The sequence below is a fragment of the Pithys albifrons genome, chromosome 2 (assembly GCF_047495875.1).
Source record: "Pithys albifrons albifrons isolate INPA30051 chromosome 2, PitAlb_v1, whole genome shotgun sequence".
NCBI lineage: Eukaryota > Metazoa > Chordata > Aves > Passeriformes > Thamnophilidae > Pithys > Pithys albifrons.
In genome coordinates, this window is record NC_092459.1 from 68,024,786 (window position 1) to 68,085,733 (window position 60,948).

At 41.3% G+C, this 60,948-nt stretch overlaps 2 protein-coding genes and 1 non-coding gene across 5 annotated transcripts; 1 reads left to right on the forward strand and 2 right to left on the reverse strand.

The window, feature by feature from the left end:
- Window positions 1–17,295: 17,295 nt before the first annotated feature.
- On the reverse strand, window positions 17,296–17,378 carry TRNAL-UAA (transfer RNA leucine (anticodon UAA)). Its single transcript has one exon. It is a non-coding gene; the product is annotated as a tRNA-Leu (tRNA).
- Window positions 17,379–21,465: 4,087 nt separating this feature from the next.
- On the reverse strand, window positions 21,466–37,055 carry STX11 (syntaxin 11). 3 transcript variants are annotated; one of them, XM_071547953.1, is made up of 4 exons: window positions 36,971–37,055; window positions 27,275–27,479; window positions 26,026–26,095; window positions 21,466–24,491 (listed from the first exon to the last, which is right to left on the reverse strand). In XM_071547953.1, exon 4 carries the CDS (start codon window positions 24,484–24,486, stop codon window positions 23,620–23,622), a length of 867 nt encoding a protein of 288 aa, XP_071404054.1. In that variant the 5' UTR covers window positions 24,487–24,491; window positions 26,026–26,095; window positions 27,275–27,479; window positions 36,971–37,055; the 3' UTR covers window positions 21,466–23,619. The 3 variants fall into 3 exon arrangements, with proteins under 3 accessions (XP_071404054.1, XP_071404055.1, XP_071404056.1); XM_071547954.1 differs by lacking the exon at window positions 26,026–26,095; XM_071547955.1 differs by lacking the exons at window positions 26,026–26,095; window positions 27,275–27,479.
- Window positions 37,056–58,006: 20,951 nt separating this feature from the next.
- Window positions 58,007–58,544, forward strand: SF3B5 (splicing factor 3b subunit 5). The gene has a single exon (XM_071547956.1). The coding sequence runs from the start codon at window positions 58,049–58,051 to the stop codon at window positions 58,307–58,309; it is 261 nt and encodes an 86-aa protein (XP_071404057.1). The 5' UTR covers window positions 58,007–58,048; the 3' UTR covers window positions 58,310–58,544.
- Window positions 58,545–60,948: the final 2,404 nt, after the last annotated feature.

The window sequence follows — 60,948 nt, forward strand, 5'->3', positions numbered from 1 at the left end:
TTGAGATGACCAGCTGGTACAGCTAGGAAACCAGGCAAGCTCTGGGTACACAAATACCTCTTCACATCCTGACATTTTTCTGCTGCTCTATGCTCTACTACATACCTCCATTTGTTATTTCTTGTCAGGTAAAATCTCTGGGCCATTTCAGTCCTGCATTTCAGCAATGCTGAGACCTCAGCTGCCAAAGAATGCAACTCCTCCATCCTATGGTTACACCATAAGTCATGAATAATAATAATGCCAATGATACGTGTGCCTCTGTTACAGCTGCAGCTCAGCAAGACTTCTTGTCCTATTTCTTCTTTATACCTCCTTGGGCATAAATTGTAACTACAGCAGGTCAAAAATTAACCCCAAACATTTAAAGATCACTGTTTTAAACTTAGATGGCATTAAAATATTCTGCCCACCTCAAACAATACATGATTTTGTGAAAACTGATGATTTATTTCTAAAGATGCAAATTGCCAAGCTGCACCAAGGTCTCACAGCAAGAGAGTGAACTCAAGTAGTGTTTTATAAAACCCTCCACTGACATCCACAGAAGAGAAAGAACATGGCAAAGGAAGAAACACAACTGGGAGAATGTTCTGAGCCTTAGAACAAAAGCTGGTAAGGGTTTATTCAGCCTTCTCCATTTCTGCCAAAAATAAACCACTTGAATAGCAATTTTTTAAATAGTGGTTGGCCTCATTTGTAACATTATCGAATTCCATAAATATTCCAAAGGACCTTCCTCTGTTTCCCTACTCCACGTCCTTTTCTGATGAAAGCCAAAGCCTAGATTTGTTTTTAGGAATACTAAACAATAAACAGAGGTACAGTAGCACTAGCAACAGAAAAGAAACATTACCAAATTCGAATATGAAAAAGGAAGGAAAACAAAACCTTTGCAGCAATGTGTGAGGAAGTCTACAGGTCCTAGGACTGATCAGAAATTCTGTTAATCTGAGGACTGCTTTTGGATACACTTTCAAATTCAGCCAAATCTGCCACTAATCATAAATGTATTACTAATTTCTGAGTGCTCTCCCCTATATACATTCAACATTAACTATTCCAGCATAAAATTTATAACTAAATAACACAACTTTATTTGTAGAGTTTTTCTAGGGGTGGTGAAGTGATTCAGTTACTCTCTGTATTCTCCTTACGGGGTATCCTCTACAAACACTAACCATAACTAGCTTGGTTTCAGTGCTGAGTTCTGATTTTTATCTGAGCTTTGCTTGGTGCAGTGAGAAGGGATCAACCAGTGAAAGCTCTGTGTATCCCTGATTCACCATGCCCCAGCCTGACAGCAGCAGAAGCATCTCTGCGTCCCTCTGAGACAACAGACACAGCGGGATGGCAACAGCCTATGCCCTGACCTTCCTAGGTTTGGCCCCAGCCCATCACGACAGTCTTTAACAGAGTTAAGCCTCTACTTTTTCTTCCTTAGCAGGAATTTTCCATCAACTGTTTCAGCTGGAAACCACCCACATTCCCACACCAGGAGAGGCAGAAAGCAGTTAGGGAGAGCAAGGTTTTACATTTGCCAGATGCCCCAATAACTTTGCCAGTCTCCCTCAGCTGTGGGGATGGGGTCTCAGATCCCCCAGCAGAGCCAGCCATTCACTCTCCCATCAGAGAGCCAAACTAGCTGGAGAAGTTGTCCAGTCAGCATCCATAGTTCTGCTGCCTAAGAGGTTTCCAGACCTCACAGACTGGAACAAAGAGGCTTTTCACAGAGATCCAGATTGCCTCCAAGCCTGTCCCTTCTTTATTTACAGGAAGGCTCATAGGTTTAGTCTGGGGAAGTCTGCAGGTTGCCAGGGTGCTCTAGGGGAAGAATTTTGTCAAAGAACATGTGTTGCAATGCATCCTCAAAAAGGTCTGCCTTCTGATTCACTTAATCTTCCCTGGAAATTAACTTCACAACCCCAGCCCCTTTGAGTCTGCATGGTTTATCATCAGATTATATTTGCCTTTCATGCCTTTGTCATCCACTTTGTTCCTGAACAGCTCAATTACTTTGGATTTGTAAAGCCAAAGTGAAGACAACTTGCAGGGCCAGGTGGGCACCTAACTAGGCAGTTCTGAGATAGAACTTGCTGGGCCAGAGGGCACTTTGCCTTCTTACTTTCATGTTCCTATTGGGTCTGCTTCTCCACCACTGCTGTTCAACTGACTCCAAAGCAGACTGCTTCAGCACTGAGGGGAGCAGTGTGAGAGTCATGCCAAGGCAAAGTAAACACATTGCCCCTTTTGGCCACGAGTATATCTACTCCATCATAAACTGAGGCATCTTATTTCTGCATTCTGGTAGCAAAGTCCCACCTGAAGCTTCAGATACCAACATGGAGCTATCAAACACCTGGATTTCCAGGACTGAGTGAAATTCCCTTGCAAACAGGGACATTGCCTCCTTCCATATGGTTGCTGCTGTATACAAGGGTAGAGAAACAGCTGATAACAAGCTGATATTTATCTTATCTCTCATGCACTCTTAATTCTACAGAGAAGGCAGATATTGAACTAGAACAGGCATTCTCTGTGCTTATGTACATGTAGGTCATGTGGCCAGCTACCCATCGTAGTATTATCTGACCCCATATTTACAAAATTTCCACTGAAAAATAAATGCAGTCAGACTCCCCAAAACATGGAGATATCAAGTAAGTAAGATAGTGCTACATCCATGTCAGCCACCACCATTAACCACATCTGGCATACATGAGAACAGCACTGTATTCAAGGAAAACCAACAACAGAGTATTTAGGATATGGAGCATATAAAGGCATCTGTAATTTTAATGTCAGTAGGATAGGCTAACAATAGAAAAGGAGCAAGATTTGAAATAGATTTTATTGGGTCAATATTATTGATACACATAGTAGACCAGTTTTGAGGCACAAAAGAATCAGGCAGCAGTTGCTTTCACAACAGAAGAGCATCTGGTAAAAAATGCTAGCAGCAGCACTATGGAAATGAGGTGGAAAAGCATTATGGAAGAAATTATCCAAAGATTCTCATCAAATAAAAAAATCCTGCATTATTCTGATGGGATAGTTTGAGATACTTCTGGAATTTTGTGATCCACATGCATGTATGACGAAATCAATCTTTTTTAAAAACAGTCCTGCTATCATGCTAGGATGAATAACTATGATGTTTTCTAGTTTAAAAATACAGTGCAGCTAGAACGAACTGCAGCACTAAGATACCATTTTAGTGAAATTGCCATTAATGCTTCACCTAATATAAGCCAATCTTCTCCACCACTTAGGAAAATGTATCTTTTAACACTGTGTATTTTATTTGATTTCACTACTAGAATTCGATACCATCTGCTCAGAGCAAAAAAAGAGATATCTTTCCTTGGTACAACACCTGTCTTTTTTATAATTATACGATTGTATTTCTGTGAAGAATAAAATAAAGGCAGTTAAATACTAACTTGGTTGAAAGAAATACCTTCAAATCAGAGGGACAGTAACAAAGAGTTCCCTTGTTTATCTCATTCATGGATTAGAAGTCACACTCATGCTGAGATTAGTTTGGGTGGGACAGCATTACAAGTGTATGAGCCATGAGAACAGCATTCTTCATACAGTTGTTTTAGCTAATACAGTGGGTGGGATTCTCCAAGGAGACTATTGAGTACAAGTACCATATGTTAAAATAACTTCAGTTTTAAAGGCTCCAAAGCTATATTCATGGATAGGACTATCTGAAGAATTGAAGTACTCAGGAAACAATCATTTCAGTCACAAAATCTTCAGAGCAGCAGGCATCAAACATTCATATAATGAGTACAAAAATAAGTGCAACAAGTTTTAAAACAAGCAGAAAACAAAAGCTAAGGTGTGTTGATGAATACAACCAACCACCATGCAAGTTAAGATACATTCCAACTCCACTGAGATATCAGGGGTTTTCAGTATTCCTCCCTACTTATCCTTAGAGATTGTTTTTATCTAGAAACAGCAAATTCCTTAAAATACCAGACCTTTATTCTCTCTGACTTGAAGTGACAATAAACAGAATTAACAACTTAACAGCTAAACTAGCCATTAGACATGAGCCACAGCACTCTTGCATTAACCAATGTATAAATCAGAAGTTCTGAATGATTCAAAAAATTAAGAAAGGATGAGACTTGGTTTGAGAGCAGAATCATACAGAATCAAGGTTTTTTTCTAAATACGGCAAATTAAATTCCTATTTAAAAAAAAGGCAAGGAAGTTGTGTTTTAGAGTACCTCTATCAGTTAGTAATTATGAGGTTAAACACAGTGCTGTGCTTCTGTATTTAAAATGTCACTTACATATTATTTAGTCTAATCTTTTAGATTTCCTTGAGAAAATTTCCTTGCAAGTACACTTTCTGGCTAAGTTGGAGAGTATATGCAAACACATCACTTGATCTTGTCAGCTTTGGCACAAGTGCTTAGATATTGTCCATGACAATAAGATGTATGAGAATTGAATACACATAGGCGTCACATGTCACACCACCACCTCTCTTGCAAGCACTTGTTTCTGTGAGTCCCCTTGCTACCTGCCTCAGACTGCAAGGAAGGCAAACCTCCTCTACTGCTCTCTACTTGACAAGGTATTTCAGGATCATAGCCAGGGCTCTGCTGAAGAAACTGAAGGCATGGGGCACTGTAAAGGGTAGGATCACAGGAACCACAATGCCTTGATCTGAAGGCAGAGAGGAGGGGTCTGGTAGTCAGCAATCTTTAAGCTGCTGGTCATCTACCAGAAGCTACCAATACTCAGTGAGTGAGATGATTTTCAGTATTATAAAAGGAGGGCTACATTCCAGGAACAGATATTCCTCTGGGAAAACAGCAGATTTGAAAACCTGGGAAGGCTATATTTAAATGCAAACTGATAGGGCTCAGAGCCTGGGTGAACAAGAAACAACATCCATGAGTCAGAAGAGAAAACAGACAACTGTCCATAAATAGTTCCACTTTTAGTTGAGTCTGACTGGTTTGTTGTAGCCCTCGGGCTACTCTCTGGCTCTGCATAAGGTAGGATATACCTGAAGCTCTGCATGATTCCCAGACTTTGTGTCAATTACATACAAGCAGCCTTCAGACCCCCTGACATGTGGCCATGCCACTTAAATCACAGGTGATGTCAGTATACCCTTCCCTCCCACATTCTTACTTTCTCTCATGAAGTAACTCAACAACATAAACAGTTCAGTAAGGCAGGAAGCTTGACAGTGCTTTCTGCTCATGACAAGACTCTGCCTGCCTGTCCATCACCCCCCTCACACTTCTGCTTTTTGGGACTGTCCAGACTGACCATGAAACTGCTGGACTGTCAGAAGCCCCTTTAAATTCCTGTCCATCTGCTTTCTGCACCTAAAGACTTCCACCAGCCAAGGCAAAAAAGAACAAATCAACATGACAAAAATGAATGTAAGCCATGCCAATGCCTGGAAAGCTTTCCCCAGACATGATAGTTAAACCATCACATTTGTTTCCAAATGCAAATCCCTAACAGAAATACACTTCTGTGATCTAACAGAGAAAGAGGGGAATGACTCAGTAATTGAACTATATAGAGATGTAACTCCTACAGCACAGTCACTTCATCCAGCCTGCCTGCCTCTGTTCAGTTCTGCTCTTTGCTCAGCTCTGCCCCACTTCTTATATAGTGACGGTTGCAACTGTGGAAAAGGTTGCATTGTTCATGATAACTCACTTCATTCCTTTCAAAAGCTGTCTCCAAACTATAGACTAAAACTGGTCTTTAGTGCAAGGTATCAGAAAGGATACATCAAACCTTTGAAATTCAAACAAAGCAATGGGGAAGAGAAGGATCCCCTCTCAGAAGTGGTGCAGGACACAAACTTATTTGCCCACTCAGAGCCTGACCACTCACCCTTGACTCGCCTGCACCAATCCCCATTTACCCCTGGGAGGGCATTTACCCCACACTGTGCCCAAAGAACTAAACTCCCTGCTGCAGTTCCTAGGTGTACACAGCGTGGTACAAGAACAGGAGGTAGAAAGTGCTGTGATGCCACTTAGAAGGACCCAGTCCAGGGTGAGTGGCTTGCAGAGGTACACTCCAGTCCATGGGGTAGTCCAGTGGGGCCATTGCAGGCCCTATAGTCACAGGAGAAGGTCCTGCCTACTCCTCCACAGGCTCTGGCAGCAGTGTTGTTTCACTGCCTTTACACAGCCATGACCCAAAAATATCCTTCCTCCACAGCAGAGCAGTGCTGTCACTACCAGCCCTGACTGTGAGGCTGGGTACAGACCAGGCTCCTTCAGGCTTATTTCAATTTGCAGTAGCCACTTAAAAAATGGGCACCATCACTTTACAAAACACAGAAGAAAGAGCCAACAAGGAATACTATTTCACTCCTAAAGTAGATGATCATAAATAAAGTTGTCAAAGACAATTCATCTGTATAACTGAGGAATGCAAATTTCCACTACGGTTAGGTTTAAGGTCAATCATGTCACTAAACAGCAACTTTTTAGGCAATAAGATTATGCTTGATGAGAGGCACCCATTTCAGAAAGTTTTTTTGTTACTGATAAAATTTATCTTTGGGTAGGTCTCTTTCAAATCCACTTAATAATATTTCTCCTGGAAATATACAAGGTATTCCCCAAATATTTGTATGAGAATTCGCTATCCTTTTTTAAAGTAAAGGCTCAAATACAGAATGCAGCAGTCAACTGAAATATTACACATTTTTTTGTAAAATGTATTTTTAAAAGGATGCAAGTGTTTTTCCAAAGGAAATCATCCAGTTCAATATTGTGATGATAACCTTAATGCAACCTGTGCCTCTATTTTCCAAACAGTCAAGAGTTAATATTCATATTTAATTTATCACTTACATTAAGTTATGGCCAGGCTAGTTTTTTGCAGCTTTAACATTCCCCCAAAGAATACTCTGTGATTTAAATTATTTGGTGGCATGGGAGAAGGGCTTTTCAAAGAGTTTACAACCTATGTCTCTTCTTCGGCAGAAGCTAATTGCTTATGCATAATTTCATTTTACCCATATAGATTTATGTCCTTTTCCATCACATAATATTAAGATGACTCTTTTATCTTTTCTGTGAGATTGGAAAAATATTATAGTCCTGCCCTCACACTAGAAGCCTCACAGTCCCCTGTACTCTTTACTGCCCTTAATGGAATTTTTGCCTGAATGGCTTGTATTTTTGATTTAATTTTGCACCAGTCTGAAGATCAATAAAGGGAGGTGATTCCAAGGCACAGTAATTTTAAGTATATAACTATTGTGCAGATGCTACATCTTTAATTATTCAAGCAGGCTTCTCTGCCTGTCCAAACAAAAGGTGATAAACAATCTGCTTACACAGTGGCAGCAACAGGATCAAGATGCATGAATTTATGTACATAAACATTGGTCACAGCAGCAGAACTAATTGGGTATATCCTCAGAAGTGTATCCCATATGGACACCTTGCTGAGGGAAGTCAGCTACCTTCTTTAGAATGAACTATGTTGCACTCTCTTGCATGGATTTTCACATAGATGAAACCCAAGTCTTCAAATTGCTTTCTCTGTCTGCTTTTTCTCTTTTTTTTTTTTTTAATTGATCATATATAATGCACTAAAAATAAGATTTAAAAGTACAATGATTTTTTATAGCTTAATTTTTACAATCACCTGAGTAATGAACTACAGACCAGAGAAAGTCTCTGTAAATACAGATGTGTTCTGCCATGGTGATTCAGAGAGATGAAAGCTGAGGTACTGGTTAAGAGATAAACAGTAGTTGGCAACTTCTCCATTAGTTCCAACATCTCCCTCCAGAGACACCATCTCTGAGGTTTTGCCTGCAAAGGAAGTGGAATTGCTTTAATTATGCCAAAATGTATTTACTACCTGGGAAGCAGTCATGCCAAGACTGTTAATAACAAACAGTACATAAAAGGAAACAATGTACAATGTAAAGTAAAAACATCCCAGTTTGACAGTTAAGACTATAATGGTAAAAAAACATTCTGAGACACTTAAAATTACAACCTAGGCCCATTCCCGGCTACGAAGACAAGTCTGCTAAGGACTTCCAGATGAATACGAGACATTGTAATTCTGGCTATAAAGGGCCCACAGAGGCTCCATCTGGGGGCTGTGGGTACCACTATGCCCCTGAAGGTCTCCTGATACATTCTCTGCAGAGCTCAACCTAACACAGGAGCACTCTGAAAATCTAATTAAACCCCTCTTGGACACAACTTACCATGAAAAGCAACAGAAACAGGTACAGGAAAAGAATCCCTAACCACAACAGCTTCTGGGTTTAGAGCATTTTAATGACAGTTCCCAATCCCACCCCATTCTTATAACATACACTCATATAATTCATAACATGCTCGAGTCTGTCAATATTTCAGGTGGACACAGTCACCCCACCTTCTTTGTCACAGAGATTCTTTTTCTTGTGTTGATGGCTGACCTCTCTCCCTAACAACTTCAAACAGAGCAGAAACTTTATTACATCCATGATATCTCTCTGTACTATTTATTGGGAGGCATTAAGTGCTTCTTCCTCTTAAAGAAATCTAACTTATGCATTCATACCATATAATTATTATCCTGCTCAAAAATTCTTTTTTGTAGAAAAATATTTTGTTCAGAGACACTGGGTAGGTGGAAATATCACAAAGATTGTGATGTCTCTGCTGTATTTCTTCTTTACTGATGTGTCAAATAGCTTTTGGGGCAGGTCACTCAAATGAATGCAGCACAACAGGTTGGGCATGTCTTGGTCTGTTTTCAGTCACAGAACACTATAGGATTTGTTAACTGGCATAGATACAGCCTGCCCTGTCATAGTACTATCAAAATACAGATTGTGGAAACCATGGCTATTAAGCTAGCTACATAAACATTAAAACTACATTTAGCCAAAAGATCAGCTATTTTCACAGCAAAGAATATTCAGAAAACAAATAAAAATATTCACAATATTATGACAAAATATAGAAGTCATAGTAATTAAATACATCAATTATTTCTGTTCTGGATATAGTAACAAAAGGATTTGGAAAGCTTTACAGAAATGGGATTTCTGAACTAAGTTGACACATTCCAATTTCTCATTCAGAGGCAGTCTGTGGATCTAGGATGAGTAATTAGCCACGGTAATGGATAAAGATGAGTGATACCAGTTGCATTACCTCCCCTTAGCTCAATAGATCATCTTTAGCTCCCAGACCATTTTAAAGGAAAACTCGCCTCCACTTAGAGTAGTCTAACCTGCAGAAAACACTTATTCTTAAGACATTAAAACTCTCCATTTTTTACTGTGAGGGTGTTCAAACACTGGCAAGAGTTGCCCAGAGAAGTTGTGGAGTCTTCATCCTTGGAAATACTCAAAACCCCTGACTGCACAAGCTGACCCTGGTCTGAGCTGAGAGGTTGAGTAGACGACCTCCAGAGGGGCCTTTCAGCCTCTTCCACCGTGTGATAAATTAAACCAGTTAGTGGATCTATATTGTCTATGTCAGGGAGCCCAAAACATGTAAAAAATTCTCTCAAATTCCTCATTTCTTATAAGGAAATAATCTAAGAGATTAATTTTAGATCCAAGTAACATGAAAATAACTGGTTTGTTACATATTACTTGACAATCAAAGACTGAAGGACACAAGAGGGAAGCAGTAGGAACGCGCAGTACAGCCAGGGCTGGGGAAAGCCATTATCTCTGCCTCTTTCAGCAGCAGCTAACTGCTAGACCAGCTGGATCTGTTTCTGGGTATGCACATAAAAATCAAAAGGTGGGAGTATGACAGAAAATAACTACAGACATATAAGACAAGTGGAACTAAAATACATATGCTCATCAATGATTAAACATGGATTAGCTGCAAAATGGCACTCATTAATGCAGTCTATACTTCCTAACAGGGATTCCATTCTCATATGAAAAATTTTGCAACACATGATGAAATAGCAAGAGATGGGTGTCACAAATCCATCAAGTCACATGGTCAGTGAGTGATCTCTTGCCAAGAATTGCATGAACCACTTCAGCAAAAACTTAAAAAATGAGGCAGATGAGGTCTGAAAGAAAGATCTTGTAGCACTTCCAAGCCAGAAAGAAGGTCACAGTTGAGCAGATGTGAAAGAGAAGGAACAATCAAGGGAAATGAGGGAATCTGGAAAAGACACTCCTCTCAAAATCATTAGGAGGAAGAAGGCATTTTTGATACAGCACATTTAAGAAGACCATCTTCAGAAGACTGTGCACATTTTCTATAGTCTTCTGACACAAACTCTTCCCTGTCAGGAAGAAAAAGTTCATTTAAGTAAGTTGAACTCAACCAAAAGTGTCCCAGAAAATGCATGCTAGCATACTTTAAGCCCAATGCTCTAAGATCCCAGAAGTCTTAGCTTCAACATTCTGCATTGTGCTGCCTTCATTTTAGGGCATCCAGGGCCCTACATTTAGTAGATGCCTTGGTAAACCCTGATGCCCTAGTGTAAATTCTGCTTATATGCTCTGTCCTTCTTGAAGAGGCTGCTGCCACCATAGTAAAGCCAGCACAAGGGCAATGCTCCCAGATTGGAAGTGATCTAGTGCACAGACCAGGCTTTTGACAGTTTCAGTAATATCCTTTAGTAATAATGCTGTGCTGATGTGAAGTTTTGTCACCTGCAAATATTCCTCCTGATGACAGAAACTGGCAAATGGGAATGTGTGCCCACAGTCCTTCACTCCAGTGCAAAGCTATTGCCCTTTGCTCTGCCAGTGAAGGTGGCTTTGAGCTAAAATGACAAACACTATCTGCAGCAGCTGAGTGGGCCTCTCCTCTCTTCTGATGGCTGTGTCAGGCCTTCCTGACTCTGAGTAATGCTGGGCATGATGGTGCTTTAAATGACCATGGCCAGTAGGGATCATCTGTCAGTCATAAGAGTAAACCTACCTCCATCTGCACTATAAATAAATTGAAGGGCTTTGTTCTGCAGTAAGCAATATCACACAGAATCATAGAATCAACCAGACCTCTGATATCATCAAGTCCAACCTTTGACCTAACACCACCCTGCCTACTAGACCATGACTGTAAGTGCCACATCCAGTGTCTTCTTAAAACACCTCCAGGGACAGTGAATCCACCACCTCCCTGGACAGCCCATTCCAATGCCCAATCCCCCTTTCTGTAAAGAATTTCTTCAAGTCCAACCTAAACCTCCCCTGGTGCAACTTAAGACTGTACCCTCTTGTCCTATTGCCAGGTGCTTGGGAAAAGAGACCAACCCCCACCTGGCTACACTTCCTTTCAGGTAGTTGTAGAGAGTGAGAAGGTCTCCCCTGAGCCTTCTCTTCTCCAGACTAAACAAACCCAGCTGCCTCAGCTGCTCCTCATGAGACTTGTGCACCAGCCCCTTCACCAGCCTTGTTGCCCTTCTTTGAACTGGGTCCAGAACTTCAATATCCTTCCTGAACTGAGGGGCCCAGAACTGAACACAGGACTCAGGGTGCAGCCTCACCGTTGCCCAGTACAGAAGAAGAATTACTTCCCTGGTCCTGCTGGTCACACTATTCCTGATACAGGCCAGGATCCAATTGGCCTTCTTGGCCACGTGGGCACACTGCTGGGTCACCTTCACTTTCTGTCAATCCAAACCCCCAGGTCACTTTCTGCCTAGCTGCTCTCCAGCCACTCTGGCCCCAGCCTGTGGCATTGCAGGGGGTTCTTGTGGCCAAAGTGCCGTAACCAGCACTTGGTCTTCTTAAACATCATACCATTGGATTCAGCCTACCTATCCAGCCTGTCCAGGTTCCTCTGCAGAGCCCTCCTACCCTCCAGCAGATTGACATTCCCACCCAACTTGGTGTCATCTGCAAATTTGCTAATGGTGGACTCAATCCCCTAATTCCAGATCATTAATAAAGATATTAAACAGGACTAGGCCCAACACTGATCCCTGGGGGACACCACTGGTGACCGGCCGCCAGCTGGATGCAGCCCCGTTCACCAGCGCTTTCTGAGCCCGGCCATCCAGCCAGCTCTTAACTTAGCAGAGAGTGCCCCTGTCCAAGCTGTGGGCTGTCAGCTCTTCCAGGAGCATGCTATGGGAGACAGTGCCAAAGTCTTTGCTAAAGTCCAGGTAGACACAACCACAGCCTTCCCCTCATCCACCAGGCAGGTTATCTGGACATCAAAGGAGATCAGGTTGTTCAGACAGGACCTGCCCCTTCTAAACCTGTGCTGGCTGGGTCTGATCCCTTGTCCATCCTGTAGGTGCCATGTGATGGCACTCAGGATGATCTGCTCCATAACCTTGCCAGACACTGAAGTCAGGCTGACAGGCCTGTAGTTTCCCAGACCTTACTTCTGGCCCTTCTTGTGGATGGGCATCACATTAGCCATCTTCCAGTTGTCCAGGACCTCCTCAATGAGCCAGGACTGTTGATAAACAATGAAGACCAGCTTGGCAAGCTCTTCTACCAGCTCTCTCATCACCCTAGGATGGATCCCATCTGGTCCCATAGACTTGTGAGGATCCAAGTGGCTCAGCAGATGACTAACTCCTTCCTCATGGATTACAGGGGGGCTATTCAGATCGCCATCCCTGTTTACCAGCACAGTCCTGAGGAGAACCTGTCTTCGTGTTGAAAACTGAGGCAAAGGTCTTAAGTACCTCAGCCTTTTCCTCATCTTTTGTAACTATGTTCCTCCTCATGTCCAACAAGGAATAGAGGTTTTCCTTGAGCCTCCTTTTGCTATTGACGTGTTTTTACAAAAAGACTTTTTGTTATCATGAGGAGAAGTGGCCAGATTAGGTTCAAATTGTAACTCTTCCTCTCTAACTTTCTTTCAAATGCCCTAACAACATTCTTAAGCACTTTATGAGTTGCCTGGCCTCTTTTCCAAAATGTAGACCCTTGTTCCATCAATGGTGCAGTCAGGACACCTGAGCTCCCTGTACCACCACAGAGTGGTTCCCCAGAGCTTGCTGCTTGGACCGAATTAACCTAGTGGAAAATCACTTCATTTTCCTTATCAAAACTGAGAAAAACAGTTAAGCAATAAAATGTTGCAAAGATATGTTTGGTAGAGTGTGTTGTAATGCCCTGGAGAAAGAGGTAGAAATAGCTAACATTACTAATGACACTTGGCTGCTTTGGCCATCAAGTGCAACAGAAATGACTCCAAGAATCTGCAGGTAAGATTGGAGGCAAATGAGCAGTCCAGCAGCTGTTGAAAATGAACCTGTACAAACATATATATAAACACTGACACAACTGTCTACACTAAATAGTGGCAATTTTTGATCAAGAATCTTGAGAATGACAGCAATCCAGAAAACAGTCTACCTCTCTTTTTTACCACAGAAGTCCCAAAATGAGAACAAGTCAAGAATTACCAAGTACTTTACGTGCAGTTACTCCTGCTACTATAAGAGACTAGCCCTTTAAGTTAGTCTGCTGTGAAAATCAGAGGGTTTAGTGATCATTCTACATACAACATTATACAGCAGATCAAGAACTTCACTGTCCTTTTTACACACTTGTCCTCAATATGAGGTACAGATCACTAGGAATGACGGAAGAATGGTTTGACTGAAGTATCCAATGACACACTTCCATCACACACTAAAATGTAACCGAAAAAAACCAACGCAAGATGTTGAAAGTTTTTAAAAAGGATTAAACTATTTTGAAATATCACCTAAATAATATTTCACCAACTGGTTGCCTTCTTATTGATTTCATCCTCTTCTGTTTATGAAGCAAGACAGAATTTTGACTTCATCTATGGCTCGCTGTTTTCCTGTAAGACTCCCACCTTGATCAGCACACATCATATGGTGCTTTCTGGCTAATCAGTTATTCAATCAGTTGTTCGGTAATCAATACTTTACAAGGTCTTCATGGCTTCATACCTTGTTTATTTCATGTTAATTTCTGAATTCCCTGATAGTCTACTCATAGGCTTGTCTAACAAGCACAGATTATCTAAGTATCCACCAGAATTCTTCACAAACAAGAATGAATTTACTTATAGCCCATTTTGCAAATGGTGTCTTTTTCTTACCTCTATTTCATACAATGGGAAATTGAGGTATGGAGAGATTAATATGAAGTATCTCCAATAACTTCAACTGCTCAGAGACAAATAATATAATTTTTTTCAGGGACTGTTTAAAGTATAGGTGATACATTGATTTCACCTGTGTTTGCTAAAGCTCAGCATTTCTGCAAATCAGACTGAGGTACTGAAAACAGAGACCACAAAATAAGGAACATCAAAACAAATGATTGTAAAAAATCTAGTTTAACTGACTGCCTTCTCATCAAACAGGAAATATGCAGAGGTAAGAAAAACACCTCCTGGTTCATCAGGATAGCATTCAACTGTCAGCATATGAATCTCCTTTTTTAAAAAAAAATCCAGTTCCTAGCACTAGTCACTATATTTTTTCCATTTTCCTCAACAAACAAGGAAAGGATCCTTCTCATAATGACCTTTTTAGAAAAACAACTCATCCACAGAATGCAGTCCAATGGAAAGCAATATTGTTTGAACTAAAGGCCAGAAAATAACAAGTGCATGTAAGAAGGTCAAATTGCAAGGGCAACCACCAATAATTCGTAAGGGTTTAACAAGAAAGCTATTAAAACCAATGAAAAATACCTGCACGATAAAATAAAAATCTTAAAATCATGGTCCGCTCCAGGTTCAATGTATCACTCTGCCACTTCACCTAAAATACAAACCAATAACCCCAGCAGATTAACCTTTACTTTATGAAGAAATGTGGGAAGGGGTTGGGACATCCTTGCTACAGGTAGATTTTATGGGTATTTCCTCAGAGCAGGAAAGGTTCAAAAAAATCTTCTGTTCCATTCCGGATCAGCATGTGCTCTAACAAGCTGTTATAAGAAGCAGAGAATGTACAAGTTCACCAGAACACTGGCTGGAGTTCTCTGCAAAACAAATCTCTTAAGGAAAGGGCTGTGCCTGTAACAGAAACAACTCTAACCAAGGAATCCAGTTTTCGATATTGCTTTATCATAAAAACTGCCTTTTTTTCTGTTCAGTGACTACTGTTCTTGCAAAAATTGTGATTATTTTCACTTTTCTTTTATTCTTTCTCACAATGCAGAATAGTTGCCACTAATCCATCCTGTAAGTGACATAGCCAGGATCAGCTTTCCATCAAGATCAGCACTGTATCCACAAAATCTACATGAGCACTTTTGTATGTACAAACATGCTGGTAAAGAAGCACCTAAGCAGAATCACACAATTTGTATGCAAAGATGTGGGTTTCCAAGGGCAGCATTTTGCCATTACAACATTACAAGTAAAAGTACCTTCAAACATGCACCCAATTTTTCCTAATTTGTACCTTAATGAAGAATAGCAATGAATGTTTACTTCATAAAACACTTGAACCTGGCAGGACTGTGTTTTAATGAACAGCTCTAGAAAGCGTGGTATGTTTTGCATTTACAATTTAACTGTGGTAACACTCAAAGAAGACAATATATACACACTTTCATTTCCCAGAAATTCATCACAGACCACACTACTCTCCATAAATCCCTCTTGACTATCAGATTTCTGTGTTTATATCATGCCCACATCCATGATGCCAGATCATCTCATGTAACACATTATAAAATATCCTGATATATTTCACCTTATATTTCATAGAAGGCCCACCAGGAGTTTTTCATGAGTGTTTATCCTTTAATTAGTCCGTATCATCATATGATATATTTGGACAAAAAATTGAGAATAATTTTTCAGCTCAATTACTGGGAACAGGGTGCCTAAAGAACAACTATATTTACCTGCACTAGAATTCAACCAGGATGCTCTGACAAACACTGTTATTTAAAATTGTGTGAGTCTGCGCTTGATCTGTACTTCTCACACTCTCAATATATTAAACACAATGATACCACCCTGTTAAAAAACCCAAAACACAAACTGCACCAACAAAACCACACTCCAGCATATTAAACACTGCAACATGTGCAACAACTACATTGTCTGTCCTGCCAAATAAAAAAAACAACCAGGAGATGAGTCTGGAAGTCCCTGCACACTCACTGCTTAGCCCTCAGCATAACCCATGGCACACTTTAGGGTTATGTCCCACAGCCGCACTAGGGACTATGGCCACTGAAGCAGGGTCTGCCTTCCTGCACCCTCCAGAGCCAGACAAGGACACCTCAGCAGGCTCGGCAGCTGCGGACATCCTGCACCCCAGTGCATGCGGATGTTTCCACGCTGAAGAAGCACTCTGACAGGCTGACATGCAACCTTCGAAGGGCTTGGAAATTGGGGAGGGGGGCGGGGAAGGGGCGGGGGGGGGGAGGGAAATCTACACAAAAAGTAACCTAAATGATGCTGTGGAGCACCTAAGTCATGACCCGAAGGTGACGAAGCTGGAGGCACCTGTCATCTTCACCCTAGACTCCATCACCTGGGCCCGGGCTGAGGGGCTTGCAAAACACACGCACAAAAATAAATATATATGTATACACATATATATGGTGTATATATGTGTGTGTGTATATGTGCGTGTATACATATGCATGTGTGTATATATATGTAAGTATATGTCTGTGTGTACATATGCATATTATGTGTATATCTACAGAATATATATGTATACCTATATACATACATGTATATATATACACAGAAAGTCTTAAATTGTATTTAAAACGGCTTTAGAGCTGAAGCAGAGGTGGCATATATGTGTGTGTGTGCATATCTGCACAACATACATGTATACATACATACATATATATATATATGTACACAGAGGAAGTCTTAAATAAATTATACTTAAAAGGACTTTAGAGCTGAAGCTGTGGTGGCATGTGTGTGTGTACACCTACATAATATATATGAATGCATACATACATACATGTATATATATACACAGAAAGTCTTAAATTGTATTTAAAACGGCTTTAGAGCTGAAGCAGAGGTGGCATACGTTTCTGTGCGTATCTACATAATATATATGTATATATACATATATATATATACACGCAAAGTGTTAAATAAATTGTATTTAAAAGGACTTTAGCGCCGAAGCTGCGGTGCCTGCCGGAGGGCCCCGCCGTGCCCGCCCCGTCCCGCGGTGCCTCCGCCGGCCGCCAGCCCGGGACACACACCCGCCCGCAGCCGCTCCCCGCCCCTCGGTCGCCTCCCGCCGCGTCCCGGCGGCCACCGAACCCCCTCGGCCACGCCTCTGCCGAGACATCGCGCCCTGCCCGGGAAGGTAACGCGGCTCCCAGTAAAAAATGTGCGTTACCAGGAGTGGGGTTCGAACCCACGCGGACATACGTCCATTGGATCTTAAGTCCAACGCCTTAACCACTCGGCCATCCTGGTGCGGATAACGGCTCCGCTTCCAGGCTCTCCTACATGCACGGCCATGCTCCCGCCCCGCACCCCCGAGCCCCCTCGGCTCCCGGAGGTGCCCCTGCCCCGCCGCACTCCCCTCCGCCTTCACTGCCAGCGCGGGCGGGCGCGGAGCGCTCGGAGAGGGGCGCACGGGCGGGCTCTGCCGGCGGCAGCGGGAGGCGGCCGGGCCGGGCCCGTCGGAGAGGCTGCCCCGATACCGAGCCTGGCCCGAATCGCGCCTACCCCGAACCACGCCGGGCCGGACCCGGCCCGCCCCCGTCGCCCTCGCTCCTACGGGCGGCGGGCGCGGAGCGGAAGGGGGAGGCGGGGAAGGTGCGCGGCGCTGGCACGGGCCTGCCCCTGCCGGAGGGCAGCGCTGGGCCGGGGGCGGCGGGACGCGAGTTGCGGGCAAGGCGCGCTCGGGGCAGGGCGGGCTCTCCCCCCGCAGAGTGGCGCGGGAGGGCCGCGGTGCTGGCGTGGCTCCCTGAGGGAGTGAGAGAGCTGCGGAGAGGTGGCGCCGACAAGGCACCGGCGCTTCGGTGCTCCCGTCCAAGTGTTTCCTGGAATTATCTTCCTTTGCTCGTAGAAGGAGAACCGAACCCCATCGAAGTCCAAAAATCAATTAAGCTTCTTTAGGAGAAAAATGTTGAAGGGGAAAGATTTTTTGGCGGTCGTCACTGAATGCCGGCTCTACGGAAGCACCTATGGCAGTGGCTCCGGGCAGTGCCTGCCCTGGGACCTCCCTCCTCTTCCCCGCGTCAGCGGGGGAATGGGAACGTGTCCCAGCGGCGACCTTTTCCCCTGGCACTGGCTCTCACTCTCGCTGCCTGTGCTATTTTTCGGTGGAGAAAACGGACGTCCTGCATCCCACCAAACTTTGCCACCTTTGAGTCTGTCCTTGAGGTATACAGAACATATTCCATACAACACAGGCTGGGGACACTGGACTGTGCCAGCCTCCAGCAGACGAGGAGGCACACGGAGACCGTCTGCTTGCCTATATGCAGAACAGCAGCACAGCCCCTGGCCAGTTGCTGGTCACCCTGCCTGTCGGTGCCCCTTTGTCAAGGGTCTGGGCCTCGAGTTTGCAGGTGCGGGTGGTGCCTGACCTTTCAGCTGTTAGTGCTCAGAGACCCCCGGTACTCTAGGAAGGGAAAGTGCTTCTCACATACCATATAGATGAATTGGTAGCATTTTAAATAGATGAAGAACTGACGTGAAACTCACATCTTCTTTTTCCTTCATTTTATTAATGATTGGAGCCCACGAATGAAAGAACTGCTCTTTGACTACAACTTGCCGTGCTGTATCATTGCTTGAAATGGGCATCATGCCATAGCTGGCATTGCTCTTCATTCAGTAGGGCAGTGCCTTTCAGCCAAGTTTTGAGTAGAGAAATACCATCAGGTTTTCTCCTTCTCTATTCACATCAAACACTATTTCTAAGAAACACAATAAAATGTTAATTTTTCCTGTTAAGACTTTGTGCCCTGACTGTGCACAGTAAGGAAAGGTGTGACGGTGAAGCTGTTTTCCGCTGGCTGTGACTTGCCTTGGCTCAGGTATTACGGAGACACTAAAACCATGGAAGAAGATAGATCTGCTGTTGCCTTCTCACATATTGGAGAAACAAACACCATGGCTCCATGTGAAAAATCCCATTGCATAGAAAATAGATTAACCATAATCACCACATACAGTATCTATTAAATAATACTGTTTCCTGCCTTCATTATATCTATGATACTGTCATAGAGATAAAAGCACAACCATGCGTAACTCTTCCTTTTCTAAAATCAATTTCAAGTAGCTACTATGGTTCAGGTATCTTGGTCTTAAAGTAAGAGCTATACCTTTCCTTGGAGAAGTTTCTTCCAAAACACTTGCCAGAGATACCTGCTGAAGTGTGCAAGTGTGTCCTTAGTCAGCGTCCTTCACTTTAAGGAATCAATTATTCCACTGTTATTTCTCTAAAATTAAACTCATGAATTAAAAAAAATAATCCCGTACGATCATAGAATCAACTAGGTTGAAAAAGACCTCTGAGATCATCAAGTCCAACCTTTGACCTAACACCACCCTATCTACTAGACCATGACTGCAAGTGCCACATCCAGTGTCTTCTTAAAACACCTCCAGGGACAGTGAATCCACCATCTCCCTGGACAGCCCATTCCAATGCCCAATCCCCCTTTCTGTAAAGAATTTCTTCCTAACATCCACCCTAAGCCTCCCCTGGTGCAACTTAAGTCTGTGCCCTCTTGTCCTACTACCAGTTGCTTGGGAGAAGAAACCAACCCCCACCTGGCTACAACTTCCTTTCAGGTAGTTGTAGAGAGTGAGAAGGTCACCCCTGAGCCTTCTCTTCTCCAGACTAAGCAACCCCAGCTCCCTCAGCTGCTCTTCCTACGGCCTGTGCTCCAGCCCCTTCACCAGCCTTGTTGCCCTTCTTTGAACAGGGTCCAGAACTTCAACATCCTTCCTGAACTGAGGGGCCCAGAACTGGACACAGGATTCAGGGTGCAGCCTCACCATTGCCGAGCAAGAAGATCTTCCTTCTGGCCCTTCTCGTGGATGGGCATCACATTAGCCATCTTCCAATTGTCCAGGACCTCCCCAGTGAGCCAGGACGGTTGATAAATGATGGAGAGAAGCTTGGCAAGCTCTTCCAAGTGGCTCAGTAGATAACTAACTGCTTCCTCGTGGATTACAGGGGTGCTATTCAGCTCCCCGTCCCTGCCTACCAGCTCAGGAGGCCCGTTGTCCTGAGGACATGTCTTATTGTTGAAAACTGAGGCAAAGAAGGTGTTAAGAGTACCTCAGCCTTTTCCCATCTTTGGTAACTATGTTCCCCCTGTGTCCAGCAAGGAATAAAGCTTTTCCTAGAAATAGAAACTCATATCAGTGAAGTTCACTGTTACATACTAGACATTGTATTTTGTAATATTTGTATTTGTGCAATGCTGTCTTACATTTTTAGAAGGAGCAAAGTGTGCCTGCTGCCAGATTTCCTTTGCCCTTCTTAGAAACGGCTGAGATTCATAAGTGGGTGATTGTGTGGATTGTAGAGCTTCAGCTTCATTAGGAAACAAACACAGAGTCCTAAAAGCTAAACTGTCACCTCTCAGATTTTAACTACTTCACCCCTCAAACCCAGCTTTAGGGTTTGCTACATGAGAGAAGAGGGGAAAAAATACCTTACCAACCCAGAGAATATGCTACACGCAACTCCATAGGAGTTACGCTGACTTTCAGAAGGAAAAGGGCAGCTTTCCTTAGGGAGCATGGAGATGTCCATTCTGCAGCTCTTTTATTAGAATACGAACATATTGTCAAGAAACTTTTATCATCTTCTTCCACTCATCCTGTGTGGCGTGAGTCCTTGCAACTGTAGTGTGATCAGTTTTTTTCAAAAGTCTGTTTAAATGTGATTAGGCAAGTTCATGGTCTGGCAAAATTTGAGTTCTTATGCAACTGAAAGATAGAGAAAAACTCACAGTATTAAGCAATGTTTGCAAGGAAGAGAATGACTTCTTCAGTTACTGGAAGTCATTTTTTAAGTGCCTCTAGTTCACAATGCATCTTAAAAATAGTTTTAAAGGGCCTCCAGCTGGTATTTCAGTAATTCTCATTTCTTTCTTGCAGCAACAGCCTTAATGAAATCAGGAGACTAGGTCTACAATTACCTTTTCTTCATGATTTCTTTTACCTTTCCATTTCGCTCTCTTTTCCTGTGCTCAAATATAACTAAATATTTGAATGTAACTTTTGCATATCTACTAACGAAATCATCAAGATCTCTCAGAACCGCAACAATAAATTTGATTTTTTCTTGCATTAGAGAATCATCTTAGAATGCACTAAACCAATTTTTCATGGTTTTTATTGTGAAAAAATCATAGTAAGTCTATCTCAATAAGCAGCACATCTAATTTACCATGGCAACCAATATTAAGAGGACTTTTTTTTCTTTTTAGGCATTGCCTAATCTTCTTTCACCAGTTCTAAAGTTTAGTCCAGCAAATTTTAAACTAAGGCTTGACAATGCAAGACTCTGAACTTTCAGTTTCCCTTATTAAATCTTTTATTCAATTCGTAGATATATATACGTGCAAAAAAGGAATAAACACAAAAAAACTATGTACATAATTTTTATCAAAAGCATTGGCAAGTGCTAGGAATATGCAGATCAAAGGAAAGAGATATTTCATTCTTCTCTGATTTATCCCCACATGCTGACCCTTGGAGGTTTAGGGTATTTCTCTACAAATACACATTTCCATTGACTTAAAGGGCAGTTCCTACAGAGCAAATGACTTTGTCTTCTTGATTAGCACCAAAGCTACTGGCAATGGTTGCCGCTCATGACCCTCCTTTCTCTCACTTCAAGTTTGAACACTCAGTTGTTGGAGATGTCCTCAGACAAGTGTAACATTGATATCACCAGGATGCAGTGAATATCAAAATACAGTTTAGAAGATCAGTGTTTCTCACTCTTCTATGTTATCACAGAGAAGTGCTACAGTGAAAGAGCCTGTCTGCCTAAGAAGTATTTCCCACTAGGATATGAAAGCTTGGAAGTTGAATTTATTTTGGAAGTTGAATTTATTTGTTTGTTTTTTTATATTAATACAAGTAGTAAGAAATGTTTGGGTGTTTTTCCACATATAAAATTAGAGTGCAGAAGAACAAAAGGGAGAACTTTCAATGTGATTTTTGCAGGAAGATGCACATCTATGCACATCTGAGGAAAAACTCCCAAATACAAAATATTTGAAATGCTGAAATACATTTATTAAAATAGGTACAAATAATATCATCAGTTAAAAAGAGTCACTAACTTTTGAAAAAATGTCCTGCATTATTTCAAAGGATAGCAATAGATCACAGTGTATCAGAAAGCCACTTAAAAATATAGTTGGAAAACCTCCAGAAGCAGGAGCTATAATCACTCACCATACCTTGTGAATGTATGTTTCACTGACAATGCTCACTGCTTACTAGGGCTGCACAATTTCTATTCCCTTGTCATACTCCAAACCTGCTGGTTTGTCCTTGTGTAAGGGCAGACTCCTTTTATACAAAAGGAGAGGTTATTTTTGAGCTTGAAAAGAGTACTGAAATGAAATGAATCTGGTTTCTTTCTTCTTCAGGTGTATTGGCTTTCCCAGGAGGAGATTTCCCAACAATGGGAAAAAAGTCACAATTTTTGTACACAAGTAAGAATGCACATTGAAAAAATAAATCCTTCATCTAATTTAAAATATAACCCCCCCATATTCAGACAATGCTTATTAAAAAATAAAAGTCTATTGACAGTCAGTCATTCCACTAAAATTGCTCATATGTATGTGCCAGAACAGGAGACACTAAAATGCTTTCTTGCCCCACAACTTTTGTTGTCTGCAATATAACAGAAGGTCACTGCATGCATTTCTTCTGGCTGAAGTGTTAATTGGCAGAAAAATGTATTAGAAACATGACAGCATGGCAAGTTTGAAATTGAGAGTACAAGACCGGGGCTCAAATTAAAAGTGAGTGAGATGCCTCAGTGCAGCAGTGCTTCTAGCCACCTTGACAGACTTGCAGGTACTCAAAATGGAAAAAGAAGCAGTCACGAGCACACAAATGGAGCAAAATGTGCATACTGTCATTTAAGGTGTAGTCACTTCTGTTGAGATTTAAGACAGGCGGAAATCAAGTTGAAAGAGACACTAATTCTGTGTGCTGCTGCTGCTGCTAACAGGCTCGGTATTTTGTTAAATTAATAGAGCAAAATCCTTTCAAGTATTTGCATCAAGCAGGCTCGAAGTTAGTTAAACTGAAACCTCCTGATTCTGTGGTGGACTGAGTCACCCCAGGTGGTAAGGCTTCCTCTCCTGCAGCCTCACTTTGACAAATAAAAATAAAGTTATTTCTTGAAATTACTGATCTTCCCTAAGCCAAGTTATACATCCCTCTTTCTTGCCTACCTGAAATAAGCATCACTGCAGAGGTCTTCTTGCATCTGTAGTTACAGTAACAGAGTACATTTCAATTAAAATTACATTAAATGTAGTTTTATCAACATTTCTAGGAGTTTTTAAATAGAACAGCCTTCAGCACATTTAGAAAAAAGGCAATGAAGAAAACCAACTGCAACAGGGGTTGTCATGACAGAAAACTCTCTGGAAATAACACCTGATTTTGAAGACATTCAAGGCAGTCTCTGATAGCTCCACAGGGAGAGTCACCTTCTGCAACATGATATGCAACAGCAGAGGATTGTTCTGAGGGGATGTTTTCTTCTGTATTCCAAAGCTTTTTTCACTTGCTCCTTAGCATCTCCTACATAGTCCTCAACATTTTGCATATTTATCTCAATGACATCAAAAGTGTCTGCCTGTTCTTCCACTAGCAGGGCCACCTGCAGAAAGAGCTCATGAACTTCTTTAATGCGACCTTCTAACTTCACCAGCTCCTTATGTCGTGTCTCTAACTCATTCAGAGCTGCACGAGCCCCCTTAACATCAGACAAGAGATTCTCAGAGAAAACATCCCATTTGCCTTGCTCAATCATCTCCTCAATCTGGTTGCCAGAAACATCTTTGCCCATGATCTCCAGCTGCCGCTGAATTCGAATCTTGCAGTTCTCCCGTTGGTTCATCTCTGTTGCATTGTAATCAAACATAGCGTCCTGAAATGTGTGCATGAGATCAACATAGTGGTTCTTCGCCACCCGGGCAATGATAGACATAGCTCCATATTTTGTTATTGCATCTTCACAGAAATCTCTCATTACCTGCAGTTTCCTGTGGATGTTTTCTCCACGGGCCTTAATGTCTCTGGCAATACAATTAGTATCTCGTTTGATACTACTAAGGCGGCGCATGGAAGTAAGGAAGCGGGTGTTTTGCTTTCTCAGCCGGTTGACATCTGCTTTTAGGTGGTCATTTTCTGTCCGGATGCTCTGTATGTCCTTATGAAGAATTTCCAAGGCATAATCAGTCTCATAAAGGAGAATATCATGGGGTGAATTTTCATCATCCTCACTATCAAAAAACTGTTCATTGTGTAACCTGGCAAATTCACGCAGCTCACTTAGACGGTCTTTCATCCTGCCTGTAAAACAGAGGAACAGGAGGAATGAAGTTTAAAGTAACTAAAATATTGGTTTACAGGAGTTGGAAGTTCGTAACTAATAACTACATCATAGTGATAACTTTATCACAGATAACTAACATAACTACATCAAAGACAACCAAAAATATGAGATTTAAAATTTGTTCACAGTATTTTATACAGTAATAGATATCAGATCCAAAACTCTGCTGCTAGAACACTTTTCTAGAAAGTATGAAGCTTAGAAACTAAAAAACTTCAAGAGAGAAGACAACAAATCCTGACACAAATCCAAAATAATAATAAGACAATCCCTAAGCTCCCTCCCAAATGGTGGTCTTGCACTTGGAGAAAAAACCCCCAAACTCTTAATAAGAATCCTTCAGCTATCAGCATCCATAGACATTAATAATGTAATTTTCTCACTAGAGAAATCTCCTTTAGCTCTTGATCCTTCATTGCATTAACTGTCCAAAATGTGGAAAGAATCAAGATGGGGGGGGAAAAAAGGCAAAGCAATTTTAGTGTCTCCAGATGCTTTTATTTACTATAGTGTACCATGATCAACAAGTCAACACAACAATAGTGGCATTTTATAAGTAGGACCATCCATCCAACCCTTCCTTTTTTGTATGATAGAAATACCCTACTGAAGGAAAGAAGTAACACTGTTGTTACAGATCAGGATCCATTTTCAATGTGTTTACCTCAGACATATTCAACTACAAATTTCATTAAAAAGCCACAGAATGTGTAATCTGTGCGGACTAGTTACATGGTAACAAAACATAAGTCTCCTATATTTTTCACTTGAAATCTAGACCTACAGTCTTTGCAGAAAGTGAATTATGAAAGCTCCATCAAGAACCCTGCACCATCTGTGTCAGCAAGCAGGAAGGTGAAAATTTTTCTTCACAACACTGTACATCCTGTGACCTCATTTTAACCAGTAAGAAAGAGAATCAAGATAAGTAGCAGCACCAAGCAGGACATCTTTAGATTTCTCTGGAGGATTCATATTTGTTTTTCCAGAAATGAAAGTATCTTCTCAGAATTTACAAACATTCACTGTGAATGACACATCGCTTCCCAGGATCATCAGTTATTCCCAGGTTAAGAAAAGTCTCATGTATATACCCTGTTTAATAGGCCTAAATTTAATGTGAATTAAAACTACAACTTTATAATCTGTTTCACTGGACCATTAGATGGGTTAAAGATGTTAGGCAAGACATGGGAAAGATTCTGTCACTGGCACAGCTTCCTGGGCTTGCATAGTTCATTGGGGGTATACACTGGTCTTAAGAAGTGTCCTGATTATGATCACATTTAAATTGAAGTAAAAACGTGAATTTTAACTTAAACTAACTCTTTTGTAAGAAATGTAAATTCAGAAAGTCCATTAATATCCTAAGAGTACAGCTTTCATTCAGGAATGCACGCATGTAAGATAATTGTTTGCATCTAAAACATAATCAACATAGATTCAACTCAATCGTACAGAGAAAGCTTTAGGACACAAAAAGTTTCTCACCTCCTCCCTCAGCAACAATAAAATCAAGACTTTCACCTCATGGCATAACATCAAGATGAAAAATCCACATCTGAAAGGTAAAAACCAAAATGTGTGGTTCAACTTAGAAGTCAGGTTTTCAGGTTTATTTGGCTTTAAAACTGTACAGCCAAGTTTGCTTAGAGGCACTGAGACAGTGAGAGTATCTGCCTTCCTGTCTGGAAATAGTAGACTATTTTCTAGACAGCATGGTGGAAAGGGAACAATCAAAGGTATCAAGCCATGTCAGGATTATTCAGGTCTCTTCTAGTCACTGTTTCTGATATCCTTTTCACCTGAAATGTAGATGTGGCTCTGAAAACCAGTCACATTGCTTGTTTGACTGCTGTGATTGCTTTCATCATTTATTCTTTTACTGTTTAGCCTCTACATTTGAAAACAGCAATGTTGGGGTTTTTTACTTTAAAATGGCCATCCATAGCAGAAAGATGCCATTCATGTAATCTAAGTCATGAGTGGAGGACTACATTGAACTTTGTGCTTACCATTTCTTAAACTTCCAAAAAATTGAATTTAATTGGCCTTCTGCAGAAAGCAGTTAACAACTGGCTCAACAATAATTACATTTTATTTTTTGTGCTTGACAATGAAAACACAAATAGAAAACTACAGAGTAAGAGCTCCTGCATAATGAACTCAAAATTTTGTAAGAATAGGTCTATCCTTTCCACAGGAAGGAGAAGCAAATACACAGTAGTTCATAAGAAAAAAATACTAATGCTGCAATAAGTTCATGTGTATACTATTTCTGCAGCATCTCTGAAAATATTGCAAATATTTTTTCTTTTAATACAACAGGAAAGGTTGAAAAGACAAGCATTAAAAGAAGAGCAAGGAACTGTCAAGTGTGGCCTTGGATTGCACCATGATGTTGCCTACACTCAGGAAGATCATGTGATTAAACACTGGCCTAGGTACTACCACTTCCACCAAGTCTCAACCTACAGTCTGTATGTTCTGAATAAAAATTTTACAGCATAAAATTTAATACCCATCATTCAGTTCAAGGACAGCCACTGCATTTAATATGCTACTACTGTTCATTTCCTGCAACATCTTTGGAAAGCACTATAACTCTTAAGTCTTTTGGGGGAGGGCAGATCCAAGAGCCTCAGACAGCGGTTTCTGCCCACAGTGATTAAGGACAACACTATCATTCTTCATGAGTTACGATGCCCACTTAAGACACCTGAAGCAGATTTCTTTGTACCTGGAATGATTAGAAGTCAGCTCCTTCAGACTTCAGTCACTGCTGCAAGCCTTGGGCACTTTGCTCAGTAAGATTGTGGAGTAACAAGCTGGACATCAGTGAATGAACACATGGATCAAGGCCACTTGCGACAAGCTCGTCTCCAGTGATATGGGCAGCATCACACACGATCTCTGTGATCCAGCAGATCCAGTAAAATCCAATTCTAAGTGGAACAGAGGGATAAAGTTACAATTGCACTGACAATCTTCAGGGTTTTCCCACCTTCCAAGTGTTTAGCTCTAAAAGTCTACCTTATTTTTACCTACATACCAAAATTTACATTCCAAGTGGTCAACATTAGGATCTTTTAGCTCTGTGTTGAGGACCTGTATGCATCAGGAATATGGCTCCACAGCTAAAGTGATCATGCTTTTCTAACAAATGCATGCCATCTATTCAAGCCTGACTCCCCAGTCCTGCAAAATCAGGGACTATTTGGTATTTTGTTCTCCCTGAGTCCTGTCTTTTATACTCTGTTTCTAACGTGCATTACCTAGCCTGCTTCCCACTTCATTTTTACATTTTCAAGATGCACTTCCTTATCTACATACAGTGTCTGGTCAGGATGGAAGGAGAGGAAGTGAGTAACTTTCTGCCTGTATTTCAGCATCATATTAGGCCACAAACATCACAAATTGCTGAGGACACTTACTCAGTTTTATGCCTGAACCTGCTCAAGTACTCTGTAGGTTAGCATTTGCAATATTTGGCCAAAGGGATTTGTTCAAAAAGATGTTTAGATTTCAGCTTTTTTGAGCACCTTTTGCTCAAGGAACATGGTAAATTTATTTGGAGTATTTGGAAACTGCTACTTTGAGACACTTAAAATTTGTTAACATTTTAGGATTTTTTTCCACAAAGAAAAACAGCAGACTGGAATGCAACAACACCACAGAGGTCTTTTCCTGTTTCAAATTGTCATTTCAAAGGGGAACCAGATCATCCCAAGAGAGTACAAAAACTTCCAACCATTCCTTGAATAGCGTCAGAGACAGAATTGCCACTAAAGACCTGAAACAAATAAGCATGGGAGAGTAAGCGGGAACAGCAATTTGAAAAATTTCAGTTTAACAGGTTGATGTTTAGAAAAGTCAACCTCCTTTATCAGATGTTGTTACTGAGCAAAGTTTGCTCTACTTTTATGTTGATACATTGTTTGTAATTAGAACAGCAATATATTGATACATAGTATCAACTACCAGTTGTTAGAGATCACCTCAGCACTCACTCTGTAAAATGAGTCAATCTCTCCCTTCATACATGGTCCAGTGCAGCAGTAGAAGTTGGGCTCCCTGGCTGACAAGCAGCTCTGCAGACAAGGACCTTGGAGTGCTGGTAGACATGAACTTGAACATAAGCCAGCAATGCGTCTGGGCTGGAGTAGCAAAAGTGAGGAAGCGAAGGGACCCCTCCAGTCCAACACTTGAGAGGCCACATCTGGAGTGTTGCCAGGTCTCTCCATTTCAGGAGTCATAGACAAACTGTGGTGAGCCCAGGGGAGGCCACAAAGATCATCAGAGGTGCTGCAGCACCTGACATATGAAGAGAGGCTTGAGAGAGTCAGGAATTATCAGCCTGAAAAACAGGAAGCTCAAGGGAGATCTTGTTGCTGTCGCCAACTGCTTAATGGAAGGCTAGACCTTCCATGGAAACGTACAGCAATAGCACAAGAGGCAACAGACTTAAGTGAAAACAAGGAAAAAGCCAGTCAGATAGGAGAGAGGGGAAAAAGGAAGAAAAAGCCCCCAGACCTTCAGAAACAATGGAAAAGGTGCCCATAAAAGTTTGCATCCTTGAAGATACTCCAAAGATATCCTTGAAGATTTTCAAAACTCTACTGGACATGATTGTCAGCAACCTGAACTACCTGTGTGTGTTTTGAAGGGGTCTGGATTAGACAATGTCCAAAGGTCCAGTCTAAATTATTCTGGTACTCTGTGCCTTAGATAAAAAGTTTGCTTATTTGAAAAGGAACATTAAACGTATTCAACTACTTAGGCAGGTTTATAGAAGATACATCTAAAACAGTAGAATATCAAGACACCAACTACTCCAGTGTCACAACTGCAAGTATATAGATACCTTAATTCTAAGAGTGTGGGTTTTAATAGATTAGCTATCAGTTAGTTTTGTTTTATTTTATGTTAAAATACTGTGTATATTCACACTGGAACATGTACTTCCATGTTTGTATTTTTGGGCTAGGTAAATCTGTCCTCTCAAAAATGAAGTTCCTTCTGCAGTCCATCATGGTGTGTACACCCAAACACACACAGAGGAATCAAAAAACAGGCCAGGTAACAACTGCAGAGGTTACATCTTTGAAGCCAGATACCCAGCATGTACAGCCAGCTGAGGGCATGCTCAGTACTCATGTCTTCATCTTCGTGTGCTACTTCTTAGTATTAATCACCATGATGATTAGCTTTCCCATGATGCATGAGAAAGACACAAGTTGTCCTGTTGCAATAAGACTGCAATCCCACACAGATCTGTGTGACATGGGATTTCAGACAAGAAAGAAAATCCACCTGAAAATTAAAAAGTATGCATGTGCATAAACCCCCTTTTTGTTAGCCCCATATACATACGAAAGGGAGTCCTGCATAGCATATTTCTGTTGCTGTGTTAATGTTCTGCAGCCTGTTATCTATGTAGAAATACTTAAGGATGAAAAGTTATTTCCATAGAAACAAACAAGTTGCGCACCTATATTTAATTCAGCTTTAACATTTGTATATCCACATTTTTGGGGACAAATGGTGACATAAAGAAGCAGTTTCAGCACAGAATCCATATTTCATTGCCAGCAGGTGGGAAGGAAGGCAGTGTGCATTGTTTCTTCTTTCAGCATTCATAAAAGGCAGCTGCTAGTTAATACCAGGTTGTGGGTTACCAAAAGTCTAGTCAGTAATCTTTTCAGCCTTGAGTAGGGCCTTACAAAATGAAGCTTTTACTTCAGTTGAACTGTCTATTTGAGGAACAACAGATATTGCAAAACAACCCAGTTAAAAACAATTTCTGTCAGTAGTTCTTCTGTCCCTCAGAAGGTAAAAGTCCTACTACGAACCCATGAGGCTCATCCTGTCTGAATGGCATGTGATTTTGATCGCATGACACACAATAGACGTGACTCAAAAAGCAAGTGGTGAACAAATAACCTGCTCCTAGGCAAAATTACTCCATGGCTAAGTGTGTGTCAGCACATTTCAGTGACTTCCCATATGGCTTGTAGTGGACGTGGTATTGATGGAAATCAACTCAGATGGACTTGCTGGGTCAAGCACACTCCATTACAATACAAATAGCACCAAAAGGCAAGTCATGCATAGGTAAAAAAAAAAGTGTTTACTGCTGAAGCCTTTCATTTAAAAGTTGGGAATCTCAGATTCAGTAACAATTTTCTAGTAACTTTCTGTTTTGGAAACTGTCTCAGACCAGATTTAATATTTTTGCCTGGTATCTGTTGTCCAATAATAGATTTGACAATACTAATCAACTTTGAAGGCACGCTATTTTTTTACAATAAGTTTTCTTATTTCTGTAAGAGCTTCTAATTGATTTATATCAGAGTGCTAGTCATCTTTGCAGACCAAATTCCCTGTCTCCCCAACCATGTCCATCACTAGTGGCACAGTAGGCTTGAATTTTTCAAATCACTCATCTTTTTTCTCCCTTCTCCTCTATAAAAGGTTGAAGAAACACCAAAAATCATAATCTAATGATTAGGGCAGTTTGCCTTCTGCAGCTGTTTTAAGATCACATCTGTGTTAACTCCAATACTAGCAATTATGACAGAGATTAGCCTTTCAAAATCGTTTTGTGGCCTCACTCAAAGGAAGTTATCTTCTCTGGAGCTTCTTGGATCGAGCAATGTTTAAAAATAGACAAAATGTATCCAGGACTGGAATATCCATCAGTTAACACTGAACACCAGTTATAAAGCTACAGCAGTACAGCAAGAAGCTGCAAGTTTATCTAGACTAATAGACACTACCCAGCTCATGTGATTGTCAAAGTCTGGGTACAGCAGAACACTTCCTTCATACTTTTCATCACCCCAGGGACAAATGTATGCAGTTGCAAATCTTTCAGGGGATTATTTTTTCCCAAAAGCTTGCATGCAGTGTCAACTTCTCTGTTTGTGTCAGGATATGTGTTTTATTACAAGTTGATATATTCCAAGAAGTAGGGATGGCTCTATTCTTTGCAGGCTTTTACTGCAGTTGGCAGAATCTCCAAGTCTCCAGTGCTTCCTTTCCTAACATAAAGGCCAGGAAAGGCCTAAGGGGTAATAATTAAAATTCAGGTAGTTTGTTGCCTTTAACTCAAAGTAATGATGCAATAATTGCTTGAATACTGATAGCTTTGGAGGTTCTTCTTTGATATATCTCAATTTCTTTACCAGTATTCTCAACTTCTGTATGACAGAATATTATAAATTCAAGGATCTAAGGTGCATCTCCTACCTCCCTGATGTATTCAATAAGGTTAACCATATTGGTGTTTTCCATTGATTGGTTAAAAGGTTTCATAGACATTAGTATCAAAACTAGGAGAAGTTGCTGGTGTGCATCAAATGCACTATAACATGCATTGCATTTTTCACATATTTATGATAAGACTGACAAAAAAATCAGAAGTTTTCACTCAATACTACTCAGTAGCCATGACAGTATTATTCCTTCACTGGAGAGGACAGCTTGTACATAAATGGACTGCTACTATTTACTAGGTTGTCTAAATTTTCACTGGACAGCTGTGGATTCCCACTGACAAATTTTCAGTGCTGGACAGATGACAAAATTGATTCTCAGTATGGACTCTCAACATTCTTCTCACAAGTCACATAAATGAGCAATTGTAACTAGATTTGGTGTTGGTTAGGGTGGAACAGCTGTATCAGGGCTGTAGTCAAAAAAAGTGTTTCCATCTTCACAACATGGTCCATTGAAAATTGTAAAGTCTTCATGTGCATTGTTTGAACCCTGTCCTAAAATTGGGAACTCTCTCCAGCAGTCCTCATGCTTCTGTATATAAATGGAAGTTAAAAATAGGAAAGGTAATGCACACCCCAAATGTGGCCACTTCATTTTCCTAAGGATGCCAGAAACAGAATAAACAGTTTTCAACTGCAGATATTGAAAACTTGCTGAAACCTTGGAATCCTTGAGACCTGTGAGCTGACTACAATTGCCTTTAATGTGCACAGTTTGTTAAAAACACAGCAACATTACAAAGAGCAGGTGAACATGTATGGGATTGTATTTTACCCAAGAGAGGGAAAACAATCCCACCATGGCTCTCCATTCAGTGCTTTAAAGTACATGCCCTTCCTACCATACGCAACACGAAGGTCTTCAGGTAAAATTGGCCTGGTTGGAGACAAGGGGAGCATGAACTGTACCTCCACAGGCTCAGCAAATACTTAAGGCAGAAGCATGTCACTAACATAAACAGTGGGCCAGCCATCCATGCATTTCTTGGCAATTACTACAGCTCGGCATCATTACGAGTCACTGTGCAAGGATATTAGACCATGCGCTCACAAGCAGTGCTGGCGCTACAATGCCATGAGTATATACATTATCTAATTAATCACCTCAGCTTCCCTGAAACACATTGGCTCTGTGAAGTTGCTATGTACATACCACATTTATATAACTACTATTGCTACCACACAGTGGTATTTACAAGTGATTAAGACATTATGTTGGTATGCAAGTGGAAATATGAGGCTGCACATGATCAAGAGTCAGAAGCAACATGTTCTACTGACACTTTTAAATTAGCACAGGAGCACTGGTTTTTTTTTAAATATACATTTAAAGCTTGTAATAAAGCACTATAATCTGAGATCAAGTACTCTTTAATTTTAAAAAATCCCTTTAAGGTTAAATACAGGGTGTTTTCTTGGTATTTGTTCATTTGGGCTGGTACATATGAAGCTCAGTTTGGGATCCTACTGCAAAATCTACACAACTATACCTGCACCAAAATAGTTTCATCCAGGAAATAACCCCCCCCCAGCCACACACGTATACCCACAGCCTCAGCCTCAGGACACTTCAGGTGCTGGCAGGCTTTATAGCAGTTACACCACTTAGCTGCCCATGAGTGTTCACAGGCCCTTTCAAAGTACCAGTGAAGTTGAGCCAAGATACAGTGTCATTAGGGACACACTAGCCAATGGTACTTAGAGAATCTCTTCCTAATTTGACATATCCAAAGCTCAAGTAAGCTTTTTTCTTGCTTTCGAAAATAAGTGAGTTGTCACTACCACAAACACAGCACCAAGATAAGGCATAGCAGGAAAAGCTGGAGTGTGTAGTAATTTCTTGGGTTTTGTAAATATGAGTTTGTTGGAAATAATCTTGGCGGGTTAACAGTCATAGCAGATAGAGCAAAAGCTGCACACATGATAAGCCTGATACCTATCTCTGAAGCTGAGATATGTGATATCATTCTCTCTCTGATAAACTGCATAAATACGGTCTAGATGCAAAGTGCCAAATACTGTGTGATAGGCTAGATGAGATACCAAGACACTGGGCACAATCACTAAAAGCTATCAAAGCAGATGTACAAACTGAACTACATTGCTTCCCTCATGTAGAGCCTCCCCACTACACAAGAGGGGGTTTCTAGGAGGTAGTTGTAGGCAGGAGTGGTGGTGCCACTCTCTGGGAACGATGTTCCTCACCAGAAATGGCTTGTGTGGGGGCCACATCTTGGGGAGCAGCCCAAAATGCAGAGGTAACAAAAAACTGGCTTCTCTATAAAACTGCAAAAAGTGGTAACCCCACATCTGGTGTTAAGATGAGTTTATTAGATCAAATTAACATTGCCTCAGTAATTTCTGCACCATGCTTTGCCCTCCCTGCCTACAGGGATAACCAGAGCCAAAGAAAATTGATGGGCCAGATAAAAGATAGTAGATAGTGTATCTGGTCCAGCACCTTCATTCGTAACACAGCAGTTGCCTTTTCACCATCAGAACTGGTTTTGAATATGTCAGCACTATGAGATGTTTCTGTAACACTCAGAGGTTATCCATATTTTCCACTAGCAACTTGGAGAGTGGAACTAGATATGAGCTTGTACAGTCTACAGGTGACACTGAGCTGAAAGGGAGGGGAAGCGAGTATCTGGTGGTGGAAGGGAGGAAAAATTGTGAGAATTTAAGGTGATTGTGCCAAGTAAGAGAAGAATCAACAAAATATGAAAAAAAATTCAATAAAGATGAGCCTCATGTGATACATTTAGATAGAATTATTCACTCAAATAGAACGTAGGTAACACCTAGTTTGGTAGCAGGAAACATTGGTGAGGTTATAGCAGATTGCAAGCTACAAAACAAGTTCACAATATAATGGCATTGCAAAAAAACCCCAACCCAAACAAAACAAAAAAAATCCCAAACAAACAAAAACCAATACCATGTCATATGAGAGATGGCATGGGAAGAACTGGTTTTACTCTGCTTGGCATAGATAAGGCCCCAGTTTGAGCAGTATATCCTGCACCATTTATCGCACTAGGGAAGTCAAAGGGAGCATATTTGGCATCATCTCCAAATGGTTTAGAAAACACAACCCTGGAAGAAGAGAGTTGAAGGAATTATGTTCATTTCACACAGAAGGCCAGGGAAAGAGACACAGCACTCCAGTGCAAAAAAAAGGAGTTCTCTATGAAAAGATAAATGATCACTTTTGTCCCCATGTTGACATTGGAAACACACAAAGTAATCAGTTGTTTCACACATGAGACGTATGTTGAACTGGCTGTGACTAGCTGAAAACTGGACCATTTCTCTGTGGAAGCACTGTAGGATCCTGTTCCTTAAAAAGGATAGAGAGAGGGTACAGGCCTCTCAGGACTGGATTAGTGCACACCTACAATGCACCACATGGACAGGGTGAAGTCTTACAGTCTCCCCATGGCCCCACATTCTCATGATATGTTCAATGCCCTTGCTCCCAGACTCACTATGTGTCCAGCACACTGTATTTGTGTGCACAGTGTGGGGGAGCAATTTTCACACAGCAGATTTTGCTCCTCTATCGTTTATGCAATACTGACAAGTACTGTTTCTCCTTCTGGAGCAGATCTTGGTTACTGTTATATTATAGTGGAAGGTGTGAGACATGGAGCCTAATTCCACAGCATCCAAATTCTCCAGGACTGATGGAATATGCAGTTGTGTTCTATAGCATCATGGTTATCTGCAGTGCCCAGAAGATACTGTTATCACATTTCACCCATTTTAATCACTGAAGAGATCTTCTGTACCATGCTTTATTTCTTCATGGAGATCTCTTTTGACAACAAGAGTTTAACTTGCAGTTGTAGTCTCAGCCAAAACACCAGCTTCCGTAAGACTGAACACAAAATTTCGGTTCCAGAGCAATGGTCATACAAGGCAGTCAGTGAAAAAAAAGTGAAAAAAGTTCATGGGACGAGCTGGGAACCTAAGCCATCCTTTCTTAAGAAGGATGATCTTTATGCTGTTGGTCTGTTTTGAATAAAAAATAACTTATGCTCATCTTGTAGTCTCACCACTATTTAGACAGTGAGTATCACAATTGGTAAGAAAGCAGCATTCTTCACATTGTATTCTCATCATAAGAAGTCATATATTGTCATTTTGATCCCTGATAGCTTAAAAAATGGCTTCTAAAATACCATCTAAAGAACAGGAACAAAAAGTGCAAGTGTCCGTTTTAGGTCAGTGTTGTTATTCTAGTCATTTCCTTCCTTGGTATCACAGAGTGACATGTAGTTATCTCAGACATACAGGAGTGCTAATTCTTCTTGGTAGGAAAGGAAATGAATATCAATTAATAGGAAGCAATCAAAGAACTCTAACTTTTGCACCAAATTCCAGATCTGGCAATGATGATGCCCAAGAAAGGAGAAAAAGCTATTATATTTTGCACAGAACCCAAATTTTCTATAAAACCTGCTTTGGAGTTATTCATAACCATGTACAAACACTATGAATAAAATGTTAATACTTGTTAAGCCAGACAAACAAGACAGCTGGAAATGTAGACACCGTTGGGACTGGATGAGAAGACTCAATTGGAAAGCGCCTCCGGTTGTCCCTCATGCCGTGAAAATCCAGCCACCCCTTTGACCCCCCGTGAGAGCCAGGTCTAACTTAAGGCACCTACGCACCCAAAAGCCCGGTCCGCACCCCTTGCCAGTCCCTCCTGCCTCCGAGCTTCAGACTTCCCCTCTCGATTAAAACGGGGCAGTTTCGTCAATTCTAACGAAAACCGAGGTGCAAAGCGCTCCGCCGCCTCGCGGCCCCTCCGCCTTGCGGGCTGGGCTGGCTGCGGAGCACCGGAGCTCGCGTCGGAGCTCGCGCCGACAGCAGGGGGAAGGGGCAGCCTGACCGTCGCCGCCGGAGCCTGGACTCCGGCACAGCCCAGCGCTGCCCTCCGTTCCACAGCAGCTCCTGGCAGGTCGGCACCCAAGAACTCCAGCTGATGCTGAGCGGAGCTCGGGGATGCAGGTGTGCTCCCATCCCGAGAGCCGACCAGACCCTGCCGCCGCCACCGGCGACGTACCCGGGCTGAAGAAGCCAAACCCGGTCCGGCCCCCGAGGAAAGCGCTGTCTCGTCCTCCAACGCCCAGGCAGGTACTCACCGGCGGACAGAACAGGGCAAGGCAGCCCCGCCGATTCCGTCCCGTCCCGTCCCGCCTTCGCTCCGGCCGCGCCGCTCCCCGAGGTGCCGATGCCGCCGCAGCGCCCGCGCCGTCGGGGCGAACGCTAATCCCCGCCGAGCGGAGCGCCCCGCCCCCGCCGCCCGGCGCGCCCGCCCATTGGCTGAGAGGGGTTTGATTTGCATATCGTAGCCCCGCTCCCTGGGTGTGTCAGCCGGTGCCGTCGAGAAGCGGTGGCGGAGCGGGCGCGCAATTCGGGAGCCACCGCCCCTTCCTCCCCCTCCACCACCCGGCCGGGCGGGGCTTGGCTCGCACCAGTTCCTAGCGCGGGGAAAGTCCGCGCCCGTGGGTGCTGGGAAGAGTGGGTGAGCTGACGTGGCCCGTTTCTTTGCCGTCGTCCCCGTGGACGTCCCCTGCCCTTTCTCGCCATCGTCCCCACGCTGGGAAGCGGGTGCTTTTCGACGGCCAGCGGAGGGCTGCGAGGGCGTGGACATGGGATTGGGGGTGCGATGAGGCCCGGGGCTGACAACTGAATCCGAGGGGGCGTACGGACGCCCGAGGAGGCAGGTGGGATCAGGTGTCGCCGTGAGCGGGGCGGGCGCACGTCCCACCAGCCACGTCCCCACATCGTCCCGTGTACCGCCGGTTGTTTGGTGCAGCGACGTTTGTCTTGTCCTTCTGGCTTGAACTGCGCCTGATGAAATGGGACGACAAAGGAAATGTAATTCAAATTGCTCCTGCTTCGTGTGGGGATGAGAAGCTGTGTTCTTTTCACCATGCTTTGGGGTATGGGTCAAATTTAGCCCAATTTTTGGATGGTTGTTTAAATTCTGCTAAGTTTGACCATTCCTGAAACAAAAACAAAACACAACAAAACACCTTCCCCATCATCGTAACTGAAAAAAAACTAACAGAACTTTGGTGTCACAAAGTTTGGTATACACTAATAATACACATTAATAAGCCTAATCATCCTAACTGAAAAAAACTTAATCATCCTTAATCATCCTAACTGAAAAAAACTAACAGAACTTTGGTGTCTCAATGTTTGGTATACACTAATAATACACATTAATAAGCCTAGCAAGTAGTTAGAGAGGTTATTCAAGTCTTTCTGAGATTTTGCTTTTTTTGAACATCTTGGACATGTATTTTAGACAAGCACTTTTTTCAACCTTTCACCACAGAAACTGAAGACAATTTGAATCTGGAAATTTTAAAAGCTAGAAGTTACTTTTTTGTTGGTGTCAAGAAGTACCTGAAAGAGCAACTGTGCTTTCCTGAGCTGTCATCAGTTATAAGGCTCCAAAATTTCTCATATATTGTGTCAATCCCACCAAGTGTGACCAAGACAGAGACACTTGCAGAGATGTAAGAAGCTTCCTCACTCCTTATTTTCTATACTGTTATTGTGTCAGGAAAAAAAAATAAGCAATAGGTAAATGCTAGTTGTTTTATGGTTAACAGTCTGTTAAAAATACATCTGGCTCTTTCCCGTTGAAAAATCCAAGACTGCACTGCAGGGTTCTTCCATGCAGAGATTTTGCTGGGATGTTTCCCTTACACCTTGATGCTGGAGACAAATGTAGGTGAAAACTACCTGAAGGCTCTCAGTTATGAGGGGGTTTTCTCTTTTTTTCCGAGCTGCTGCTTGGTGAGACCAGGTGCAGCATCCCCAGTGCGTGGGTAGCTGGCTTTCTCTTTGCTACTGGACCGCAGAGAGCAAGTGGGCCTTTAGTGTTGTTAATGCAAGCAGAGCTGAAAATAGAGCTGCGTGTTAATGTGATGTCATGGGTAATCACAGATACAGGCAACTTTGTATGGCATGGAACAACAGTTACAAATTAATTTGTTCTTGTTGCAGCACAGGCAAAGCTATGGGTGCATTGGTTGATGTGTCCGAGGATCAAAAATGAGCAAAATGCTCTTCTAAAAACATCTGGTATCTTCCTTATAATTTGTGAGGAGGGTATGGAAGGACAAATAAATGACAGTCATGTCTCCTCTGCTTGGCAGACACTTCAGTTCAAATTTCAGTAGCTGAGTAGCAGGCAAGGTAGCAATATTGTTAAAATACTAACCTTCTAAGAAAGGAATGGAAGGTGAGAGAAAAATATTATTTCTCTAAATGTTGCCACCTAGATTAGGAGAGGTTAAAGAAGGTTGAAAAACTCTGAGACAGCTGGTTAATTAAGCTTAAAAAAAGTCACTTCTCACAAGGATCCTGAAGTGCTTGAGCATATTAGGTTGCTAGATCCTACCAAGGGTGCCCATTTGCATGGTGTTATGAGAAACAAAACCAGATGAGTCATATGAAAAGGTTGTTGTGTCATCATACGTACAAAAGACACTTGTTTTGGATTATTGTGCTCATTTCAATTACTTCTGAAATAAGATGAACAGTGCAGAATGATAATGAAAATGATTAGACAGAAAAAAGTGATTTTCCAAAAAAAGAGAAAAGGAATTTTCAGTCTTGGCATTTTTACCCTCCCATGAGTCCTGTGCAGCATTAACCTACAAAGCCACAAAAGCAACATAGTAATTTTTTTCCTTTGTGCTGTCTCATATAAGAGACACATTTAATGAAACTTTATCATTTACTACTGAAAAGAAATACTCAATTTACATAGATAAAGGCAGAATTCATTGGTAGAGATGACAATAATTTTTTTAAAGGAGTTTGAACAACTTCAACATTACAATACATCTGGAGACAGTAAGCCTTTCTCCTAGTTCTTTTTTTTTCCCCTGAAGAGCTGTTGGGTTTTTTCCTTAAAGACTTCTAATCCTGACCTAGGTCTCAAGTGTTTGTTTTGAATGAGCCACATTTTGCTTCCAATTTCCTCATCTCTAAAAAGAGGAAAGTCATAATTATTTTCAGTGCTCATAAATGTGTAGTGAAAAGTAATATATAAACAAATTGAAGTTTCATGTATGTTAAAATACCTTGAGGATGTGTAGTATTTCAAGCACAACACACAGAGCAGAGGGACTGTATTGGAGAGATCTATCATCTGTCTCCTCTGGTGCCTGATGCTTTTTAATAACATTGCCAACCAGGATAGTAATGGAACAGCCTGACTGAATTTCTTCCAAAGTCCAAGAAGTTAGTGATTACACGGGCATGTAGATTTCTCTGCTACCACTTACCAACATCTCAGGGTACCCAGAAGTTCTGGGGAATATCAATTTTTGGGAAGAGCAGTTTTGTAAGGTGCCTTACCTGTATGTACAGGTGACATATGGCCCCTGTTTGTCTGGGGCTTACCTATCTGTTCAAAAGAGTTTGTGCCCATAATATCTGTGTTAGTTTCAAGTATGGAGTTACAATAGTTTCAATCTATAATACCTGACACTTGTGAAACCTTTAGCTGAACACAGAGCAAATTGCTACCAGTTCAGTTCTGTATCCCAGAGCCACTTCTCAAGCACGTGTAAAATTCATGTATGTTTTTCTAAGCTAGAATCAGTTCTGATGTAATCTAGCTCACACCGATTCAAAGAAAGTAATGATTCATGGTCCTGAACAAATAACTTTATTCCTTTTAACCTCATGGATCAGTAAGACATTCTGACATAACATGATTTATCTATTCCCAAGGTGAGTGATGGGAGACACTAAAAGACTGATGCTAGGACATTCTTTCACTATATTCATTTACCTGAGAAACTAGTCTTCAGCTGCAGTACTTCCAGCTTGAGTAAGGTCCACCAAACACTCCAGTTCTGACTTTTCATGTTTCCACATTTCCTTGTAGTCTCTTACAAAAGCTACTCATGTTACAGAACAGCTTCATCACTCAATGCTGCTGATGTAAAGAGATCCTCCTTGGCTGCATGAGGAATAGACTACTGAAAAGAATTCCAAAGCCAGGTGTCCACAGCTGGCTAAAATCCATCTTAATTCTCTGTTGAAGCCTATGGAGCTAGAGATATAGGGCTAACATAGTGCTCTAAGTATCGAGCCCTGCAGATGTTTTTCTTTTTGCTTTCCTTTTCTCTCCTTCATTAAGAAGGAAGAAGATTGTTAGAAAAGGATGAAGTGCTGAAAGCAGTACAGATGTAATTCCTGTGGAGTCAGAAGATGCCCTGTGCCAGGGCCCTCTTGCTTATTTAGGAAAGGATTTAACATTCTTCTCCAATTATGCCTGAAAGGCATGTGAGGCCAGCCCTGGCTGTAATGCCCCTGAATTCCTTGTGATCCACAACTTGGCACCCATGCATGACTTGGAAGGTTCATAAATTACTGCCAATCTAGTTACATCTGTATTAAATGCCATATGGGAAATAGCCCTGAGACTTCTGTTGACTCCAGAGATGATGGCAGATGCCAGCATGTTTTATTGAGCTAGTAACCAACAACTTAACAAGTTCAAAATTACATCCACATGATGGATGTAAATGAGCATACTTAACTGGAGCCAGTGGAACAATACTGACTTCTGGGAGCTGAAGGCTTGGTTGATCATCAAGTAAGCCCCTGGATTTTTCTGCCTGTTGTCACATCTTCTGAATGCAAGAGTACAGCCCATAGGTATAGCATGACAAGGATTCTGTCACATCAGCTGGCCTAATGAGAAGTATTACCTAACGCCATTTCTTTTATTTGGTAGAGATGTGTGTTCTAACTCCTGCTATGAGACAGAAGTGAGGTATCTCTTCTGCACATTTCATGTGCATAGATTAAGATCAGTTGACTTCTGCACAATGGGGAGCACTTTGCAACCTGGCAAAGCAGAGGCAAGGGCATCTTTGTAAAAATCAAGTGTTCAAAAAGCCAAGGAAGGAAGACACATAGCAGGCACTCAGATTTGAACATAGGACCAGAAACAGCAGATTCTAGGAGGAAGTTCATATGGCCAAAAAAAGTACATGCCCTGTTTTTCCCTCATCACTATTCTCTGAGCAGAAAATGACCAGGCTGTATATTAGGTGTGAAGGGAGTAATAAAAAGGTTTTGGGGTTTTTTTTTCCAGATGTTAAAAGCCTGAAGACTGAAGTGAATAATAAATAAAAAGAGAGCATTTGGAAAATGGGAATATTGCCATAGCTTTATGAAGCATCTTTTTCAAATTAGTCATTCAGAGAAAAGGTATTGTTTTCTAACACCCACCAAGTTTTGATGAAATAGAACAATTCTATCCTAGAATTGCATGAACATAAATTTTACATAGCCATGTTGATGGATCACCTTATTAATGATAACAGTGTTTTTCAACAAGCAATATAACATCCAGAAAGTGATGGGGAGCCTGCCCAAACTGCACAGGGTGTTCCTGTACCATGTGGACTACCTTCCTCTGAAGGCATGCTGCTAAAGTGGAAACCTTTCAGGTGGTTTTGTGGCTAGATCTAAATGCATTGTGGTAGACCTTCCCAAGGGTAGCACGAGTGATGTGTTACAGATCCAAGAAGAAAAAGAAAAGCTTTTTGTTTAGCTGAAGGTGAGGGAAGAATCATGTGGAAATACACAGCCAGGGAACAATACATTTCACAGCCCAGTCATGACCAATTGCTGCCTGAAGTCCTCCGTGAATGGCATGGCAGTTGGTGTCTAGGCAAGTTGTATAGGACACAGGAACAGCATATTTTTCCATGGAATGAAACAAAGTCACTGTTAATATTTGCATCTTACAGGGCAGTGTTTCAGCTAGAAAAAGAAAAAAAAAAGCCCTAAAAATTAATGTTCCATGTCAAAGTAGAGAGGTATTTGTCAAACACCTTGCAGAACTTGTCTGAGAAAAGTGAAGGCTTACATTTTATTTTTGAAACCTGCCAGTTGGCTGTGGCAAGTATTCCAGGATTCTCAGAGGTAGCTGTTACCAGCCACACTTCAAGCTTCATAGTTAAGAAATGAAGAGACAGGAACTATTGGGGGCACTGAACAGCTGTGCAGTAATGGCATGGCAGCACGTCTCCTCTCATTTACTGGGAAGCATCTTGGTATATGAAGCATCTATACATGAAAATGGGTAAGGCAGAAGGGCAGCTGAATACTTGCACTGTTTTTGTAAAGCTACCTGCTTTTGATGGGTGCAGCTGCCTTGCTGGTTGGTCACAGAAAGCTCAAACCTGCCCAGATCTGCTGGAGTCCTGTATGAGTCCCAGGTGCTTCCAGCTCTGCCTGGTTCGTTCTGTGCTTGGAGACAGCAGGGTGGGAAAAGCAACAGGTGAGAGAGGCTCTGCAGCAGCCAAGGGGTACAGTCATCTTTTCATGAGAAGCAACTGTTAGCTTCCAATTAATTTAATTTGCACCCATTAAGATGGAGCTGGGCACTGGCACTTTTAGACAGAACCTTTAACTGCTGGATCTCTGAAAGCATCAGATGTTAGCCTTGCATTTGCTCAGTCATAACTGAGTGAGCAAACTGATGGGAAAGTCCCAGCAGGTGAACCAAAATCAAAGCCTCTATTCCAATTTGTCAATCTGGAGAATTATTTGCTCTGAAAATGTGGGGGTTTTATGTAATGCTATATATATACACTTCTTACAAATTGCATCTTTGTGTAGGTTATGTGTTAGTATGGCAGATAAGGAGGACTGCACTGTGCATACATACTCAATTTTTATTTCTTTCTTGTACTCTCAGCTTCACTGATGTAAGCGGTCCTCTGTTGTGTGCCTCTATTTTAAGCTGGATAAATATCTACAAGGAATAATTCCGATATGGCTGATTTTAAATTGAAATGGGGAATGGATTAGATTATTTCCTAAACCTTATTTTAGCCTCATTTTCTAAATCTTATTAACACGTGACAAAGTGTGCTTAAACATTTATACAAATACAAAATATTAAAATACACTACAATATAAGACTACAGCTTCAGATGGGGTAAATCAGTTCTCCAAAACTCAAGCCACATGTTGAAAGTGTGTATTTCTTATTAAGCTAATAAACAGTTATAATGATATAGTGAGATTTTTAAGAGATTACAGAAAAGCTATTATTAATATAATACTAAAATGTTGTAGTTAAATCTGGTAGCTGTACTTTTAATCCTGAGAAGTTGATTCACACCTTTTTTTTTTTTTTTTTTTTTTTTTTTTTTTTTTTTTTTTACTGAAAGCAAATTGTTTCTGGAAAAATTGGTCATCTACTATGCATTCGTACCATCCCTAACAACGTAAGCCTTGCTTCTTGGCCAAGGTCAGCAGGCAGTCACCCCTGGGAAATACTTCATAGACAGAGAACAAGCACAGCAAACAATGCCACACACCCTCACACTACATGGCTTGGAACCATTGGTTTTACTGCAAACCTGGTAGCCAACAGTGGCAGTGTTACACACATATTGGTAGGAAGGTTGTTACACACTGCTTCCTTCTTACAGGATAAATTTTTGCGACACGATAAATAAAAGAAAACCCAACTAACATTTAATGATGCAAGAGAAGATCCTACATAAATAAGAATTTAAAATACTGTTCACATTTCATGTTAAATCTCCAGCATATACAGTGCTGTGAGTACCAGTTTGGTGTGAATTTAAAATGAGGGACAACTTCATGAAATAATCCAGTAACAGATAAGCAAAGTTAATACACTGAAGTATCCAAAAGCAAATAGGTTTAAAGTTCACAAATAATCAGTACTCAGAATACATCTAGAAAAGTGAGTCTATATTTCATTCCAAATAACACTGAATATCTGCATATCAAATTTCACATGCTCACTACCTGAAGATGACAGGAGATAGACACATCAATTTGTGATGAAAAATCTTTCTATTATATGACACGGCAAGAAAATTTTCCAAGTGATGTTTGAAATCTTGCCACATCTGCAGTTTTTGTGACAGTTAAATTAATTACATCTAATATAATCCTTCTTTACAGGGACTTTTTCTCCCCTTTCAGTTCTCAAGGGGGTCAGGTCACCCACTCAACTGATGTCCTTTAAACTCTACAGCAAACAGAGAGGAGGAGCTGAGGGGTAGGCAAAAGACACACTGAGAGGACAGATTCCTTAAATTTTCGTCTCCAGCCATTCTGGAATATACAGTTTTCCTAAGGTTATTCTGTTATCTATATGGCTTTATTCCTCTCTCTTCCTCTGTCTGGATTCTCCACATAGCATTTAGCCCCTTATGGGTCAGAGAGAAAATCGTAACTACTCTGCAATTCAAAATCACAGTCAATCTGTGGGGCTACTCTGGTCAGTGAGAATGTACAGATGTGAAGTTTCGAATCTTACCAGTGTTCTCTTTGTTTCCTTACACTTTGCTTACTCTTGGGAAAAAGTAAACAGATAAATAACCAACCCTATTGCTGTAGAGCTACATGGTCCAGCAGTACATTATAGGCATGGGAAGAGTTCTTGCTCCCTTTCCTTTCTTTTCGTAACAAAGTCAACAGTTTTGGGATTCCCAGTATGAGGAGGATGTAGATGAACTTGACTGAGTCCAGCAGAGTCACCAAGATGGTTAAAGGGTTGAAGTGTAAGAAGAGGCTGAAGGAACCAGGCTTGTTTAGCCCAGAGAAGACATTAAGAGACTTAGCAGCAGCCTTAACATAGTGAAAAGGAAATTACTGATACAACCAAAGTGTGTGGCAACAGAATAAGAAACAATGCTAATAAATTGGGATAAGGGAGGTTCCAACAGGATATAAAGGAAAATCACCATTATGAGGGCAATGAAGCACTGGAACAGGAGATTGCCTGAAGATGTGGAATGTTTTTATTCTTGGAGATTTATGAGACTCATCTGGAAAAAGTCCAGAGATATCTGGTCAGTAATCAATGTGGACTCTGCTTTGAGCAGGAGATTGGACAAAATAGTTCCCTGGGGTCTCTCCTAGTCTGTGATTCTAATGTGGTCCAAAATCAACAGCTATAGAGGCCAGATCTTGGTGCTGAAAGATGCCTCTAAATAGAAAGCCCTTAGATCCCACATCCTACATAGGACAGTGCAAGAGTAGCCAGACTCACCATCCAGTGCCTGTTACTGCATGAACAGTGTCTCAGGTAGGCTCATTAGCTGCTACAGCAAAGCCAGCTCTTCATAGTCAACATTCTCACAGTAACACACCTACTTTTCATTTTAATCTTGGCTATTGATCTACTGAGTTTATTTTCCCGAGATTTGTTATTTCTAATGATACATATCTGCAGTTCAACTGTTTGTAGCTGTCTTTGAAAACAACTCTGTTTTCGTTCAGGTGTCTGTCTGTCACACTCTGTCTGTCAGTGCAAGACAGAAAACATGCTCACCTGGCACCAGCTTGTGGCCTGACAGGGTACACTGCCAAGCTGATATGGGATTAGTAGGTATATCTGGACTCTGTGACTTGGTCAAAGAATTGTAGCAGGCAGTTTAACAGTTTAACAAGTATTTGCAGGATGTTAAAAATGATAAGACAAGTTGATTAGATGCAAACAAGCACTCCCAAAGTTCTCCTACACACCCAGTAATATGCCCATCAGTCTTCAAACCTGTACTACATGAAAATTTTCAGAATCTTATTCCCTGAAGATGAAAGGAGGTAGACATGCCAGTTGTTGGGGGACAACATTTCAATTGCAAGACAATTTTCCAAGTAATGTTAGAAACCCTGCCATACATGTGGCTTTGGTGACAATTAAGTTGATGGACTAAGCTAGGTTTCTTATGTGACAACAATAACAATATTGCATTACCTTTATAAACTATGTTCCACTTCAGGGTCTCTAAACCAATTTGCAAGCAATTACATTAAAATACTGCTAGGTGTATTGCTACCCATGTATTATTGATGGGAAAGAAATCACAGAAAGTGTCAAAATGCCTAGAGGTGTACAGCAAGTCTTGATCTAACTAGAAGTTGCATTCAAATCCCCTGAGTGCTAGTTCTCTCTTTTAATGAAAAGTCTACATGTCTTTTCATGTCTCTGCTTTTTTCTTAAAGATACTTTGTTTCTCTAAAGGATTATGTCTCTGTACAGCCATCCTTCTACTTAATTTCTTCCTTAAATAATTTCTTAGGCCTGAATGCTATACAGATGACATAGAAAAAACTATGTGCTACTTAGTAAGTCTATACCAGTTAAATTTAATTGCCAACTTCTGCTTTCCATGAAGTCAGTGCAAGTTTGAACGTGTCATCAAATAAGACAATATTAAAATACAGAACGTGTAACATGGAGGATGGGGAGTGGGATATTTTGCTACTAGCATAGAGGAGAATCAAACTTTCTATAAGGACATGTAGTGATAGGACAAGGGAGAATGGCTTTAAGCTGAAACAACGTAGATTTAGATTATATATTATGAATAAATTCTGCACTGTGAGGGTTGTGAGATACTGGAGCAGGTTGCTCAGAGAATTTGTGAATGCCCAATCCCTGGAACTGTTCAAGGCCCAGTTGGATGGGGCTTTGAGCCATCCTGGTGTAGTAGTTGGTGTCCCTGTCCATGGCAAGGGTGTTAGAACTGGATGATCTTTCAGGTCCCTTTCAATCCAAACCATTTTATCATTCAGTGATAAGGATCATGTGTCCAAATGAGTGAATAGAGCATGTGTATTATCCTCTAGCCAATGCCCTGAAGACAAGAATCAGAAAGCAAAATGAATTAATTATACAAATGCTCTGGTAGCTGCCTGTGGCAGTTAAAACATTTATTTTTAATGAAATGCTTCCCAGATCCCAGAAACAAGCCCAAACTAGCCCTGAGAACTGATACTTACACAACTGCAAATCACAACCAGACTTGTTATTGTCTGAGCTGATCCAAAAAATCCTAACTCATGCTCCAGATCTTAGGGAAGTAGGGGTTCACACCCAAATACAAGCAGAGTAATTTGAACTCAGTAGTACCACACATCTGTAAGAAATATTTTGCACTAATATACCTTCATTACAGTACCTTTCTTCGGAAAAAACCCTACTATCAAAGGTCTCTCTAAGCCCAACGGGTGTCCTTTCACAAGCCATCAATAACATTCAGGAGAAAACTGTAAAAAAGAGGTTGACCTTTTTCTTCAGACAGCTCCCTAATAACCAATAGCTGTGGGATTTCTGAGATGGAGGTTGCATTCAAGCATTGAAACAGCTGAAAAGATATCATCAGGGCCAACAAAAAAGTTGTTGTTTATATGGAGCATGTTGGTAGAAGTAAATGTATTCAGTCACTCCCCCTCTCCCCAGCTCATCCTGGGCAACCAGGATTTCATTTTCGTTTGGGTAGGAAAGTGGAAATTTTCAGATTTGTTACAGAAGTGGTTGAACTTGTTGGAGTTAAAGATATGACTGTCTCTGTGTACAAATTAAAATGCAGCTCTTAGAGAAGCTCCTTGGCATGCAATGTGAGAAGGGTGAGAAATGTATCAGAATGAGTGTGGGCTCAGTTCAGACTCTGCTCAAGGACGTAGGAGGAAACAGAATCTTAACAGACAACAGAATTTTCCAAAGGGCTAATTTACCCAAATCAAACCATTACAGTCATAAGTCTCATCTACAGGTGATGTGCTGAGCTGAGTCAGTGAAAAATCTTCATGGAGAGCTGAAGGTGGGCGATGGGCACAGTGTGGTACCAGGAAGGAACCTGCTCTGCCATGAGGTCAATGTGGGGCTTCTGGCAAGGGATTTCTTTGCTGCCTGTGTCAATATCCTGGTCTGTTTGATTAGGACACTATTTTAGTACAGTTGTCAAGAGTTAGTGCTTGTAGGATACCATACAGTTCTCAAAAGAAAGGCTATTGCAGTTTCTAATATGTTTTATAAAGGAAACAATGACCTCCATAAAGTAGATAACTGTCCTCAATGCTATTTTTTTCCTATAGATTTATGCCTAGCTTTTTCTTAAAGCACATCTACATAGTTCTGTTTCTTTGGCTGATAGAGCATCAGGCAAATGACTCTCTATGCAAAGTTCTTTTAAGTTCCTCTTGAGCATCAAATCTTCTGAGCTAAAAGGGCAACTTTTTCATCTGCAAATAACAGCCAAAATAATATACCTACATCTGCAGGAAGATTTTTTTGGTTATGATTTCTATGCCACCTTTCTGGAAGTCTACACATGTATAAAAGATTCACCTTCTTTTCTAAAACTATCACTGAAAATAACTTATAGCTAAGTCCTTTAAATAGGGCAATAATAGTCCCTTAAAAAAGGTGAACAGTACTGATCCTGGTTTTTTTTCATTTAAGCTCCATGGGGGGAATGTGTTAAGATAGTAAGGGTGACTGTAGTAGTGATGAAAAATAGAGATTTCCCCCTCCTCCCACCCCATGTGAAGGAAGAAACTCTTGGCCAGATCACAGGGGGTTATGGGAGAGAGAACTGAACAGCAGAATATTTCAGAAGACATTCCATAGGTACCACTGAAATGATTCAAACTGTAATTAACTATCCCTGGTGTCTCAAAATACAGGTGCATGTGTATTTGGGAATGAGATGAGTATCCAATTGCAAACTGACTCACTTGAGAAGCTTGTCTTACCCTTCCAGTTATGCAAGCCAGTTTGTGACTCAGCAGCTATACAAGCCTGTTCACTGACAAGATGAATCAGTTCTGCAGCTGAGTAAATCAGGGCAGCCCTTTTTACAGTGATAAATTCAGTAGGCAGCCACAGTATGGAAAAGATTGTGAAGCCTTTATTCTGAGTGCAGTTACCTGTGTGAGATGGAGTAAATACATGTTTTAGGAGAATCAACTTCAGCTTATCCTCACACAAGGAATTAATAAAATGGGGGAGAGAAAAACTGCCATGGAATTACACTGACCAATGTTCATGGCCTTTTAATTAAAAGAGATTGGATTGTTTTTTCTGAAAGTGTTTTCTCTTGTTACTGTTGTGCGTTCATCCCTAACTTACAAAAATAATCTGGCAACTTGCTGTAATTGCAAATGTAGGTATAAGAATTTCTTTAATTGTCTTCGACTTTTCTTTAGAGGCTTGCAAATAACTTCCTACATGAGTGTGACAAGGGTGGAGGTGTCATGACAGTTTCAGGCAGTCAAAGGCTCATGCACACGTTGGCATGGGAATCTTTGCCCCAGCCTGTTCCTTGAATGCTGACTTTTTGCTGGTGCCAACAATAAGCTTTCCTTACCTTCAGGCTTGATCCTTTTGAGGTACTAAGCATGAATGACTGCTGCCAATGGACTTAGCACTTGAAATACCTAACCCTAGTCTAAATTCTTAAGTCTTCTGACAGAACCTCTAGATTGCATTTGGATCTGAAAGTGAAGAACCCACTGGATAGACTGTAGTTCTCTCTCTGACTATATATCCCATTAGTCCTGTTCAAAACCAGATGTCTTCATGCCCATGCCCAGAGGGGAACATCACAAATAGCCATGATAGTTGGTATTTAACCATTCCACGGTGAGACTGTGAATGAGGCCGTATTGGGTGAACTGCAGTACAAACACTGTAGGAAAACACCTTAGCCAAAAGGAACACCTAGTTAAGTTACATAAGGCTGAAAAATATAGGGAAAAGGGAATGGAGAGTTACGGCTGGATAATGTTTTCATTTCATACTGAAGGCTTTTCCAAAATGTCAAAAATGTGTTTCAACACACAGCTGCATGTGAATACCAAATCATCTGTGATTCACAACAGCTATTCTGAGAGATGCATCTCTGTCACCTACATGATCTGCGCACATCCTGTTGGGGCTCTACATCACAACCCCAGTGCCAACAGTTTTCACAATGACTGGTGAGTTTCTTAAAGCCTCTTTCCCTGCAATCAATTGAGCATGTGAAAATTTCAGCTTTAATTTTCTAAAACTAAGCACCCTCAAACATCATAAAAATAAATACTTTCAAATATTTATGGAGAAAAGCAAATACAAACTAAGAGAAATACAGAAGCTCGAAAAAAAAAAGAAAAAGAAAAAAGGAAGTAAACAATACATATTAATTAAAAACAACAACAAAAAATCACCTTCTTAAAATCTTACTTAAAATTTTCCAGGTTCAGATGATTTTTTTTTGTTCAGTAGTTTTTTGGCTTTTGGTTGGTTTCAAGATTTCTCAGCCTGCATAATTCTGAGGAGGTGAGGAGAAATATTACAATCTAAAAGAGATAACATTTTTCTGCTGCACTTCTTGCAAAATTTTGCTTTCCAAAATCAACAATTCTCTTTCAAGTTGTCAAATCACATTCCAAAATGCATAGATGGGATGGTTATCATTATACATTACTAACATTGCCCAATCCTGACTATAAATACCTTGCTTCCAGTGGCTTATTCCTTGCCAAGTCTCAACACTCTGGGTTTACATTTTTATTCTGAGGATTTGGTCATTAAGCAATTTTCAGCTTAATAAGACATTCCCAACAATGAAAACAACAATCAAGAAGATACTTATCTTGAGTTACCAAGAGTTGTGATTTGAACATACTAATTTTCTGTGGTGCTTGGTGTTGTGAAAAATGATGTCCTATCTGCCTTAAAAGTAATAAACAGAAATATTCAATAAAGCTGAAAGTGAGACACATTGCATCACCTTATCAGTGAGAGCTTTGCTTTCACAGTAAATGCAAGAGCCTTATGTACATTTCTTATTTCAAATGAGGAAGTTCCCAACCTAGGTTGAGAAACAAGTGGTATATATACCAGCCTTATAGCAGCCTTTCTGTACTAAAAGGAACTTAAAAAAGACTGGAGAGGGACTTTTTCACAGGGCATGTAGTGATAGGACAAGGATGAATGGCCTTAAGCTGAAGAAGGGTAGACTTAGATTTGATCTCGGAAAGTGTTTATTATAGCCGTGGTGATGCACAGGAACAGGTTGCCCAGAGAAGCTACGGATGTCCCATCCCTGGAAGTGTTCCAGGCCATGTTGGATGGGGCCCCTGAACAACCTGGTCTAGTGGAGGGTGTCCCTACTCACAGCAGGGGGTTTGTAATTGGTCTACTGGAGAGTGTCCCTGCCCACAGCAGCAGGGTTGGAACAAAATGATCTTTGAGATCCCTTCCAATCCAAAGCATTCTGTGATTCTATGATTCCCTAACTCTATGGTTAACTGGGGCTCACAGGTGTGCCTTTTCCTAGGGATGCATTGAAGCAACAGTTGTATTCTTCCATCTGTAATGATACTAATATCCTAAATATCCACTGCTACCCCCATCTCCTTTCCTGTTTGCTCCACAAGCAGTCCAAAGTCTGAAATTTCATATAATGAATTAGTACAACACAAACCAAATAGGCAAGTTGAGGAATCACTGATATCAGTGGCTCCATGCTTCTGCTATTATTTTTTACTTTTATGAACTGACTTGTTATGTGCTAACAGATGAGTTGCCCTTGTGCAGAATACAGATAATAGCTTTTTTTTTGTCTAGATAAGGGTGATGTCACCAATGTCCTCTGTGCTTACCGCAGAGAAGGAGGTAAAATGATGAATACTTGTGCATGTGTGTGTAGGGGGGAAGCTGGAGGAAGAAAAGGATGGTTACAGATAGGCTTCCTTGTACAGAACATTTTTAAGTACCATTCTGAATAAATCAGTATTTTTAAAACATAGTACTTAAGTGGCAGATAAAAAAGGAAACAGCTGCATTAAGCAGCTTCAATAGTTAGAGTTAAAAAAAGCCTCCTCTGTCCTTTCTCTTCCCTGCACATGGAAAGAATACAGTAATATTGTACACAGAGCTACTCAAAGGCCAAATCAACTCCTTCTGATTTGTTTGTGTACCTTTCTGATATCTTCTCTAGAGCCTATTTAAAGATTTATCTTTCATCATGGCTACTTTTGTATGCCTTATTGAACAGAATTAACAGCTATATTAGCTGTGGCAGCTTTTCTGGGGTGAATGAAGGAAAGGTAACCAAAGAAAATGGGCAGAATGCAGCTGCATCTTAGATAGTCCTGTTGTCTTCCCCAGTTTTGTTGTGTTTACTATTATTACTTCATTTTTATTTAAAATGCATGACAAAAATAAACCTTCCCCATTACAGAAATGTATATAGACACAAGCAATTTCAATTCACCTGGTAGGCTATTATTTGCTGTATTTTTAGCCTGAAGAGGTAACTAATCACATTAATGTAGGGGATTTTATTTTCAAAGTGGTGGCTTTGAATAAAGAATTTCCCTGTAAACAGCAAGTGAGAGCTGCCCTTCCCAGACCTCTGCTGTGCTCTTGGTAGAGGTGCTCCACCTTCTCACTCCACACCACATTCCTCAGATCACCTAATTATTTCAGTCTCACCTGTAAGTGCTGTGCTAGTGACCCCTACTGTGTCTCTACTTTCAGGATGCTCCAACACTTTGCTAAGAAATTCTCAGTGGCATCTAAATTCAGCTAATTAAATTGTGCACACCTAAGGCACATTCCAGACCTATACAGAAGGACTAGCACGTTATGGTAACATTTACAAGCAAGGAATGCACTGTTAGGGCAGGTCACAGGTCCATTCAGTTTGATAGGCAAGAGTCTAACACAGAGACAATTATGTTCCTGATCAGGACCACTATGTTTTCCATCTGCCATCATGCAATGATATTGTACTACAGAATATATTGTTTTAGAAATTGTTTAGGGATTTTTAATCAAGTTCCATGCACAACCTTGATGGCATATGGTGCAACAGAACCAAAACAAAAATATCCTAAAAATGTTGAAACTGACATTAAAAAGAGTTGATTTTCAATCCAACATTTTACTTCTCACAAACTGCAAATAATTCAGTATAACAGTCTCCTGTCCCAGGTTCTGATACACTATAACAAATCAAAGCCTGAGCATGTCACCAATCCTAAATGATGCCGGTCCTGAACGTCAGGCCAAGACAGTTTTTCAGCAGTGAATTTCTCCAGTTGCAGTTTGACTTAAGACAATATGATTGAATATGTTGATACAGAGCAGCATGAAGTGTATGCCTTCAATGGTAGCATACACAGTATCGTTTCTTTCCCTATTTTTTATTCCACATTCTTCTGATCCAAGAGCTTTGGCAAAGAATCAGCCATGCAACCCTAAAAGAAGCTGTCAAATGTTTGAGTATTTAGGCACTACAAAATCAAAACAATAACAAAACACAGTTTCTAGTAGTGGACAAAAGTTTAAAACTTTACCATGTTTGGATGGCCTGTGTTTCCTTTGCCTCAGAAGAAACCCCAAAGTCTATGGGCAGTTGCAGTGTGAAAGGCATATTCTTACCCTGCAGCAGAATCATGATTCTGACCTCAAGGAAAAGAAATTATGGATGTTTATGCACAACAAGGTAGAGAAAGAGACTTGATTGGGAAAAAAAAGGTTTTCACAGGATCTTTGATAAAAGCAATAAAAATATCTTCCAAAATAAGGGCTTCCCGAGGCTGTTAATGTTCATAGGCTGTAACAGCATTTGCAGAAGTGCATACATTACCAAAAGGCTTTCACAGTGCATGTGATGGCATGGGAAATCTGGAAAAAAAAAAAAAGAAGACCATGCAATTATAGAAAGTTAATTTTTGAACCATAAAATAGCTAAGTGGTAATATGACCTCTGCAAATAATGATTTAAAAACCCTATTATAGCAGAAGCAACATATTTTTAAAGAAATGCATACTTAAAAAAGTTAATGTGCCACATAAAGACACTGGTTTCTTATAATTATTTAATTCTAGCACTATTCTTTCCAGGTTAATGCAGTCTCAAACATTTTTTTTCCTCTGAAATAGAGTGAAGAATAGAGAAATTTCTCAAGGAAAAAAAAGGCACACCTCCCCATTTTATTATCTTTCTCTGTGTGTCTTAGTTTTATCTATTACAATTGTCAGATCTCCTTGTTTGTGGGATATTTATGTCTTCAAACTTCTCTCCAAAGAGTCAGTAGGGAATTAAAAAATTTGGTTATATCTTGCAGTAGGCAGCCACTGACACTGTCTTTCTTGGTCCAGCGGACCCCTCTGCTCTCGTTTTCTTCTTGGAGAAGCAACCAAATACTCCGGTTTCATGGAAGAATAATTTATGCAGGTCCAATTCTGACATCCAGTGGCCTTCGGAGTCCATTACATCCTCCCGGTGTCCACCCTGTGAAATTTGGCTTGAAGGGATGCAGCGTTTCCGTCCAAATGGCTAATTTCAGCACTTAAATCAACACAATTATGTCATTTCCATAAGTAAGCATCGGCTGTTGTTTATTCTGATAATTATATTTAAAGATATTCAGTACAAAAACCTTGAAATATCCCAAAATGTTAAATTATTCAGGATCCTAATCACACAAGCGTATTACCACTGAGCAATATTTTTCTCTCAATATATGTACATCTGTGGACACCTTCATATTCACACACTTTCTCTCTCCTTTTCTCCACTCATTTAGTATTCCTAAACTTGAAATGAAAGTGCCCAGGTGTAGGCATCCATTTTGCATGGACCTTACAGGAAAAACAAGGCCAAACAATAGATTTTATTTTTGTGTAGAAGAAAGAATGAAGAAAAAGGTAATATAATTTAATGTAATTCTTCAAAGATAGCAGATGAAACTTTGCATTTTTCAAGTGAAACTTGAAGTTAGGTAATTACTTGTAAATAGTTGTTCCTTGCCTGTTGGCTGGTAATTTTGCTGCCTATTTTTTGTGTGTATGTGTGTTTATAAGATTGCCTGGTACTCTTAGAGAGTTTTTTATTAAAGCCAGAATGAAGTTTTGGTGTATATTTTCCCAGAGATCTGGATGCCTGAATGCAGCATCTTAATCTGGCCCATTAATAAACTTGCTGAAAATTTCAGGTTTACACTTCCCTTTCAGCTTGGTGGGGTTTGTGCTGTTTTTTGTTTGTTTGTTTATGTTAGGGGAGGTTTTGTTGTTGTTTTTGAGGTTTTTTAACTAGAACTCCACTACCTCTTTGGTTTAATGCAGCTATTACTCCTAAAAACTCCTGTAACAGCTGCAAGAGATGGATAAGCTTCTGGGCATCTTTTGTGTTCCAAAGACTGATTATTTTAATCAATACATCTCCTGGCTTAGAGTTTCCAAGAGGATAACTTCAAAACAGCTCTGAAAGCAGCCCTACGTGTCACTGTGTTGGCACTGAACACTCATTAAAAGTTAGCATTCTTCATGCCATCCCACTCTTTATAAAAAAGATACCATTTAAAAACAAATTAAAGCTTTGCCATGTTGAGAATATGTATTTATTTGTCTTTCTGTATACTAGCATACATAGAAAACTGTAAAAGAGTTCTGTTTGTTTGTTTTTCCTCTCTTGGTCTCTCTGAAATCAACCACAGAATGCAACTGCTGTATCCAGCTGTGTAATCTCCTTCCTGTTAAGTAAGCCTGGGCAGCAATGACTCAACAGATCCTCTTAAAAGTAGTAATAAAAATTATAGTTCTCATTTAGTTCTTTATATTAAAGGGTAAGGACACTTGAAAATATTGGTTTTACATTGCTTTCTGTGATTGTGGTTTTATAAGATGCTTGCTTTTAAAAAAGGGGCTTAGAATCATCTGGGTTTTCACAGTAGTTTCTGGGGGTTTCTTTTAACTACAGGGCATTTAAAAGAACAGGAAGAAATAGCTCACTGTCCTGTTGGAGAATTTCTTGCAATGTGTCTTTCCTATTTTAAACCAAGTAACTAAACCCACTACTATCATATGAAAACATGAATCATTACATGCGTTTTAAACCTAACGTTATGTAAGCTCTTGAATAGAGCTGGAAAAGACAAACTATTTCTTTGGTGAATGATAAAATTCAAGCTCAACTTTGACGAAAGAAGACAGGCAAAGCAATTTATATTTTCTGTGGGGTTTATATCTGCTTGTGAGTTTAACATTCACATAAAATACTACCCTTTCAACATTAATATTCAATTTTGGCTTAAATCCCTGGAGCCTGCTCAGCTGCACAGTCTGCCTGGGAAAGAGTCACTCTGAGCTCTCCACTTTACAAAGGAACAGGCATGGGAGGTGTAGTACTTTCCCTCAGCTGCATGTAGCAGAAGTAACCTTTCCAAGCTATTATTTTGGGAGGACCCGCAGGTGCTGTGCACCTCTTCAGGCCTTATCCATGTGCGTGAGAGCTATCACAGGCAGTGCTGTGTTGCCCTTCAACCAAGCAAAGAACTAACGAAGCGCAGTGTTGGGCTGCTCTTGGCACCTTCTGGCACTTCTTCGGGCAGCTTTTCCTTTCTCCAGAGCCAGAGTTCCCTCGTCGCTTGTGTAATGGAGAGCACTCTGGACTCCGAATTCCAAGGTCGTGAGTTCGAGTCTCAGTCGGACCGTCCCCTGGCAGTTCAAGGCCTCCCTGCCATCCCATCCCGTCAGATCTCGGATGCTCAGCAGGGTCAGCCCTGGTTAGTACCGGGTGCTGTGACAGTCCCGAAGACTTCACTGTCACTGTCCAAGCTCGCATGGCCGTGGCAAATGGACCTCAGGACTTAAACGGTGGGGCCAGTTCTCCGCACGCTGTGCCTCACCTAAAACATCCACTGCGCAGGCTGGAAGGGCACGTGGGGAGAGCCCTGCCCAAATCTGCGTTTGCGAACGCATACACAGTTTACAGAGGCAGTGTCAGGAGCTGTGATAAGCTGTGCCCTGAAGCGAGAGCCTCGGGGCTTTTCTTCCCTGGTTTCTGACACCTCCCGGCAAACACGGATTTTCTGCTGTTCTTCCCCACGAACCATTGCCTGGGTCTTTTGTAGCCGGATTTGACAGTGCAAGCCCCTTGAGTTCTCAGGTGAATCGAGCAGTATCAAAGCCACATCTTTGCTTTACAAATTAACTGCAGGCTCCAGGCTTTGGGCTCAGGATCAGCTAAGCACTTGGCTTAACCGGAGGCGCAGCCTCCCACCCGTGCTGGGAATATACGATCCGGAGCTAGTCCTTAATCCCTAAGAACGTGCTTTAAAGTCACGATGTGCTGCAGATGCCGGCCTGGAACTGCAGCCACCATCAGAACCACTGAAGGGACCGTACGTGCAGGGCCCGCCCCTGGGGCGGGGCGGAACAGCGGCTCCCAGAAGGAACTGCGGCTCCCGGAAAGAAACTGCGGCTCCCTGGAGGAACTACAGCTCCCGAGAGGCTCTTCCCGGCGCTTCCCGGCGGGCGCCGCGGCAGGAACAGCGCCGGAGTCGGGGCGCGTCACCTCCGCTCGCCATCCCGCGCCCGCGGCCGCAGCGCCATGACGGACCGCTACACCATTCACAGCCAGCTCGAGCACCTGCAGTCCAAGTACATCGGCACCGGGCACGCCGACACCACCAAGTGGGAGTGGCTGGTGAACCAGCATCGGGACTCGTACTGCTCCTACATGGGCCACTTCGACCTGCTCAACTACTTCGCTATCGCCGAGAACGAGAGCAAGGCGCGCGTCCGCTTCAACCTGATGGAGAAGATGCTGCAGCCCTGCGGGCCGCCCGCCGACAAGCCCGACGAGTCCTAGCGCTCCGTGCTCCATGCCCCGTGCTCCATGTTCCTCCATGCTCCTCCGTGCTCCATTATCCTCCATTCTCCGTGCTCCCGGCCCCGCCGCCTGCGTGGTGCCCGCCCAGGACTGAGGGATGTGAGGGAGAAGTCTCGTGCAGCGCCTGCCTCTGGACTGCCCCGCTCCTCTGGCTGGACAACCCTTCCCATTTGTTTCTCAAATGGAAAAAATAAAGCTGGGCATTTCTAATGTTTCGTTTGGTAATCTGCTAGTTGGAGGTTTTTGTTCCAACAGGGGTGCTGGTGCTCGGTATTGTTAAGGGTTGCAGCCAGGCGAGGTGCAAGTCTCGACAGATGCATTTTCCCGGCCAGGCTGATTGATGCTTTGCTTACGGAACTGCTGTTTGAGGAGTGAGAGAGGAAGCTTGTTGCTACTCAAAGGGTTTGATTTGTGGTTAGCTTTATTGTGCGGGGTGGGTTGTGGTATAGCATAAGTCAGTTGCTGTAGTGCTTTAAAACTCCCCAAAGCAGCTTTTCTCTAAACACCATTTTCTTGGTCCACCTTTCTCTTACCTGTACGTTTGAATTTTTCAAACCTGGATTCTCTCTGATCCAACTTACCTACTTGTTTTTTAACTAATGCTTTCTAGTCATATAGGGCTTGAATTTTTTTCTACAATACACCAAACAAGGGTATTAGTATGGGGTTGGGCATTTAATATCCAATAAGAACATAAAGGGTAATTTGCTGGTATTTTGAAGTAAAATGCCTTGACACAGTCGTTGATCAGATTGCATACTGAACTTAAGTCGATTCTGACTTGTCACTTATAATAGGCTTTCTGTTCACTTAAAATTAAATTTTGAGTTCTAATGGATGGAAAGACCTCAAAATAAAACTTGGGAGATATGTTGCTTAGAGAAATAAAATGCTCTCAGTTAATTTCTGACATGAAGCATAGTAATGGTGGGTGCAGTAACTTTGGTCTGTTTGGTTTGGGGGTTTTTTTTGTTTATTAACATTGGAGAAGAAAATCAGTGTTTTCTGATTCAATTAAAACAAGCTTATTAATGATTTTTTTCTGAAAGCAGTGATCTCAAGTCAGTACATCCATCTTCTGAAGAATTCAAATATGGTATTTTCCAAACTTTATTGCACATAGTAAGATGAGGGTATGGGTGAAGTGGTCCTAAAGAAATTTTATCTGGAAGTTTGGTGGGGAAGTACTTCGGTTTCCAATAAATGACAGGAATTGTAGAAAACTGTTTTTCAATTTGCCTGCAAGCTGCTGCAGGTAATTTGAAGAGCATCTGGTCCTTACATACTTTAGTTGAGTTTAAGCACTTGTGGTCATGCAATGCATAAATTAGACAAAATTTGTATCTAAATCAAGCAAGTTTCCCATTACAGTTCCTCTTAAAAGTCTGTTCTACTACCAAATCTTAGCTACTTACCTTTTCCCTATACAAATAGGCAGCATGCTTAGTGAAAAAGGGTGGCATGGGAGAGTTCCCCAGCAAAAGCTGCGTGTTGTTGTTTCTCTTGCCTTACACTTTGCTACTCTGTCCAGAGAGAAAACAAAAACAGAAGCATCAATTTCTTGACTGGTTCTGTAAGTCGACTCCTGTGCTGGCAGGCAGTTGCTATGCAACAGATGGTAAAGGGGCCTGAATCTTAGTGGTGGGCCAGGAAACTGAAAAAGCTGTAGTGAGGATAGAGGGTGCTTTTGTAATGGTTTGAAAGCTGAACTTGCAATATTTTAAGAAGACAAGACTTGAATTGCTTAAATGGAAGGAAAAACAGAAACCGTGCAATTTAATCACTCCTGCATGAATTAGAACATTTCAAGAAAGATTTCTCCAAGTAACAATTCTCTCTGTCTGTGAATATTCCCAATAAATTTTAAAATGTGAGCAACAAATATGACACACATAAGTAAAGATTAATCCCCTTTGCAGGCCGACTCTTCAGTATAAAGGCCAAACAGCCTTCAGGGACAAGTCAAGAGTTATGTGATGAATGACCTTGCTGGTTTTTCTGGGTACACTTGCTTGAATTCCAGTTAGGTACAACCTCTGTTTTTAGTGTGGTTGGAAGCGGGTTTTAGAGTGTCTGTTCTAAGTAATGAAACATTACGAGCACTTTCTCAGGAAATAGAGAAAACCAAAGAAAAGTTACAATTCCTAAAATTCCAGATAAACTTGAAGAATACTGGGAGAGCTGAAGAGCTTGTTTCTGGACTATGGTTTTTTCCCTAAATCTCAAAGCATTTTTTAAACGACAAAGGCAGTGAAGGCTTTTGCATTTTAGTATTGAAAAGGGTGAAGCCTCCTAAGAACAGAGTTAATTACCTGTCTTGATTGAAAGATGAAGGGTACAGTTTCTTTATAAATTGGCTTGATATTTGCATTATGTTCTTTTTACACCCCAGGAGTATGGCTTTAACTGGGCTTCCTGCTGTGATCTATAGCTCATTTTCCCGAGTTTCTGTAGCTTAATTTCACATAGTGTGAAGCATGAGAGCAGCAGATTATTTCCATCATGATGTGCATTGTGTTTGGTAGGAAGGAGTTTCGCCTGTTTTTGCTCTGCTGGTTAACACCATAAATTCTTACAGAGTAGAACGTATATGCGTTATTAATTAACAAAATTATACT

What these genes read in the sequence shown, in the direction of transcription:
- STX11 (XM_071547955.1), bottom strand. Translation starts at nt 24,486, where the DNA reads ATGAAAGACCGTCTAAGTGAGCTGCGTGAATTTGCCAGGTTACACAAT.
- SF3B5 (XM_071547956.1), top strand. Translation starts at nt 58,049, where the DNA reads ATGACGGACCGCTACACCATTCACAGCCAGCTCGAGCACCTGCAGTCC.